Source organism: Papaver somniferum, unplaced genomic scaffold (assembly GCF_003573695.1).
Source record: "Papaver somniferum cultivar HN1 unplaced genomic scaffold, ASM357369v1 unplaced-scaffold_18, whole genome shotgun sequence".
Classification (NCBI taxonomy): domain Eukaryota; kingdom Viridiplantae; phylum Streptophyta; class Magnoliopsida; order Ranunculales; family Papaveraceae; genus Papaver; species Papaver somniferum.
The window spans coordinates 7,568,725-7,640,813 of NW_020627707.1; the positions used below are offsets into that span (position 1 = coordinate 7,568,725).

General features: G+C 36.5%; 4 protein-coding genes, 2 non-coding genes and 1 pseudogene across 15 annotated transcripts; 3 read left to right on the forward strand and 4 right to left on the reverse strand.

The window, feature by feature from the left end:
- The first annotated feature begins 13,715 nt into the window (after positions 1 to 13,715).
- LOC113337932 lies at positions 13,716 to 19,824 on the forward strand. 2 transcript variants are annotated; one of them, XM_026583468.1, is made up of 6 exons: positions 13,716 to 13,861; positions 14,831 to 14,952; positions 15,985 to 16,695; positions 17,642 to 17,805; positions 18,069 to 19,160; positions 19,254 to 19,824. In XM_026583468.1, exons 3-5 carry the CDS (start codon positions 16,083 to 16,085, stop codon positions 19,146 to 19,148), a joined length of 1,857 nt encoding a protein of 618 aa, XP_026439253.1. In that variant the 5' UTR covers positions 13,716 to 13,861; positions 14,831 to 14,952; positions 15,985 to 16,082; the 3' UTR covers positions 19,149 to 19,160; positions 19,254 to 19,824. The 2 variants fall into 2 exon arrangements, with proteins under 2 accessions (XP_026439253.1, XP_026439252.1); XM_026583467.1 differs by having other exon boundaries at positions 13,855 to 13,936.
- A 311-nt stretch (positions 19,825 to 20,135) lies between these two features.
- On the forward strand, positions 20,136 to 22,857 carry LOC113337994 (annotated as a pseudogene).
- A 2,205-nt stretch (positions 22,858 to 25,062) lies between these two features.
- On the reverse strand, positions 25,063 to 25,134 carry TRNAC-GCA. Its single transcript has one exon. It is a non-coding gene; the product is annotated as a tRNA-Cys (tRNA).
- Positions 25,135 to 25,838: 704 nt separating this feature from the next.
- On the reverse strand, positions 25,839 to 26,363 carry LOC113337995. The gene has a single exon (XM_026583522.1). The coding sequence runs from the start codon at positions 26,361 to 26,363 to the stop codon at positions 25,839 to 25,841; it is 525 nt and encodes a 174-aa protein (XP_026439307.1).
- Positions 26,364 to 32,836: 6,473 nt separating this feature from the next.
- On the reverse strand, positions 32,837 to 32,908 carry TRNAC-GCA. The gene has a single exon. It is a non-coding gene; the product is annotated as a tRNA-Cys (tRNA).
- A 1,182-nt stretch (positions 32,909 to 34,090) lies between these two features.
- On the forward strand, positions 34,091 to 38,815 carry LOC113337916 (GDSL esterase/lipase 7-like). 5 transcript variants are annotated; one of them, XR_003354508.1, is made up of 6 exons: positions 34,091 to 34,581; positions 34,653 to 34,783; positions 34,864 to 35,112; positions 35,787 to 35,946; positions 37,096 to 37,541; positions 38,776 to 38,815. XR_003354508.1 is itself a non-coding variant. In XM_026583456.1 (5 exons), the coding sequence occupies exons 1-4, from the start codon at positions 34,329 to 34,331 to the stop codon at positions 35,898 to 35,900; spliced, it is 747 nt and encodes a 248-aa protein (XP_026439241.1). In that variant the 5' UTR covers positions 34,091 to 34,328; the 3' UTR covers positions 35,901 to 35,946; positions 37,096 to 38,342. The 5 variants fall into 5 exon arrangements, 3 of the variants coding, with proteins under 3 accessions (XP_026439241.1, XP_026439243.1, XP_026439242.1); XR_003354509.1 differs by lacking the exon at positions 38,776 to 38,815 and having other exon boundaries at positions 34,653 to 34,727; positions 37,096 to 38,342; XM_026583456.1 differs by lacking the exon at positions 38,776 to 38,815 and having other exon boundaries at positions 37,096 to 38,342.
- A 3,462-nt stretch (positions 38,816 to 42,277) lies between these two features.
- On the reverse strand, positions 42,278 to 47,524 carry LOC113338080 (pentatricopeptide repeat-containing protein At2g16880-like). 5 transcript variants are annotated; one of them, XM_026583599.1, is made up of 3 exons: positions 44,854 to 47,524; positions 42,998 to 43,526; positions 42,278 to 42,727 (listed from the first exon to the last, which is right to left on the reverse strand). In XM_026583599.1, the coding sequence occupies exon 1, from the start codon at positions 47,296 to 47,298 to the stop codon at positions 44,935 to 44,937; it is 2,364 nt and encodes a 787-aa protein (XP_026439384.1). In that variant the 5' UTR covers positions 47,299 to 47,524; the 3' UTR covers positions 42,278 to 42,727; positions 42,998 to 43,526; positions 44,854 to 44,934. The 5 variants fall into 5 exon arrangements, with proteins under 5 accessions (XP_026439384.1, XP_026439383.1, XP_026439382.1 ...); XM_026583598.1 differs by having other exon boundaries at positions 42,278 to 42,783; XM_026583597.1 differs by having other exon boundaries at positions 42,278 to 42,836.
- Positions 47,525 to 72,089: the final 24,565 nt, after the last annotated feature.

The window sequence follows — 72,089 nt, forward strand, 5'->3', positions numbered from 1 at the left end:
CTATTCATCGCAATGATTGCGTGCAATGATTGCGTCTTCACTGTTCATCGCAATGATTGCGTGCAATGATCGCGTCTTCACTGTTCATCGCAATGATTGCGTGCAATGATCACGTGCAATGATCGCGCACAATGATTGCGCGACGCTCGTTTGGCCAGCCCTCTCTGGCCTGATGCACAATGTTTGTGCAACATTGGCTCTAAGCCAATAACCTTCATAATGCGCAATGATTTCGCTGCAAGCTCAAGGCCATCTACCCAACTGGCCTAGGCGAGATTTGGCTCTTGGCCAAATGCAAAACACAATGCGCCATTTTGGCGCAATATTGTCTTAAGCCAATATGCTTCTTACCACGCAATGGAAGCTTTGGATGGAGCTTCATCACAAGAAAATGACGCATCTTTTAGCATGGGTCATGCTAAAAACACGGGGTGCAACACAAGCCGTCCAAACCCTTGGCCCCATGATTATAAATTTTTCGTGGTTGTAGTAATGAGGTTCAAACTCTCGGACTTGTGAAGGTGAAGGATTTTTAGATTTATAAAAATTATATACACAAAAATATTAGCAATGGTGCAAGAAGTACTGGGACTAGGATTCCGCCAATTTCATTTCTTAAGGTTCAAATAATAATTCTTTTATCAATAATAGCTCAAAAAATATATTAAATATATCGACTCTAATTTATTGCCAAGATTGATTCTCAAAACATTGATTGTAAGTCCTAAGCATGATGTATCAAAACACTTAAGCCAAGCATACATCATCAAATTAAATAACAACCAATTAATTCAAATCATATTTCAATTTTAAATTAATGCAAAAGTCATAAAAAAGAATTAAATGAAATTACCCCAAGTTTGAAGTTTGGCCTCCTCCGTCGTCCCAGTGTTGGGTTTTAGCTCATCATAGTAAAAATGCTCTCAAAATAATTATTTATTGCTCAAAAAGTTGTTTACAAATGATAAATATGAGTAAAACAATTGAACAGAAAAATCGCAACAGAAATAACTGTTGCAAAGGCGCTGTTCAGCTGTTACAAAAAGAACGATAAATGGTAACTGCTGTTGTACGAAGAACTACGACCCACGCGTGTGCGTCTTATAGACTGTTGATAAACGACTGTTTCTGCGAGTCCGTTCTTCGTGTTCTTCATCTTCATCAATGGCAGCAGCAGCAGCAGAGAGAAATCATGGTTCTCGATCTGCAGCGTTCCTTCTCTCCTCCCAACTCTCGACATCCTCTCTAGTACTCCCAGGGAACATATTTATACACCTACAGCTCGTTGAATATCCCTCAATTACTCCATATAATCTTCATTACTCGGTGTTTAAAGAAAATATTTTCCGAATATTTTCTTCCCTGAAATGATTCTCCACGCGTAAACAGCCTCTGATACTCCATTATTTAGCTTCTACACGGTCCAAAAGTGTGCTAGAGTCCTCCATGCATCATCATAACACGTCCGAATCCCTCAAAAAATCCTCTCAAACCCGTGACTGCCATGTTCTCTGATGATGACTTGTTTAGCCGATTCTAGCCAAATTCGATCGATTCTGACACACATACTGTATTCCTTAAGCTATATCACATCTTCCTACCAATTTTTAGCCATTGAATCGCACCACAACACCTTCATCTTGTTGATTGAAAATCTGCCAGAGAGAGAATATATTTTCCCGCCAAAAATGAAATTTGAATTATGAGAAGAAAAGTGTCCTCCCCCTAATCCTGTACGGGTGTCCCTTTAGCAATTGGGGTGGAAATAGTAATTTTGGGGTGGAAATAGTAATTTTTCTGGGTTCCTCCGGTACATTTCTGGGACGCTTCCGGTGCATTTCTGGGGTGCCTTTAGTACTTTTCTCCGGGGTGTAAATCATCACTTTTTTGAGCTCATTTCGCCGCAAAGGCTTATTTCTCTAAAAACATCTACAAAAACACAAAATAACACAATAAGTACTTAATCGAGTCTAACAATACAGAATATTGAGAACAAAATAGACACATAAATGCGTCTATCAAATACCCCCAAACTTATTATTTGCTAGTCCTCGAGCAAAATTTATTCTTGAAAAGTGACCGAGTTAATCTCGGGTGGGTTTATCAGAGGTGTACCCACAAAAACCAATACTCCAGACCCTAGCTATCTACGCAGAACCTTGGAAAGCACTAAAGAACCTCCTTGGTTGGCATACAATTATTGACTCTAAGAGGAAGAACCCTGATGCGAAATTCCAATTGGTGTACACGAGTTTGCACTCAAGCATACTAAAATTCATATAAGTGATAGAGCTCTACTAAGATAGTTTCACGATGGACATCATACTCGGAGTCAGACTAATCACATGAAAAGATTAAGAAGATGGAAAAAGAAAAATGTAGATGGTTGAAAAGTGAACGGTGTTTCCCATATCTGTCTGAAGGCCTCTGCCAAGATGAACCTAACCTAAATGACTGAGATACCGGTCTGACTAATATTAACACACTGGCATATACAAGGGAACCAGTGGTCAATAACTTAAATTTAGATCAACAAACTGGCAAATACAAGGGAACCAGCAGTTGACTACACATAACAATAACCATTTTTTTTTTTTAACTTAACGGCATGAATAGATCTTTTGGATCCAAGCGCATGCTTCTTGTCAGCAGATTACACGATAGTTCCCACGGGTCCTGCATTCCACGCTTGCTTAGGCGACGGAAACAGGGAGAACACACGCATATTGCTATCCAAGTGTTAATACTTATTCCGATTGGTCTAACTGGTCCGGTCTAATAATAATTTTTTTTTTTTTTTTGAAAAGGTAACTCAGTCACTCTATTTCACCCTAGCAAAGGTAACAACTTGAATCGTGTGCCCCACCAAATCACTTGAAATAAACGAAAACTAAAAATAGAAAGTGAAAAGGACTCGACAAGATATGGCGAAACTATCATGTTATTTCTAACACCTGAGCTCTGTGCTTTTATGAATAGACTCTAAGATGTTTTCCATCTAGTCAGATTGGTTCCTCAACTCCTAAAACAAAAATGTTTCCATCCACTTAGATTGGTTAGTGCTATCCTTAATAGGCGTAAATTTCTAGGCTCTGGAGTTTATTTATTATGCAACTAAAAAGTTTCTCCCATACCCCCAACTTAAATCTAACATTGTCCTCAATGTTCTAAAGATGAAACTAAAGCATGAACAAGGAGAAACTGTTACCACTTGAAGCAAAAGAGATAAGGAAGGATATTACCGTGTCGCAAGAATATTGGGTTACCTCCCAAGAAGTGCTAAGTTTAAAGTCTTCAGCCAGACTTAGGAAAGGATTAGTCAACTCAAACCATAAAGTAACAGTCGAAATAACTGTGGGTCTTCAAAACGAAAAAGAGCTGACCAAAGGAAACTACAATAACCCAAGAAAGTGAACAAGAATAACATGCCTTATCTAGTTTTCTGATTAAGAAATTTATATCTAATTGTGGTTCAGGTTCAGGTTCTATGAAAGGGTCTAAATAAATATTTTCCTCGGATGCATTTCCTCATAGGTTGGACCAAATTATTAGGTCCTAGAGTCTGGAAAAACTCAAATATGATCTTAGAAGCGCACAATAATAACCTAAATAACTGAGGATCCTCTAAGCCAATAAGATTGACTTACAAATTTGACCACAATGAGAGTAGTGGTCATTCTTAAGCAAATGTGTCGATTCTAATTTCCTAAAGCATTTAGGTCTAGTCTCACAACTTAATATTCGACACATTTGGAATATAAACGTCCCACAGTTGGAAGAAAACTATTTGGTGGGAAAACAAAGTCAATCTGGGGATCATAGCCTGGGCAAACCACATCAACCAGAGGATGGGTTTCTAACGACTGAACTCCTTCATGGACATCATTAGGCTCGGGAAAACGAGTATGAAGGTAATCTTGTAAAATGGTCGAGGCACAGATATCAAGTCCTAAGTGTAGGGACTTTCTGAGAGTTAAAGGTAAGGCACTAGGGAAGTGATAATCACCCCCAAACTTAGAGTTTTCAGTCTCTAGATAGACCTCTAATTATTTCTTGAATTTCCGTATCTTCAGAGTCCTTAAAATATTCAAGAGATTCTTCTAAGTTATTATCAGGTAGTGCATCTTTACTCATCTCTACGGGTCTATCTTTTTTTCCAAGACTATTGTTTCTAAGTCGCTAGACTCTAAAACAGTATTTCGAAATGAACCCGTTCCTCTAAACCACTATCGGCTTCGTAATCAAAAGGAAAAACTACATCGTCTAAAACGGTGGTATCCCTAATCAAATCCTCGTCCTTTTGAATAGGTGAATAATCATAAAAATTATTTGGATTTGAACTAGAAATAATATAATCATTATAAAGCTCAATTGGATTAATAGATTCCTGATCACTATACCTACATATTTCAGATTCTTCATTACTACTATCCTCATCATCATAATAGTACAAAGATGATTGAACCTTATCTAAATAAGTAGTGTCTTTTATTCTAACCTCGTCCTCTAGATTGGGCAAATATTCACTATTGATATCAAGGGTAGAATTGGAAACACTATTTTGGAAATTTAGATTATTTTGAGCAGCATTAGCTAACTGTTCATTTTCTGCCTCTAAACGTGCTTGAATTTCACTGAGCGTAACACTTATACGTTCACAAGTCTCATTGAATATCTTAGACCGTTGTGTACTCTCTTCTCTTGAACTAACTGCACGTTCATACTCCCTTCGAACTTGTTGGTAGGTTTCTTCTAGAGATTGAACAGGTTTAGAAATGTCATAATCAGGACTAGTTTTTAAGTAATTTTCCAAAAACGCATGACTAGTACTATAATATTCCTGATTTTCTTGTTCGTAAGACCAATTCGTGTGTGGATAGTAATTGGGCTCACTATGGTATGAACCATAACCTTGAAAAGGTTGGCGTTCCCAACTACTATTCCCACCATGGTCATAAAACTGATGATGTCCATATTCAAATTCAGGTCGATACTCATTGTATTGGCTTCTATCATACCAGTTCGACATTCTTAATTGCAAGGGAATTCTACACAACCACAAACAAAGCCGACTCGACTCCACCAAAACAAACCTAAATATTTCTAGCAAACAAAAAGCATGATGGCTCCACTTAGATTGTTTCTAGACCAGCTTCTATCTTTCGAAAGGGAATTCGTTGCAATTTGAGCAAACCCCTCTGGAATCAATCCGAGTCAAAGTAAGTTGAATTGAGGCGAGGGAAGCTCAGTGGAGCTTTGATACCCAAGGCCTCACCGCTATCGCAAGGCGGCGCAGTCACGCATTCAACTCACAGAAACCATCATGAACCTTGGAGTGTGCTTAAAGAGCAACCAATATTTTTCGAACGAGTTTCCTATTAAGCTCGTTACCCTATCGGTCTCGTTCTATTCCAAATTTTAAAGCTTAGGTTCGCGTTCGGTTTCGTTTTCCTAAGGCGGGCAAGAAGAGAACGGTGATGAAATCCGAACCCTTATCTTGTTTAGGCCAGGCCTTGCCCTTTACTAGGAAAATAAAGACAGTCCGGTTCGTCCTCAAACAATTATCACCTTAAGGCAGACAGTAACCCGCTTGCAGGAGATTCGCGGGTGTTTCGATTGGACTTACCTCCCGTACCAGACGGGCGATGAACCGTTGTCGTCGACTCGGGCCACGACTCCTATGTCGTGTGCGAACCCGAGGGGCCGAGACGATATAGTAATCGTCGTCCTTCCCTGCAAACAGTTTGTATTTAATTTTTTTTTTTTTAATTTATAACCCTTCCGTAGGGTTTTAAAAATAATGTCCAAAGTCCAGAATAAAGTCCAAATAAAAAAGAAAGTCCAAAATAAAAAAAATTACAGTTTTCCTCACACACTCTAAAAAAAAAAAATTAAAAATTAAATCCTAAAATTGTCCTTTTTTCTTCTCTTTTCGCTTTTCGCTTTAAGCTTTTTCCTCTCCAAGTCCTTAGTGCTCCACTTCGAACCTGTAAATCAAAGACAAAAAGACAAAGTAAAAAGGAACAAATAATTCTAAAAAAAAATAGTAAACCTAAAAAAAAAAAAAATTCTACCTAAGCACAAATCCGCGTCGGCGGCGCCAAAATGATTATAAATTTTTCGTGGTTGTAGTAATGAGGTTCAAACTCTCGGACTTGTGAAGGTGAAGGATTTTTAGATTTATAAAAATTATATACACAAAAATATTAGCAATGGTGCAAGAAGTACTGGGACTAGGATTCCGCCAATTTCATTTCTTAAGGTTCAAATAATAATTCTTTTATCAATAATAGCTCAAAAAATATATTAAATATATCGACTCTAATTTATTGCCAAGATTGATTCTCAAAACATTGATTGTAAGTCCTAAGCATGATGTATCAAAACACTTAAGCCAAGCATACATCATCAAATTAAATAACAACCAATTAATTCAAATCATATTTCAATTTTAAATTAATGCAAAAGTCATAAAAAAGAATTAAATGAAATTACCCCAAGTTTGAAGTTTGGCCTCCTCCGTCGTCCCAGTGTTGGGTTTTAGCTCATCATAGTAAAAATGCTCTCAAAATAATTATTTATTGCTCAAAAAGTTGTTTACAAATGATAAAAATGAGTAAAACAATTGAACAGAAAAATCGCAACAGAAATAACTGTTGCAAAGGCGCTGTTCAGCTGTTACAAAAAGAACGATAAATGGTAACTGCTGTTGTACGAAGAACTACGACCCACGAGTGTGCGTCTTATACACTGTTGATAAACGACTGTTTCTGCGAGTCCGTTCTTCGTGTTCTTCATCTTCATCAATGGCAGCAGCAGCAGCAGAGAGAAATCATGGTTCTCGATCTGCAGCGTTCCTTCTCTCCTCCCAACTCTCGACAGCCTCTCTAGTACTCCCAGGGAACATATTTATACACCTACATCTCGTTGAATATCCCTCAATTACTCCATATAATCTTCATTACTCGGTGTTTAAAGAAAATATTTTCCGAATATTTTCTTCCCTGAAATGATTCTCCACGCGTAAACAGCCTCTGATACTCCATTATTTAGCTTCTACACGGTCCAAAAGTGTGCTAGAGTCCTCCATGCATCATCATAACACGTCCGAATCCCTCAAAAAATCCTCTCAAACCCGTGACTGCCATGTTCTCTGATGATGACTTGTTTAGCCGATTCTAGCCAAATTCGATCGATTCTGACACACATACTGTATTCCTTAAGCTATATCACATCTTCCTACCAATTTGTAGCCATTGAATCGCACCACAACACCTTCATCTTGTTGATTGAAAATCTGCCAGAGAGAGAATATATTTTCCCGCCAAAAATGAAATTTGAATTATGAGAAGAAAAGTGTCCTCCCCCTAATCCTGTACGGGTGTCCCTTTAGCAATTGGGGTGGAAATAGTAATTTTGGGGTGGAAATAGTAATTTTTCTGGGTTCCTCCGGTACATTTCTGGGACGCTTCCGGTGCATTTCTGGGGTGCCTTTAGTACTTTTCTCCGGGGTGTAAATCATCACTTTTTTGAGCTCATTTCGCCGCAATGGCTTATTTCTCTAAAAACATCTACAAAAACACAAAATAACACAATAAGTACTTAATCGAGTCTAACAATACAGAATATTGAGAACAAAATAGACACATAAATGCGTCTATCACCCCACTATGCCAAGCCATCCGCACCATTCTGCCTTGGTCCTACTATGCCAAGCCGTCCGCAAAATTTTGCCTTGGCCCCATTATGCCAAGCCGCCCGCACCATTCTGCCTTGGCACCACTATGACAAGCCATCTGAACCATTCTTCCTTGGCCCCACTATGCCAAGCCGTCCGCACCATTTTGCCTTGGCCCCACTATGCCAAGACGCTCGCACCATTCTGCCTTGGCCCCGTAATGCCAAGCCGTTCACACCATTCTTCCTTCCTATACCATGCCAGCCTTCCCTATGCGGCTACCAAAACGAAGGCGTGCGACGATCAACGGACACCCTTCAATCCTAGATGCAAATCCTAGCCGTCCAAGGTCGCCAGACAACGCAAGGTAACCTTTGGCCCAAAACCTTAGTTTTGGCGACGCCAAACTGCGCCAAGGCATGCCATGCCACATGTGTCAATGGCATGCCAACCACCTTGCCGCACCATACCATGCCGGCCTTCCCTATGCGGCTACCAAAATGAAGGCGTGTGACGATTAATGGCCACCCTTCAATCCTAGATGCAAATCCTAGCCGTCCAAGGTTGCCAGACAACGCATGGTAACCTTTGGCCCAAAACCCTAGTTTTGGCCACGCCAAACCGTGCCAAGGCATGCTATGCCACATGTGCCAATGGCATGCCAACCACCTTGCCGCGCTACGCCATACCGGCCTTCCCTATGCGGCTACCAAAACGAAGGCGTGCGACGATCAATGGCCACCCTTCAATCCTAGATGCAAATCCAAGTAGTCCAAGGTTTCCAGACAACGCATGGTAAACTTTGGCCCAAAACCCTAGTTTTGGCCATGCCAAACCGTGCCAAGGCATGCCATGCCACATGTGCCAATGGCATGCCATGCCACATGTGCCAATGGCATGCCAACCACCTTTTCGCGCCACGCCATACCGCCCTTCCCTATGCGGATGCCAAAACGAAGGCCTGCAACGATCAACAACCACCTTTTCATCTAAGATGCAGATCTTAGCTGTCCAAGGTTACCAGCTAACGCATGGCAACTTTTGGCCTTAGTTTGGTCGCGCCTAAACAAAGCCAAAACCCTAACTTTTGGCGGCGCCTAAACCAGGCCATATAAAAGCCATACCGAGCATGCTTTTATGCCACTGGCTACCAAACTAAGGGTTGTAATAATCAACGGCTACCTTTCCTCTTAAGATGCAAAATCTCGACCGTCGAAGGTCACCGAGCCGGCAAATCTCCCAAGCTTGACTTGCCAGATGACAACAATATGCTACATGTTTTCCATAAAAACACTCGAGACATCAACGCATGTCACAAACTGGGGGATCCTCATTGGGTATTGGTTTGGCGGTTTACAGCGTGCGGCGTACACTACGCCCGTTATAAGAAAGTATCATAAGGATGAGGCGGTTAGTAAATACAGGGAGTAATGGTGAAACACTTTCTTTTATGGAACATCAATTCCAGGTGTTAACGGTTACCACCTCCTCCCATTTACTCACCCGTTTTCCATTTCTTAATGAGACTAGAGTACGTTTCACTTCGACTTGTATAAATAGGCATTACCTATTTCCACCGAACAACAAGTTCAGGATAGGAGCATACAACACTCAGAAAAAATTTTCTAGCTTTCCATTTGTTAGCTTCCCACTTTCTGATACAAGTCGTAGAAAACAACTACTCTTCCATAATCAACTATTCTGGTCTCAACACTTTCTTCGCTTCCCTCCCAAAAACCAACCCTTCTCCTTTACTTTGTGACCGAAGCAAGTCTGGAACGACCATTTCTTGGTTTAGCCGGATTTGTACAGATTGATCTCTCGAATCTAAAGTACTCCCTTGCAGTAGGATTTAAATTCGTTTCTCACCCATACACCCAAAATTACCAAAATCAGCAGAAATCGTTTTCACCCTCAAACACAAACCTAACAACCTTGCTGGTGAAAGGATTGAAGCACCTGTCGCCTTTGTGCATGTGGATGTATCCCAAAAATATACATTTGACAGATCTTGGTTCTAATTTGTGAGCATTAAAAAGGTCTCAGACATGGATAACATGCACAACCAAAAGTGTGTAGAAACTTGTAATCTGGTCTAAAGCGAAAAAGAATTTCTATAAGTGTGTAGAGACTCTCCTTTTTTGTCCGAATATTTGCATCATATTAAAGAAATCACTGATTCTTTGGATTCTATTGAAAACATGGGGGTACCAAAATACACCACAAACTTTTTCTTAGGCGACCGATATGGAGAAACTTAAATATACTTTTGAGAGTTCAACTTGATGAATCTCAATCAAGGAATAATATTTAGAATTATACCTTTTTCTCCCACAATCAGAAAGTTTACAAAGATAAGTCCGTGAACCTGATTTATGTGTGAGAGTACTTGGAGGATTCCAAATACCAATATCCAAGAATCAATCAATTCGTATCCGACAAACAAGGATGGATGTATTTACTTTGATTGATTAACGTACAACATGTGATATTTCAATTATAAATATAAACAATATAATGCAGAAAAGAAATAACAGAGACACCATAAATTTTGTTAACGAGGAAACCGCAAATGCAAAAAACCATGGGACCTAGTCCACATTGAACACTAAAGTGTCTTAAGTCGCTACAGATACTATCCTACTACCAATTAACTTCGGACTGGAATGTAGTTGAGATCGAATTAAACACTCAAAACAATTCAGATACGGTCGCTATCCTTACGCCTCTTGAATACCAGCAAGACTCCACGCAATTGATTCTCTTAGCTGACGTCCTTTACAACCTAAGAGTTCTAAACTCAATTTAAGACTGTAAACCAATCTGCCTCCCACAGATAAGCCTATATGATGATTTTATTTTTGATCGTAGATCAAGGTGAGGATGGAAATCGATAGCAATAGACAAAGTCTAGATAGCCTCAAAATTCAGCGGCCTAGATTATTATTCACCTCACAAGTATTAAACTTGTGGAATCAACAAAGTCTGAGATGAAGATAACTTTGTGATTTCTATCTATCTTTATTGATGGAGCAAGCTCAACAATCAAATAAGATCATGATACTCGAACTATCAAGATAAAAGATAGATGGACCTGGCTTCACGAATCCCTGTGAAGTCTTTTTAGTCTCTAAACCCTAAAAGGGTTTTAGGAAGAGGACGACTCTATTTTATAACTAGGACACGCAAAGATAGTGTGGGGATTCAAATATCCCAGTTGCTTGAGGTTCCTCTTTTATAGACTTTCAAATCATATGTTGGTATAGGTTTAAGCTAAGATAGCTTTGGAACCAAGCAAACAATATCCACCGTTAGATGAATCTTTGAAATGTGATTGACATATCAAGACATACACTCCAGTTAGGATAAACCGTTAGCCGAAACTAGCCGGGTGTACAAAGATATATAAGCTTAATCATTTTCATAAACACTTAAGACTGTAAGTTTTAATCACAACTAATGTGATCAATCATATCTATATAGTGTTCTTAGAGATTTACTCGAATGCTAATTATCTCACAAAAATAATTTTCTGTGCATCTGAAAATATTAGACAGTGCAAATACGTGTACTAGGTACGTGTACTCAACCTTGTTTGTGACAATATTTGTCATGGTATATGTACCGAGTATGTGTAACCTTAAGATAAATATAAGTTCCGGAACATACATAAATTTTCAGGTTTGCTTATCGGTTATGGATATTGGATACCACACCGATTTCAAAACCAACTGTTCTTTTACGGTATGCATACTAGGTTTGCGTACCATTCCAGGTTCACAAGTTTACAGACTTTTTTTGTATGGATACAGGGTATGCGTACCACTAAGTCGCTTCCGAACTATAAATACACCGGTACGTGTACTGGGTACATGTATTACGGATCCGGACCTATAACAGTTTTCGCAGTTTGTGAAATTTTTATGCATATTGTCATGTGGCCATATTTTCAGTAGTTCTATATTTCTCTCTAGATCATTTCGAAACATTCCCAAATAACATCAATGACACATATCATTGCTCCAGGCTATTTTCGAATGATAATCTTGAATCATAATTTAGATTACGAACAATAAATTTTTCTTAACCGAAATTCATCAAGTATGAAAAATATTCATTAAGCTTAGTGATATATATATTTCGAGAACTAATTACCAAGATAAACTCGATTCGAAATTCTTGATACGCTTATGATAGTCTAGTTAGTTATGCGACAACGTCTCATCGATAGAAAGATGAATATAACTTGAGAAATGGGTGGTTCAGTCTTCACTTACCTTTTGTTGAAGAAGTTGTCCAAAAGTTTCAGTTGATCTTCGACTTCAAACGGTAGAACGCAGTTTTGTCCGATTCTCAACTATATTAATTATCCTAATCCGAGACTTAACTAATTGTATACTAGAAATCAAGATATGGTTTTGACAACTAAATTTGACAACAAGCTTGAGATAGAAACACTTGTGAGTTCGATCGAGCAATGCTCTAACAACTATCAATGAACATGTCCCTGAATCTGACTTAATAATTTATACTTTGAATAGGTTTGGTCGAGAATATGATAACTTTGTTATCTCCACTCAGAATAGGGAATGTACCTTTTACCTTTAGTGCTCTTAGATCTAGACTCATCAGACATGGACAATGGTGAACTGCTCAAAATACTGATGTTTCTTGGAATCTTGATTTCGTTATGAACTCTGTATTCTTCATTAATAACACTTTTCACCCACCATCTTCTAAAGATATTTCTCATGTTCAACAAAGATACTTCTGTTAATACATCTTATAAACCTACCAAGGATAATTCTGTGCCTCTCAAAATCACTGATTTTAACAACATTCTTGTCAAATCTGTAAGAAGAATGATCACACTGCCGACAAATTCTTCTACTGATATACCACTTCAAAAGAGAATTACCCCCCAATCAGATATGTGTATTCAAGTTCATAATTCACCTATTTCTGAAGAGTCTTCTTACATATGACCAACGATTTCTTTGTTCTTCAAAGTACATTTCCTTATACTAGTAACGACGATGTCTGAGTAGGTAGTGGTGCTTATTTACCTATTTCTATGGTAGGAAATTCAACCCTACAAACTGATACTAGTTTATTTTTCTTACTAAATGTCATGCACGTTCCTTCTCTGCATAAAAATCTCATTTTGTAGAAAAATTTACTAAGGAGCAACTCTTGTTCGCTTGAGTTTATACCGTGGGTTACCGTATTCATGATTTGGACACAAAATAAATTCCACCTGAAGGTAAAATGGACAACAACTTGTATTTCATCACCACATTTGCTAATTTAGATGTCCAAGCTCATGTCTCTCTTCAGGCCACTCCCACCACTTGGCACTGCAGACTTGGTTATACTTCAACAAAATACTTCAGAAGCCATGTTCCATCTCTCAGATACCAGCTTACAAATGCTGCATCTGATCATCTGTGTGAACCTTGTCAACTTGATAAAATCAAAAGGCTTCCTTTTCAGCCTTCAACAAGATCACCTCTTGAGTTTATTCATTATTATATCTGGGGACCAGCTCCAACTATTTCTTCTTTGGGTCACAAATTTTACATCTTGTTTGTAGATGATTTTACCAATTTCATTGGATCTGCCCAATGACAACAAAAAATGAGATCATCTAATTTTCTTTCAGCATTTCAAGACCCTAAATGAGAAACTTCTTTCTTATCCCATGAAGGTTTTTCAAGTAGATGGAGAGTATGAGTCAGTAAAAAAGAAACTCAAAGATGTCTTGGATCAATCTAGCATTATTGTCTGCGTATCTTTTTAATGGTATTGTTTAGAGGAAACACATACACACTACTGAAATAGGAAACACCATGTATTTTCAAGCTTGCATGCCCAAATATTTCTGGTATGACTCTTTTCAAGTTGCAACATTTTTCGGTCCATAGAACCCCACCCAAATTGCTTGGATAAAAAGACTTCATACGAGGTACTATTTGAAAAATAAAACAACCTGATTTTTCAATTCTCAATTTTTTTTGGATATACTTGTTATCCATTTCTTGGTCCATACAGAAATGGCAAGTTGAGTCGGCACCATCCCCCTCTGGCTTCCGCAACCTGATGTGGACCCCAAATTCACGAGGACCGGATACGAAAACATAATTTCTGAGGGCGCTACGATAATAAATTATTCAATAGATCGAGGTACAAGTAATACAGAATTCCCCTCCTCCTTTTTTTCTTATTTTATTTTGGAAATTCTCAGTTCGCTCCAGTCAGGTATGATCTCAAAATTTCGGTTTGATTCGAGTTTAATTGTTTCCATTCTTTTTCTTTCTATGAATTTTGATTTCTTCGTAATTAATCTTCTTTTGCAATCAAATTTGATTAATTCAGGAAAACATTCTGAAAAATATAAACACTTAGACACCGTAATAGAAGGAGGTAAAATCCTGATTCAGGAGAAGTTTAGGGTTTAGCTTATTAGCTAGCTTGGATTCCAACCTCAACTAGTTTCTATGTAATCGAGAGGTTTTGGTGTGGGATTTCGTTATGATTTTGTGATTTTGAGTCGGCAGAAGTTGAATGTGTGATTCATTTTCAAAGAAAGAGTGAAGAACTGTAGCTGTTCTAGTACCAGAAGCCTCAGCTTTCATTAATTCTTCATTTAAATGACATGGAGTGTGATGTATAGAGAAAGGCCTAGTGATTATGGGGAACCTGCCTTGATCTGGAGTTGGAAGAATTTAGGGTATATATGATAAGTAGATATTTGATTTGTGTAAAATTGAATAATCTTTGGAGTAATCCGAATCTGTTGATTAAGAAAAAACGTCTTTCTATAACTGTTTGTTCATCTCTAATAATTTCTTATGCTTGGGATAATCCCAGCAGGATATGTTTGTATGATTATTAGATTAGATTTGGTTCGGTTTTATTTAAACACAATACTTGTGGAATCATTCCAACCATACAACTAGTAGAATTTCCAGAATTGATTTCTGTCTCTTTGTTTTCTCATTATCTGTTTTTTTTCCCGTTCCCGAGATTTATTTATACAAGCACTAAATATCTAATTCTCCTAAACAATCTAGTATCGTTAAGAATTTCTGTAGTGTATAATGTGTGTGTTCAGTGAATCTCATACAATTTGTGTTTCAATTGATTGTGTAGTTTAAGGCCAACTTGTTTTCATCATCATCCTCAAACATCTGTTTCTGGGTGAAAAGAATATCAGGATATTCTGTATTGAATTATAAAGGACGCTACAAACCACAGAGCAGATTAAAATGCAGGTCAGTTATTTTCCCATTTTGGTTGGTTTTTCATTCCATGTGTGTATTTAGTTTCTGTGTAGTAGTATTTAATTTGTGTAAATTTTGATGGAATGTGTGATGTTGATTCAGGATTTTGGGCTAATGATAGTACATGATCATAGTGTCGACAGTGATTTCCTCTAAATTAGCTGAGCATAGAGTGATATTTGATACCTATGTATATTCATCTTAATCTCTTGTGGAACAAGGTCACTTTGATTACTGTAGGTCTTTTCTTGCACTAACTTCACTAAACAATACTGGCACGTCATACTAGATTGTACGATGTTTCACACTTTCTCAACCGGATTAGGCCACCAGCAATCCGTACATATTAACCTATTTGGAGTTGTACTCCGCCTTATGAGCTCGTAAGGCTATTTGTTTGAGATCCATCCAACTCTTGCAATTCAAGTTATCAGTAGCTTTGCAAGCTAGTAACGTGAAGTACAGTGCCAAGGTATCCTAGGCATTGTTGGTGACCGTTTCTGTTTGAGAAATTCTGGTATATATAAAGAATCTAGTATTGTTAGGATTTGTGTTGTTTGTAGTGTATGTATGAATGTTTGTCAATTTTGAATATGATATGTGTGTAAATCCCTCTAAATTAGCTGAGGATATAGTGAAATTTTATACCCTAGTTTCATAATGGATCAGCATCAACATCTTAAATGGAAACTAGTTCATCTGAGCACTTGGAATGAAACTTTATCAATTGCATATTCAGATATTCGTTCGCAATTGGTTTCTGGTCCTGAGTAATGGTATAGCTTTTCTGTTCTACAAGATTAAATTATCCTTTGGTATATTATACGTTTTTACACAAAAATGGGTCTCACATCCTCCATTACTCCAAACTGCATAGATCATTTTGTACTAGTTTTAATTGTATGTCTTGTTGAAGTGGATCGAAGTAGGCTATAAGAAGAGGCACTGACTAGTTTTGGTTGTGAGTTGTTTCTCAGCTTATTTTGTTTTCCAATAATGGTTGTTTTTTCGTCTTAATTGCAGATCTGATTAGGGTTTGAAGTTGCACTGTCTATTTTGGTTCCTAATAGAATTTTTCTTGGAACATATAGCAAGATGGGATTTTGATTTTTTACACCCTAATGATGTCTCCTCACAAGAGGAGACTCTACCCTCTTCTCGTTCTCTCTCTTTTTGTTCTTTTCCTCTTCTCTTATTACCATTCATCTCTTCCTCACACTGCGATAAGCAACATTCCATCTTCGTCTAATCTCCCTCAAAGCCGTAGTAACATTGTTCAGAAGTTCACTCTTACGATAAAACTCCTTGCTTTTGATAGATTTGATTCCATAGCTAGGTGTTTACGTTCTCTAGCAAATGCTGATTATGTCAACGACCGTGTAAATCTTCATGTATACATCGATCATTTTAAGGAAACAAATCAGTCTTCAATTTTGGATGAAAAGCTTGAAGAATCACATCGGATTTTGGATTTTGTAGATAAATTTGTGTGGAAATTTGGAGAGAAATTTGTGCATTTTAGGACTGGAAATGTTGGTTTGCAAGCTCAGTGGTTGGAATCTTGGTGGCCTAGCTCAGATGATGAGTTTGCTTTTGTGGTGGAAGATGATTTAGAGGTTTCGCCTCTGTATTACAAATTTCTGAAGGGTTTAGTTGTGAATTACTATTATAACTCTTCGAATTATAGTCCTTCAATCTATGGAGCATCGTTGCAGCGGCCGAGGTTTGTCCCAGGTAACATTCATTTTCCTCTGTAGTTGGAATCGCATAAAATAATGCTCTCCTGAATTTCTGTGGAATTTAGCTTTAGTTAATATGGAGAATTAGTTATTTTTAGTATGTATAGTTTGTTAAGCAGTGACTGATATTTAATTAGGGATAGGATCAATGATATTAAACAGTGAAGGTTAATTAGGGATAGGATCAATGATATTCAAACAGTGAAGGTAGAACCAACAGGAGTGATAGATTTTGTCGATCTGCTTCAGTTTAATCTTTAAATGTGTGGAACATATGATGTACTTTTGATTTTGTCTGATTATGGTAAAAACCAATCTGGTATCTGATTAAGATTATACCTTACTCAACCATTGTTTCTTTGTTTTTGATGTGTGTGACTATCTTCTAGCAAATGTAATCTGTCTGAAGGCGTAATTGAATTTTGCATTCTGTATCATCAATGTAATGAGTTTCTTCTTCTCAGTGAGGACTTCCATAATGTACAAGTACTTTCAGAGTGCCCAACTATGGAAGGATCTATAGTTGGTCTAGAGCTGATTAGAGAGCTCTAAGGTACGGTTTGGACGCACATGGTTTTCGCGTGTTCAAATATTAGATTTAGATTAGAAAAATATATCAGGTATTTGGACTGCCAATTGTCTGAGTTATTTAAATGCAAGAGAATAAAGGAAAAATTAGAACTAGATTCGTTCCTAATGCTTCCATTTTAAAACGTGTAATGCTAGACTGCACACACAGTTAGTTATCTTGTAATATATGATATGTTAAATTGTTAGATTATTGTAAGGTTGGTCTAGCATGACATGTTGTTGGCATGAGAATCCAAAACGTTATTTAATCAATTCTTGATTGTTCTTGTCTTTTCCTTGATGAGTTGGCAGATGGTAATTCCGAAAATTATTTTCACTGTTTCCTCATTCCCAGTTGATGGCAATAACAGGTAAGCATGGGAACAAAATTCAGTTGGACACTGGAACTAGGCTTTTCTTATACCAGCTGGTTGGCACATGGGGGCAACTTCTATTTCCAAGACCCTGGAAAGAGTTCCGCCTGTGGTACAACATACACAAGGCCAAGGGCATCAAACCAGTTCTTCAAGGAATGGTACTTTGATTGCATATTTCATACTAGAATTTTTCATTGTTTCTATTTTACTTGGCATTCATCTTGCGTATATGTTGGTCACCAAATTGGTTATGGCCTAAAATTGTTACATGGTCTCTTTACTTCAATGAAAGGACATATTATTATCATTTATCTGAAACCTTAACAAATGGAGCAGCTCCTTGAGATTTTATGTTACTCTACTTGTTGTGTCGATTTGGATCATGATCATTTTCTGTTCCCCTGTTTTTTCTTTTACGCAGGTGACCACAGGATGGTACAAAAGGATGGGTGAAAGAATATGGACACCTTGGTTCATCAAATTCATTCATTCGCGTGGCTACTTCAATATCTACACCAATTTTCAAGGTGAACGAGCTCTTAGTGTCTCTCACAGGGACGCTGGTGTAAATTATGGCAAAACTGCTGGACCAGATTCAAATTTACTTGATGAAGATTCTCTTGACTTCAACTATTTGGAAATGCAACATCTGACTAGTCTAAAGTGGTATGATTTCTGTTTCAGAGAAGTCCTTCCTGGAAAAGTGGTGAGAACTTCTGATGAACTCAGTTCTTTGCTTTACTCTGCTCGTAAGAAGTATAAGACTATCATACTTATCAGCCTACATAGAACATCTCAGGCAGTTACAATGAACATGCTGTGTCACTTTGAGAAACTGAATATACAAAACTACATCTTCCTGGGCCCTAACTCTGATTTGTTGAACGATCTTGCAAGGAGGGGATATCCCGTGATTAGTACAGAATTTGTGAACAATATTAAGGGTTTTAGGTCTAAGAAGTTTGAAGGATCTGATATGCTCAAAGAGATACTGGCTAAGGCATATATAATCAAATTGTGTCTACACTTGGAGTTGAATTCATGGGTAATAGACGGAAATATGCTCCCGATTAGCAATGCTATGTTTTCTGACTTGCATGATACTGCCTATTTTTTTTTTGCTACAAAAGATTCTGACGTTTTTCTTGTAAAGAGCTCTTCAGTCTCAGCAAAGATATGGGATGATAGTTTCATTGATAAGGTGGTTGTAAAGGCGATTTCCTTGAAAAATAGAAGTTCTAAAGATCATGGGTATTTAGGGAATGCTATCACGAGATCACTTGAAGAAATTGATGGGAAAATTAAAACGGTTGGTGAGTTGAGTTTCGCTGAAAAGGTTGATGTGAAGAATGCAAATCAAACTCGTGTAAGCGAAGGAACAAAGTATGTATTTTGGTCTGACGATATGGGTTTAGATTTTATTAGAAGTAGACTGGATAATCTGGGTATGTGGGAATTGGAAGACAACTCATGTAAGGCAGTTGTTTGCCACCAGTCATAAGTTCCGACTCTGGTAAGCTATTTTCATTAGCATCTTAGTATCACTTGGTTCAATATGTTGGAATTTACCCTGACGAGTTAAAAGAACGGAATTTTCTTGAAATAGGTCAAAAACTTGTCATTAAGCAGATATTGAAAAGTTAGAATGGAGGTTCAGCTTGTAAAATTTAACTGTTATGGCACACACCGTTGGCAACTGCACTGCAACTGCACTCCCGAAATATAAAAGAGAAGTCGTACAACAAGAAAGTGGAGGATATGCTGTAGCGTCTACCAAGTGTGCTACAGAACGCGCACCATCACTATCCAGCTCCAGTTCGTTTGCGCAAGTCATGATCCCAAAGCTGCCAAAGCTTTATGTCTCCTTGGAGGACTCCACCAGGCATGGAATCTCATAATACTTCCCCCCTGCTTTTGTGAATGATGATTCAGAAAGTGTATAAACCGGTCTTAACACATGTTTTGCTGTATCAGTAAAAACTTAGATGCCTTTTTGTTTAGCAGAACTTGTTCCTGAAACCATTAACCATGTACTTGTTTAGAACTGTTCCACTAGTTGGTGGGTTTATTGACAGCTCTAGTTCTGGTCCTTACCAGTCATTGTTTTAATGAGGACCCTCAGTTAATGTAAAGACTGACTTTTTTTCAACAGTTATTGAACCGTGAACCTTAACTCACATATTGTTGTCCCGCGGCCAGGCTCAGAGTGGTAAAGTGTATGTGAATGGTGCATCCTGACCACAATTTCTAAAGTTAGTCGTGAACCATACTTAAAAGATCAATGTTAGGATCTTCAAAAAGGTACATTTATTTGGTATGGCTCCACAATGAAAGAACTTGGAAAGTGTTTTCAGACTTATCAGTCAACACACGGCAGGGTAGGTTCCAGATTCCTCTTTGTCATAGTCATTGTTTTGCACTTATAAATCTGGAAGCCTCCTTCTGATGCATATTCCAACTTGAAAACATTTCAAGATTCAAAGTACCAATGAGTTCTCTCAGTATCTTTGTCTTTCTTCTCTTCTCAGCTGCTTTTAGCACAGAAGAAGTAACAGCTCAACAAAGAAACTCTACCATAAGTTTAAACTCTACCCTCTGCCCTAACACCAACACCTCATGGTTATCAAGTTCCGGCAGATTCGCTTTTGGTTTCTACCCGGAAGGCGATGGGTTTGCCGTTGGGATCTGGTTGACGACAACTCCTGAAAAGAGGGTGGTTTGGACAGCAAACCGTGATAATCCAAAAGTTTCAAGCAATGTCAGATTAATCTTTACTAGTGGTGGACTCATCTTGAGGTCTGCCCAAGGCGAAAACATAACCATCTCTCGCCATAACGAACTAGCTTCATCAGCCTTGATGCAGGATACGGGGAATTTCGTTATCTATCATTCCGACTTAAAGGTCATTTGGCAGAGTTTTGAATCCCCAACTAACACACTTCTACCAGGCCAACGCCTCTTGCCTGGAATGGAGATGTATTCTAGCGCATCAGAAGCTGATCATTCGAAGGGTAGGTTTCTGCTTATAATGCAGACAGATAATTATCTAGTTCAATACCCAGCATTAGCGCCTTATCCAATAACATATGGTTACTGGGATTCCGGACCAGGGAGCGCAGGAACTAATGCGACCCTGAATCTAGACAACGACGGGAAATTGTACTTGCGCAATACCACTGGTATTGCGAAGATTCTAAGTGAAAGCAAAGGAAATGAGACGATGTACCGTCTGACGGTAGATGTTGATGGTTTCTTCAGGCTGTACTCACATCCATTTACCAGAAATGAAAACTGTACAATCGTATGGGCGCCAGATAAATACGATAACTGTGGACCGAAGGGCTTATGCGGCTCAACGGCTACTGCACTCTCATGGATCAGAAAGCTTCTTGTCTTTGTCTTCCTGGTTTCCATTTTGTAGACCCGGATCAACCAACTCTAGGGTGCGAGAGATAGGTTACCATCCAAAGTTGCAGAAGCAGGAAAGAAGAATTTGTGTACAATATGTCCACATTGGAGAATACAGATTGGACAGAAATGAAAGTCAATACTTATTCTGTTGCAACATCGGCAAACAAAGATGAATGCATGGAGGCTTGCCGAGTGGATTGCAACTGAGAAGCTGCAATATTTGACAATCCTCAATGCATGAAACAAAAACTACCTTTGAGATTCGGAAGAACAGCTCTTGACGCCTCCGCAAAGACAACTTTCATCAAGGGGGCAAACAACGAGGTTACCGTCGTAGCAACAAAAGTCCCAAGCAAGGACAGAAAAAAAGACGTTGTTATCCGCATACTAATAGCAATGGTTTGTCTGGTTACTTTCGCACTCGCCACCTTAGGAATTTTCAGTTTCCTTCTTTACAAACGTGAAGCTTCGACGTACAACACGATCCCAGAGCAACCGAGTAGTATTGGATTGGGCATGGAGGTGCCTTTAAGATCATTTACTTACGAGGAACTCGAAAAGGCAACAGATAATTTCAAGGAAGTATTAGGAAGGGGATCTTTTGGAACTGTCTCTAAAGGTAAACTCTCAAATGCAAGTCAGACAATCATTGCCGTCAAGAAACTAGAGCCGAGGATGGTAAATGAAGGAGAAAAGGAATTTCTTGCTGAAATGAGGGCAATCAGCAGAACCCATCACAGAAACTTGGTTCAACTTCTGGGGTACTGTCATGAGGGAACTAACAGGCTTCTGGTATACGAGTACATGGTCAATGGCTCCCTTGCAGAGTTTTTATTTAAATGTGAAGAACGTCCAACTTGGAATGTCAGAGTGGAAATTGCTCTGAGTGTTGCCAGAGGTATTCTCTATTTGCATGAAGAATGTGAAAACCAAATTATTCACTGTGATATAAAGCCTCAGAACATACTCATGGATCAGAATAACTCCCCTAAGATTGCGGACTTCGGTCTGGCTAAACTACTAAAGCAAGACCAGACGAAGACATTCACTGCAATGAGAGGAACTAGAGGGTACATTGCACCCGAGTGGTACCGGAACTTTCCTATCACAGTTAAGGCAGACGTTTACAGTTTTGGGATTGTGTTGATGGAGATCATTTGCTGTCGAAGAGCCTTGAACATGGAGCTTGCAGAAGATGAAATTGTTCTCGTGGATTGGGTTTTTCAGTGTTTATATGGTGGGAAACTTGATAAATTGGTGACTGATGAAGATGAAATGGACATGAGAAAGTTTGAGGGGATGGTGATTGTGGCTTTATGGTGTATCCAAGATGAGCCATCTCTACGTCCTTCCATGAAGAATGTTGTCTTAATGCTGGAAGGGACTATAGATATTCCAAATCCTCCTAATCCAGATTCTTCTGCGAGTCCCGTTTAAGGTAGTCCTTGTTGGAAAATCAGGGTAAAAGAGGATGAAAATCAGAGGACGAAAAGAATGTTGTATCACTGGAGCTTCAAGGCCTTGCGATTCTTTTCAGCAATTATTTCGACCCTCCCCAATAAATTGGCGAGTACAATCGGTCAGCGAAATATTGCTGTCAGGATACAATGAAGCCCTAACAACGTTGTTGGATTCAAAGGTTGTACTCCCTTGACCCAACCAAGAACACACTGTATTTGTTTCTGAAGATGCTTAGAGAGAAAGAGTTTTTTTTGATGATTGTAATGGGAAGAATCCTTCGCTATTTATAGAGGGTTTCATGCCTTTTGGAGATGACGTTTCATCTTCAAAAGACGCTATCAAAGGTCGTCATCCATTAATGGGAAGAGACGCGACTGTAGAAAATTTTGGAAACCGAATTAGGTTTTGAATTTCAAAACCAGAAAAAAATTTCTACGAGACGCCCCCCCGGACCCCCCCCCCCCTTCGTAGCGGAAAACAATATTGAAAATATCTAACATTCTCCCCCTATTTTCAAAATTGAAAAAAATCATAAAACAAAGTAAAAAAAAAACTTTAAAATCAGAGTGGCTGCATCACCAAAGTGACTGCCTACGTACCCGAGTGGGATCAAGCCAACGTAGTTCACGCTCAGTTGGGAAATAAGCATCTTCGTCGAAATCAATACATAAATGATAGGTATCTTTTGGATTTGAACCTTCACTTAGTGTAAGAAATTCAAAGCCTTATCGGGGTTCAGTGGTGAAACCAGTCTTGAACCAAGTACCCCATATGATAAAACCGGAATCTCCACACATACTGATTTCTTAGAGTAGTGTGTTCTGTAGCCCGCGCATTTATGGCCCTGCGCTTATCCTGAATTCATGAGTCACTTAGAGAGCGGTCTTTTTCTCTTAGGAAACGTTCTGATTTTCATACTCATATAGGTAAGTCTCTAAGGTGTTTCTGCGATACACTTGTAAATAATTGTAGACTCATTAAGGATTTGCATCCATCCTTTGTTTCTTGCAGAACCATGGCACTAATTTGAAATGGGAAGTTTATTATTAGTGCACCATGACCACTTCCATAACTTGTTGGTACCACATTGAACCTTGTTTATCTTTTTCAAAACATAGGTTGGGTTTCTGCTATAGGTGATCAACTTTCCTTCACAGACCTTAGTCCCATTTTCTTACATTTTATTGAAAACATCGCATTTGGTAGACTCTTTGTGAATGGGTCTGCCAAGTTCTTCTTTGATTCAATAAAGCTAACCGAAACTACTTCTCTCTTGAGTAGTTGTCTCACAATCTGATGTCTAAGACTTGCATGTCTTGACTTCCCATTATATGTCTTGTTAGAGACATTGTAAATCGTAACCTGATTATCACAATTAATCAAGACTGCTGGAGTTGGCTTCTTCCAAAATGGGATCTCCTCAAGTAAGTTTATAAGCCATTCTGCCTCCTTACATGCATCCGTAAGTGCTATCAATTCTGACAACATTGTTGAATCATAAATACAGGTTTGCTTCTTGGAACTCCAAGACGCAGCAGCACCTCCTAATGTAAATATCCATCCACTAGTCGACTTGGATTTGGATTCTACATTATTCCAATTAGCATCACTGTAAATATCCATCCCCTAGACCCCCACGATCTGACCTGTCAGGTCGAACACAGCCGGGAGGGGCTACGCCCCCGCGGACCCCTTCTTCGTAACGGCAAACAATATTGAAAATATCTAACAGTCCTTATCCAGAGTTTCCTATTTCGATTTTTCTATGCTGTAAATTATGTGTTAAGTTGATAATAGTGAAAATATTGTAAATGTGTGATAATGTTGCGCTTCAAGAGGTCCCAGGTTCGAATCACACATAACGGATAGGGTCCGCAGACTCACTCAAATTATTATTGACATGCATTGACTAGTTTTTGGCGATATTGTTGACCCCACTCAAACTTCACTTTGCCTAGTTTAGCCGAGTATTTTTTTACTTCCTCAGGGCAGCTCTTGTGGATGCCCACATTGTATGGGCCTCACTTGCGATTGCAATCACATTATAGGGACAAATTTCTTCTCCCACTTATTGTTTACTGCTTTGGTGTAATATTTTAAGCTGACCTTTTCATAACATTTACCAAGTTTTATTTTCCTTGTCCTAAACGAGTTCCCTTAAAGCGTAAATGTTGTGGGGGCATTTGCCATCCCTAAAATTTCGACCGCCTTCGGCCGCGGCTGTGTTAATACTTTTGAGTCTTTGACCGCACTGACATGAATTCCTAGGTCCGCCACTGCATGGACGGTAGAGTTAGTTTGCCTTCTTTACGACGACATTAGCCACAGTTTCCGTTTCGGCTCCCTCGGTCTTGTTCCTCATGAGACTCGCTAATAGGCTAGCACGACAACTTTTTCAACTTATGTAGTAGTACTCTGTTTGGAACTTAGCTTGTTAGGTTTCCAATTAGTTTGTAATAATTTAAATTGTTTATAAAAAAAAAGAAAAAAAAAGGTGAAATATTGCCTCAAAAAAGTGAGGAATATCAAAAAAAGAAAAAAAGAGGGCCCAACCGAGTTCAAACCGGTGACCTTTTGATCTGCAGTCAAATGCTCTACCATTGAGCTATGGACCCGTTGTTTGTCAAATAACCCATATTAAATTAGTTGACTGAATACTCTCTCAATGTATTTAGTCTAAAGACTTTTATCCGAATCAAAATCAAGATTAGAATCAGATTGTCCTTGCTAAAAGGTATAAGGATATACAAGTTTAGTGCCTTGTCTTTCCATAACCAATTTAATTTAAGAAATTCTATCCAAATATAGATTAAATTGATATTCAAGTAATATTTACTGAGATGATACTGATATTCATTGACCCATATGTCAAACACTACGATCCTTCCGTTTTTTGAAGAAAGATATTATCGTTTATTTAATTTATCCAGAATTAGAGAGAGTATTAATTATTATTTATTTTGAAAATCAGAATTCATTAAAAAATTTAGATAAATAGAAATTAAAAAAGGCGACATTTATTCGTTTAATTTTATTCTAGTAATGAAATAACATTTTATTTCAGTTTCTGGTCGAAATAGTGATTATATGAATACTTGAAAGATAATTGATATAAAACTTCGTGAGGCAAGAAAATTAAAAACTATATATATTTAATAATTAGAGTTACAAACGATGAAATGTGAAGTATTCAATTTCATAGGCAAGAAGAATTTTTTTTTTTTTTATAGTTTGGACTGAAACCAAAAAAACTAAACAACAGTACCGGTAATAAACCTTGGTGCAGTAACACTCATTATATCATTATTACACAAGACAATTAAAAAGTCTGGCAGATTGTCAATCCAAATGTCTTCATGATTTCTAGCAGCTCCATCTTTAGCCTGTATTTGTCAGCAACTTTATTGGCTTCTCTATATCTTTGCTGGATCTTCACTTGACTGAATCGAGACTTGAGACCAGATATCTCTTTGAGCAGTCCAAAGCAATCCCAGTTAGGTTGAACCTCTTCATTGCAGAGTTGAACAACATAGCTAGAGTCACTCTCCACTTCCAAATAATGTAATCCCAGGTCCACAGCCAGACGCAAACCATCTCGGATTGCCAAGACCTCGGCCACATTATTGTTGTTCTTAAAAATGTGTTTCCAGTAACAAGCAACAAAGGCTCCAGATTCATCTCTGATAACGCCGTCGATTCCTGCAAAACCATCATCATTAGAAAATCCATCAATGTTGATCTTAAAAAAACCATTTTGGGGATACTGCCAGGAAATGAAGATCTCTTCCTTAGCACTCCTTCCCTTAACCTGATTCTTATTGACATTGTAGTATTCCATCGCCATTCTTATAGACTTAGACAGCACCCACTAAGCATTGAACTTCCTATTTTCAAAGATACACTTGTTCCTATGAACCCATATACCCTAAAGAATAAAATGACATAAGTCCTACCAATTCAAACCACCAACTAAGACATCATAGGAACACAGTTTCTTGAGAAACTTAGGTGACCAAATATCCAATTTCACTTGCATTCCAGTCCAATCCCTTAATTTCCTACAAATAGGACTAACAACATGGCATCCCAAAAACAGGTGAAAACAAGTTTCGATGTCGCAAGTACATATAATAAACCAGGATGATCAATAATGTCTTTTCTATGTAGTGATTCATTAACATGCAACTTGTTGTGGCATAATTTCCATTCGAAAAAACTTGTATTTGAAGGGGCGATTTAAACCCCAAAGAAAATTCTAGTCGTTGTCTTCCTGTGATTACCATGTTTATTAACCTGCAAATACTTGTAAGCTTCACGCACAGTATTATTTACATATTTACTAGCAGAGCATATGGGTCTATCTTTAGCATCTGGATTTTTATAAAAAAAAAATAATTTAACAGATTCAGCTATGTTAGAACTAACGCAACTCCCAATTTTTTCAGAATCCCACTCATTAGACACGGGATCAATGAAAGAATTCACTGTCTCATGAGGGACATTAGAAGTATCAATGTTGGCTAAGGAAGCAATGGTGGAATTACCTATCCACTTATCTCTCCAAAAATTGACACTCATTGTTAGAGCACTGCTCGGTCGAACTCGCAAGCGTTGCTATCTCAAGATTGTTTGTCAAGTTTAGTTGCCAAAACTATAAGTCTTGATTTCTGGTCTACTAATAGTTAAGTCTCGGACTAGGATAAAAAGTGTAGTTGAGCTCTAGACTCCACGGTGTTCATCATGCAAAGACGAAGAACTACTCAAGGAACTGGTGGAACTTCATCGAAAAAAAGGTATGTGGCGACTTGAACTTATCTATCACTCAAAAGTCTATTTTATCTCCTATATTGAAATAAAAGTCGTATTGCTATATAGACTATGATTATATACATGTACTATTTCGAGCTGAGTTTATCTCGCTTATCTATTTCTCGAAATATGTGTTGGTAAGCTTTCGCTTTGGCCAAGTTCATCTTTACTAGTGACGAAAGTCATATTAGTTTCAATTACTTGAAAATCGCTTTGATGAAAAATAGTTTGTGAACAACAACTATATAACGTCCTCTAAGAATGTTTCAATGATTGAAATGAGAGTTTAGAATACATAACCATGATTGGATATAAACATTGTGAGACAACTCATATGTGTGTAAGTCCAATATCCTTGAACCAAAGTATGCGTACTTTGCTGTCAGGATAACCGGAACTAAAGTCCATGTACCAGTACGCCTACTGTTAGAAGTTCACATCCCGTGAATTTCTGCTGGAGTTTGTGAACTGAAACAAACTTAATCCGGGTACTTAAGTCCGCGTACCAGCATGCGTACTTAAGTAGGTTATTTTCTAAAAATAGTTTAATTCATGAACTAAGACATTTATATTTTAAGGAATGGAATCTTTGCAAACCGTGGCTATAATGTTCATGAATTGATTCGAGTGAATCAAAACAATTTTTTTTTATTGTGTCTTGTATACTTCTATGAGATTTAAGAAATTGAGCAACTCTCTAACTAGGTCATTTGAGTCATTTGAACTAGTTGTGGTAAAGAAGAGTAAGTTGATATGAAAGTGCTCATGTGGCTAACCTATGGTTAACTACTGTTGAACCAACGACTTGTACACATTTAGGTACGGATACTCAAACCTAAATGAAGTTACATTTCATGTGTGTATAACAAGCTAAGTTCGACCTAACGGTTGAAAGATATTAGCTTGAATCTAATCAGGTTTTCATCTAACGATGAATATTGAATGCTTTGTTACCAAGGTAGCATTGATTTCAAACCCTGATACTATATAAAGGAGAACTCTAACAACTGGGAAACCGAATCCCCACACCTCTTGTGTGATACTAGTTGTAAGATAGAGTCGATTCTCCTTTAACCTTAGGTTTCTATCGAGATCCTGTAGGTTAACGACTTGAAGACTTCATTGGGACTGTGAAGGCAGACCCAACTATTTTCTTTGTAGTTGCGTGATCTGATCTTGCTGTTTCTATCGTATTTGAGTACAATCGTAAAATTGGCTTGAGATTAATTTCTTCGATAGGCAAGATAGAAAAGTAGTCACAAACATCTTCGTCTCATCGTTTGTGATTCCACAATATCTTGTTTCGCTAGTCGATTAAGATTATAAGTCCAGTATATCAATTGGTTCCTGTTCACCTTGATTTATCAAAAGACGGAACAAAAGTCGTAGGTATTTCCGTGAGAGACAGATTTATCTATTCCTGTAGACTTTTCTGTGTGATACGAATTTGTTTATTAAAGTCTCCGACTTTGGGTCGTAGCAACTCTTAGTTGTGGGTGAGATCAGCTAAGGGAATCAAGCGTGTAGTATCCTGCTGGAATCAGAGACGTAAGGAGCGCAACTGTACCTTGGATCAGTGTGAGATTGATTGGGGTTCAACCACAGTCCAGACCGAAGTTAGTTTGTAGTAGGCAAGTGTTTGTAGCGGCTTAATAAAGTGTGTGTTCAATCTGGACTAGGTCCCGGGTTTTTCTGCATTTGCGGTTTCCTCGTTAACAAAACTTCTGGTGTCTGTGTTATTTCTTTTCCGCATTATATTTTGTTATATAATTGAAATATCACAGGTTGTGCGTTGAATCGATCAATTGGTAAATCCAACCTTTGGTTGTTGATTGAAATTGATTGATACTTGAACCTTGGTCTTTGGTACCGTTCAAGTTAATTTCTCTTGTATTCAATTAGACTCGCAGATTTCTATTTGCTTGAGTAAGTATTGAATTGAGAAATTAAGATATAACTCCTTGATATACTTTTTATTAAGATTGAGTCTGACTGTCTAGTTGATTCTCTTAAAAGTATATTGGAGTTAGTCCATACAGATTGTTAAGCGAAATATTGGGTGTGGTTGTTAGACCCCGCTTTTTCATTCATCCCATCACCTATATTCACCTAAGACTGTCTCTAATGACATCTCTGCCATTGATAATACTTCGTCAACACTTAGAAGATTTATTATTAACTTCCACACTCCAGAAATCATGCTCCCTACAATACTTTCCTTTCAGTAACTTAGACACTATGCTATCTGGTTCTGAGAAAATCTTCCAAGCCATTTTAGCAAGAAGGGATAGATTACTAAGCTCAAGGTTTCTAACATTTACACCTCCTAGGTGTTTAGTTCTACAAACAGTATCCCGGTTAACATTATGCAAATTGCTCCTACCTTTGTCACCTCTCCAAAAAAAATTCCTTCTATACCTATCAAGATTTGTCAAAACAGATTTGGGAAGCTTGAAAACAGACATAACATGAAAAGAAACATGATAAATACAAGCACTTAATAAAGTGAATATACCTGCTAGATTTAGATTCTTATACTTGAATCCCTACGTTATGTTGCTCATTTTTTCCACAATATCAACAAAAGTCTTCTCACTAATTTTTCCTCATTGAAGTGGAATGCCTAAGTACTTACCTGGATTAGTAGCTACTTGAACCTGGAGGGCATTAGCCATACTTCTTGTAAAACTTCTTCCCAAGTTGGCAGAAGTAAGAAGAGTAGACTTGTTGACAATAATTCTTTGTCCGGTCCAAGAGCAGAACTTGTCCAACAAAGATCTAAGGTTAAGAGCATTTTTGTAGTTGGCCTTCAAGAAAATGATACTGTCATCAACAAACAAAGAGTGCGTAATCATTGGAGCTCCTCTAGCAATAGTAATTCCCGAAAGAGATTTATTTTCGATAGCAATATTGATGAGTCTAGTGAAGGTCTCCAAACAGAGGATAAAAAGAAAAGGGGATAAAGGATTCCTTTATCTTAAATCATTTGATGGTCTAAAGTTAGAACCGGGAGAACCATTAATGAGGACTTGAAAGAAAACAAAAGAGACACACTTCATAATCCAACCAACAAAGTTATGATCAAATCCATTGCAGATCAATATCTTTTCAATAAAGTCCCACCGAATCCTATAATAAGCCTTATCAAAGTCCAATTTCAAAGTCATCCATCCTTTCTCGCCTTTCTTAGCTTTGAAAGAGTGGATGATCTCATTGCAGATAATAGCTGAATCAAAAAGGGACCTACAAGGAATGAAAGCATGCTGATTAAAAAAAAAATCCAACAATTTATGAAACTCATTATTAAAAGAAAACAAAAATTGCATTAATGTCACTGGGCATCTTGAGAGCAATCTTCAGGAACAAATGAGAGTGCTGCACGTCCAGGGCTTGCATCAAAAATAAAACGGGTATTCTGTTGTTGCATTGATCCTATGAGAGTAATATCATTTCTAGGCTTCATTCCGAGGCAGAAATACTTCTCTACTCCCTCTGAAAAATCATCGATAACAAACCCAAATTCTGGCCTCACTGTAAAATCAGCCCCTTGGAAATGGAAAATTATGCTTGGGAAACTGACCTCACCATTGCCGTATATGTAACACAGATCCAGATGATAAGGCATATTTGTGACTGTCTTAAGACCAAGACGTTCAAAATATGCCATTACAGTTTGCTTAAAGGGTATATAAGCTTTGGCATCAATATAAGTAATTGCGGCTCCAGAGTCGATAAGGCAACCTCCTTTACCATCAGGCTTCGATGTAAACGTACCTGGTTCTATGCCTACCCGAACCATTCCATATTTAGCATCTCCTACACTGATATCTAAAAGATTCACTGAGTACATATGTGGATTTCCGTAGTACATATAAAATGGGGTGGTTTGAACTCGGCTTCCTGGCTGTATAACAATATCATCGCCAAATCTTAAGAAACTACTTTGACCTGACGGTTCCGCGTCGATTGGGATGAGACAGTATGAAAAGCGTGAATTTACTCTGTCCTTTATTTGGGCAAGTAAAGAAAGTTGTCCAATATTCATACCTAATACGCCATCAATATCACCTTCCAAATGGGGTTGTACATTATTGTAGCCGCAACCGAAGATTACGTCCTTTAAAGTTTCGATGGAACCATCAGATAGAAATGAAAAACTTTCTTTGGACAGAACACCTTTACTGGTACTTGTATCCGCATAACTCAGGTTATAGTTACACTGGTTATTAACACAACTGTATTGAGGTCCCTGGCAAAATATGTGATTACAAGGAAGAGCATTGTATGTAGAAGATGTTGTAGGATCAAATGCAGGTCGGTTTTGAGGAAAACATGGATTACAAGGTTTGCATTGAAGCCAAATAAGGGAACTACCGGTATCAAGTTCTAAGTAATAGGTTTGCAAAGGGGTACCAAGACTTACCTGGACTATATAAACATAGCCCGAGTCAGGAGGCATATCTACTGGAGGACGAATACTGGTAACTCGTGTATTATTTGCAGCAGCAGTTCGAAGAGATTCTAAATGGTGAACTCTAGATTCAGATTGATGTATGAGACGTCTAATTCGATCAACATGACTTAGATTGTTACCAGGGTAGAGAGAAGAGCGTAGAGACTCTCTGTGAATGAGTTTAAAACTTAAACCGCTAACAAGAGAATTTTGATTAAAGATAAAGCATATGATAAGGAAAAGAACTACTGGATTATGACTTTTACCAAGGAGAGAAGCAATTATTGTTGCCATATCTTGGATGTGAATGGATGAGTGGGTGAAGCCTTCTGGTATATGGTCATTGTATATTTAATTGCTGATTTATAATAAATTGATAAACATATATGGATTTTGTCTTAATTAAAGAGCTATATATAGCACATTTAATATTAGATTTTGTACACACCCCCTGGACAAACGCACATATGCCACAAAAACTTAAGTTCAAGATAATATTGGAATTTTGTTCGGGTGTTGGCACGTACATTGCAAAAGCTAGTTGTGTTTCCTCATGATTGAGGGATCTTGCTCAATGACGGACCTACATCTGGGTTAAAGGGACTTTAGCCCGGGTAGGCTTCTCAGTCCACAAACCAATTTTTTTTTTGCTCGACTAAGGCTTCTAGCCCGGATCTTAAAAGGAAATTTATCTTTTCTGGATCCGTTCCTGATCTTGCTTCTACAATAGCCTCCTTTTTCGCTTCATTTATAACCTCCTTTTTCGCTTCATTTATATTCACTTTTACACTTCAATGTTCTTCACACTTGTTTCTATGGAGCGGTTTTAAATTGTTTTTTTTTGTTTTGTTTTACTTTTCTATCAGCAAAGCGAACTTTGTTAAATTGTTCGGAACTTTGGGATTTTAATTAAGGTAATCATAAAATGATTTTCAATACACTGCCTAATATGGGATGTTATTTATGATAAAAGCATGGGTTTGCAAAAGAGCAAATTGCATGTCATGCTTCAGGGGAAGAAAGAAGAAGAAAAATCAAGACAAAAAAAAAAAAAAAGGGCCCAACCGGGTTGGAACCGGTGACCTCTTGATCTGCAGTCAAATGCTCTACCACTGAGCTATGGACCCCTAGTTGGTAATTTCACAAAGTTAATTTATTTATCGATTAATATCTCGATTACGAAACACTGCGCAGGGTTCCTGAAAACCGGGGAGGTCCAATTCTCTCCTTCACTTTCAAAAAGTGTGCCTACTCCGAGGAATAAAAATCGGTGCTAACCGAGGAAGATTCAAAGTGCTATCAAGAAGTTCAAGCTTCCCCAAAAGATAATAAATATTGAGGCACTTTCTGCACAAGAATGGATATTGTGTGCAGTGATATGTTTGATTATAGCAAGTCTTATGGTGGAATACGTCCATCTTCCACGCCACTTCAACATTTGGAACTGTGGATGGAAGCGCAAGTGTAACGGTGGAATAGTAGAAACGCTATTCTTAATGGAGCTAAAAAAACGTAATTAAGAATGGAGCTAAAAAAACGCTATTAAGAATGGAGTTTTTTCTCAGCCGTTATATTTCAACAACTCATTTTAAATCTACGGATAAAAACAAACGCAATCCTTAATGGCGTTTTTCTAGCGCTATTCTTATTAGCGTTTAGCCTTATTCTTATTGACGTTCAGATGGATTCCACGGATCCTTCCACGAAATTGTGGAATCTTGCTTGGATTTTCTGTGGAAGACCCCAACTTAAGCCACTAAACTTGACATTCCATAGTTTTTCCACACTTGGAATAGTTTGGATTCCACCATAAGACTTGTTCTTATGCTAAATAATGAAATTTACATACTTTACAGGAAGCTAGTCAAGAAGCAGTATTCAGATACCTCACCAGACCTTCCTACAAAGGAGTAGCTGGCTGGAGTACGTACTTCTGTTCATGACATAACCAAAGATATATAGTCTTTGTTTGTGTATTAATTTTTAATTCTTATATGTTCAGTTAGCACTTAGGAATAACTTAATTGCAGAATGTCCACAGAAAAAAAGGGCGTTCAATCATCTAGCTCGCTCTCATTTGTCTAATCTTCGTCAATTAAGTTGCAACCAACCCGAATTTAAATAGGTCCGTGCAGCATTATTATAAGAAAAATTGAGTAAAATAGATTGTCGGCTGAAAACAATAAATATGCATGGGACTCATAATAATAAATACTGAAAATAACAAACTTAGAATTATTAATGTTTTGTTTGAATTTTCTCCCCCAATAATTCCATTCTCAAAAAAACTACTCCTACTTTCTCATAAATGATTACTTGTAGGAGATAACTTCATTTGTTTATACCGAAACTTCGTTCTTTAAGTCGCTAAATTTGACGAACATCAAAGCACCATCGCGGTGGTCACCAGATTTCGGGAATGAATTCATCAATACTAATATCCACTAGCTTCTTCAATTCCTTATATAACTGTACGTAGTCCCTCCGATATATTGCATTCCATCTTCACTATCACAAGATCACTGTATCAGAGAAAAAACTCAAAGCATGGCGGTTTCGATAGAGTCATCTTACTTCTTCATGTCTCTTAATATCTTTCTTTGTTTAACGATCTTTGTGGGAAAATCATCAGGTGCAATTGCACCAGCTATATACGTTTTCGGTGACTCGCTCCTAGACAGTGGAAATAACAATTTCCTACAGACTCAAACTAAAGCAAATTTTACTCCTTATGGAGTTGATTCTCCAAGCGGACCAACCGGCAGATTTACAAATGGTGCTACCGGAGGAGATTTCATAGGTATGTACGTACGTACTTATATACAGTTGGACGTTCTTAAACTGCCTCTAATTGTTTTGTTTCTCATGTAGCAACATTTCTCGGCTTACCTTATCCGCCAGCGTATTTGAGTCTGTCTGAGGGGAGGAGGAGAATCACAACCACTGGTATCAACTATGCCTCAAGTGGCTCAGGAATTCTTCCTGAATCAGGAACTGCACTAGTAAAAATATACATAACCTACAAATTAACCAGATGACAGAAGTAACCATCGAAGTTTAACTCTTGTTTAATTGTAAACAGGGAGACATCTTATCTATGGATGAGCAAATCGAGTACTTCAAAAACACAGTGAAAAACGATTTGCCTAGAATTTACAGATCTCGGGCAATCCTCTCCTATGCATTGTCTAGGTCCATCTTCGTTATTTCAACCGGAAGTAATGACTATCTCAACAACTATTTACAACCACGATTCTACAACGGAAGCCAAACTTATCCTCCTCAGCAGTTTGCTAATCTCCTCTTAAACACTCTCGAACAACAATTGACGGTAGGTAAACTTGCAATATGATTAATTTTTTCGCAAAGCAAATACAGTAGAACCTCTGTAAATTAATACTCGCTAAAATAATAATCTCGGTAAAATAATAAAATTTCTTAGTCCTTTCTTGCCTGTAGTGCTAAAATAATAATTTCGACAATATAATAATTTAATACGTTTCAAAAATCTCCCTTAAATATTTATAGGTCCAAAATATTACTCCCTTCGTCCTAAATTATTAGTCCGTTTTGACTAAGTCAAGATATTAAAGAGACCGTAGGAGTGTACAAAACTACCCCTATTATATGATACATTTTTACTAAAATTAAAAGGAGTATATGGAGTATGTAAGAAAAATATATTGGTAATTATAATATATATGGAAATATTTAAATAGAAGATAAAAATAAAAATCTTTATGGATTAATTTATTCAAAACTAGTGACAAAACCCCTAGGTGAACAAACTAGTGATAAGAAAAAACCGGTCATATTATTTCTACCAAATAAAATCCGTTTCAAATAAAATTGGGACAAAAACCCCAAGCCAAATAATAATGTGTAAATTTAGTTTTGGTTACTTTAAAAAAAGACAAACATGCCCTTGACCTTTTCTTCTTCTTCTTCTCTGATTTCTTTTTTCTTCTTTCTTCCGTCTCCTTCTCCCACCACCATCATCACCAGCAGCAACAAATCTCCACGAACACCAGCAGCAACACCTCCGTCACCACAAGCAGCAACACCTACGTCACCACCAGCATCAATTTCGTCTTCAAAATTTGGTTTTCTTCTCCGTAATAGTTGAGAAAGAGGGTTAAATCTGGATCGTGGTTCTTAAAAAGGGGTTAGTGCATCAAACCTCTTTAATTCTTCATTGTAATTCGTATCTCTGTAGTTTAATTTTGCTTTGATTGAGATTGATGTTGTTGAATCGATTACTGAAAATCAGAATTCACAGAAAAGGTAATCGGAGGTCAAATTTCTGGTTTCTGTTTTGATTGATTCTTTTTTATTAAATCTCAATGGTTTGTTAGAATTAAAGTGGGTTTGTTATGATTTGAAGTAGAGATGGTAGTATGAAGTTTAATTTTGATTTCGTAGAGAATTATGGTTTATAATCTTCCCTAAATTAAGAAACTAGGGTTTTTCTTTGATATTGATCTATCTGCAAAATTTAGGGAGAGGGGTTTGATTAAGAAGGAGATGATTGAGAAAAGGATGTTGATGAATTTGAATCTCTGATGAGTTAAGAAGAGGGATCTGATTTTAAGTTGAAATAGTGGAAGAGATTGTTATATTTCTTAACAAATTAGAAGATTTAGTTGCTGTTGTTGTTTGGTAAATGGGTTTTGGACCTAGAAAGATATTTACTGAGATGTAGTATATCAATTGACAGAGTTATAGATATCCTTGAAACTGCAGTTGATAGTTGTGATTATTAGTTTAGGTTATGATGAGTTGCAGGGATTATGAAGCTACAAATATGATGAAGGTGATGGCTTGAGATGTTATGGAGTGAACTGATGATGAATTCTTTTAATGGAGATGAAATAGACATTTCAGTTGTTGATAGAAATGAAATAGACATTTCAGTTGTTGAGAATTTGATGTGTTTAGGTTAATTAACTTACAAAAGTTACGGACACATACTTGGAAGTTTGTGTTGGTGAAATGAAAATATGTGGAAAATGATGAAACCAATTTCGGTTTCATCTAGTTTTGGTGAAACCAATTTTGGTTTCCATCATCTTTAATTTGTGTTGTTCTTTTGAAGTAATTGGATTCATTATACTATGACGTTGTTCAATTTTGAAATAGAAATTGGTGACTGGTGTTTTCATCATTTGTTTTGAAGTTCTAACGGAATCTGATTTACTGAGTTTGGGGTTTGTGTTTTCAATTGTATTGGATTTTTGAGGGAATTTGATTTCTGAGTTGGGGTTTTGTGTTTGTTTATGTTTTCATTCTCAATTTGTGTGTTTTACTTTTTTAGGTTGATGACGTTTTGGAGTTAAAATGTTTATAAGAAAACCACCACTTCCTAGAATGCTGCTAAACAATGTCTCATGCATGAGAAATGCCCAACTAATTCTTCGAAACATTAATGCATCAGTCCATGACGGAGGTGCACTCGTGTTAAAAGGAGCAAATGGTGCAGGAAAATCCACTTTCTTAAGAATGTTAGGTTGTTTCTCAAATCCTTCAGCTGGAGAGATCCTACAGAACGGTCACGACATTAGAAAAGCAGGAGTTTCTATCCGGGTATAGGCAACTCATTTACCTATCCATATTGAGGATGCGATGATATTGAGGTTGCCATAGAGGTTTCCGAGAAGGAAAACCATGGTGGATTTGCTTGATTGATCGTGGAGATGTATGGAGAGGGTTATCTGGTGGTTTAGTTTTTGTTGCAGAGGAAGTGGGATTTTATCCCTTCAGGTAATACATGTAACCTGATCATAATTTAACCACTTTCTAATAAGAAATTTGTTGTTTAAGTATGTACATATTATTGTGGATTGAATTGCTAGATACTAATCTATGAATTTCAGAAAATAATAGTAGTTAGGCATAAATTTTGAACTTCTCCTTGCCAAAGATGCTTTATACTTAATAAACAATTCATGTATATGCAATGAGGTCCGTCGCTGCTCCATCATGTATAAAATTGTTGATGTTGTTTTCTGCATCATTTCTTTTGGAAAATGTCGTAGTTCTTAGTCACGTCTTTGCAGGATTCATGCCTTATTGGGTACTATAGTAAGAGATTCTATCCGGGTATAGGGTTGCCTTCTGCTTACAGTATCATTTGAAGTTTTACGACATTAGCAATTTACCATAGACTAACTATACCATCAATATTTAAGTACTGAGGAATCCATATATCTGAAGCATAAGCTCCAGAGCTCCACTAAACAAGCAGAAATTCGGTAGAGAGAGAGACTGACTTCCTTGAATATATACTTCAATGTCATTACCGTGCTAAGATTATTGTCTGTTTTGTGAATTAGTAGTTTCTCCAATTTGTGTTCAGTTTATTATGCTTTAGACATTAAATTGTATTATGCAAGCCAACTATCTATATTTAATCAGATCTTTTGGTTTATGTGGGCTTCTTATCCTGGGAACGTTATAGTATCAAATATATTCGTCCTGTATTAACCAGTTTTTTCTTCATCTATTGGAACAGTTCATCATTGAAGTTTGTGTTGGTGAAATGAAAATATGTGGAAAAATGATGAAACCAATTTCGGTTTCATCTAGTTTTGGTGAAACCAACTTTGGTTTCATCATTTTTGCCTAGTTTATTTTGGTTTGGTTTCATCATTGAAGCTGTGTTGGAGAAATGACAATATGTGGAAAAATGATGAGACCTAATTAGGTTTTATCTAGTTTTGGTCATTTTTGCCTAGTTTATTTTGGTTTGGTTTCATCATTGAAGTTGTGTTGGCGAAATGACAATATGTGAAAAAATGATGAAACCTAATTAGGTTTCATCTAGTTTTGGTGAAACCAATTTTGGTTTCATCATTTTTTCTGTTTGGTTTCATCATTTTTTTCTTATTTTGTTGAATATTGATCAATGAAATTCATTTTTTGTGGCGTTGGCGACTGGTTGGTGGCGGTGGTCGGCGATAATGGTGGTGTTGCTGGTGGTGGTGGTTGGCGACAGTGGTGGTCTGTGGTGGTGGTCGACGGTGGCGCGGTGGTAGTTTTCGGGGATGGAGGTGGTGGTGCTGTGTTGGGTGGTGGTGGTGGCGAGGTGGTAGTTGTCGGCGGAGGTGGCGCGGTGGTGGTTGGCGACGGCGGTGGCACGGTGGTGATTGGCGGCGGTAGAGGTGGTGGCAAAGTGGTGGTGGTGGAGGCGGTGGCGCGGTGGTGGTTGGCGGCGGCGGTGGAGGCGGTGGCGCGGTGGTGGTTGGCGGTGGCGCGATGGTGGAGGTGGTGGCGCGGTGGTGGTTGGCGGCGGTGGAGGTGGTGGCGCGGTGGTTGTTGGCGGCGGTGGAGGTGGTGATGATAGTGGTCGGTAACGGCGGTGGCGGCGGTTGACAGTGGTTGTTTTTGGCAACGGCGGTGGTCAGTGGTGGCGGCACATTGGTGGTTCTGCTGGTGGTGTTATTTTGTGGTGGTGATAATATAATAGAAATTAATAGTGGGGTTGATTTTTATTTTTGTTGGGGTGATTTAAAATTAAAGGTGGGGTTGTTTTTTATTTTTGTTGGGGTGATTTAAACTAGAAGGCTAATATAGACAATTTATGTTAAATGGGGTTTTTGTGAACAATTTGTTTTGGTGGAGTTTTTGCATATGGATAGTGACACCTTTGGGGTTATAACTCGCGGACCGTAATTTATTAGATTTGTTTCCCTATTGAGGAGATATCATTTAATATTTAGATTGATGATATTTAAAATAATTTTATAATTATAAAAGTTGGAAGGATATATTTGAGAGTTTTACTAAAAAATATGAGTATAAACGGAAGCTGGACAGTATTTCAGGACAGACGAAAATAGAATAGAGGATAGAAATTTTAGGAGAGAGGGAGTACATAAATTAATAATTACTAGTAAGAAAATTGAAAAGTTTTTTATACATATCGAACTTTAAAAGCTTTAATTAGGGTTATTGACCAATAATTTCCAATGGATGAATACATATCTAATTTTCTATAGTCAGTAGTAGAGTACTTCAAATTCCAAATCCTTCAAATTAAATGAATCAAATTCAATTTATTGACCTTATCAATAGAAAATATTCTCTAAATTAATATATTATTAATTTATCTTTAAAATAATCATACAAAGCTTTTGACCTTGTTTGGTAAAATTTATGGTTATCTATTTATGATGATTATAGATAACCATAAATTGATAAATGATTTTGATAAAATCATTTTTAAAATAAATTTTCCCAAACACTTTTTTTAAATAATTGATTATTTTAGAATGATGATCTCAAAAAGGAGAAGAAAGAACAATGATTTAGGATTATTTTTTTTAGTCATATGTTGTTTTTTCGTCTCTCTTGATTGTTTAGAGAAAATATAAGAAGAAAAAATTCAATTTGAATTTGTTAGAAAAATAATTGATTATAATAAATTTTCAAAACAACTTTTTTCTTTTTATGAAAATAATGGATTTTTTCAATTATGATTAAAATAATCAGTTATTACAATGGTTACCAAACACATATATCATCCATTATAATCTGCATAATGGATTATGAGCTGATAATCCATTAAAATAATAGTTAACAAACAACCCCTTTAGTTGGTAGCCTATTTTTATTAATTTATCAATAATTTAATATTTCTTTAAATTAATAAAATTTAGTGGTCCCAACGCTATTAAATTATGGAGGTTTAACTAGAGCTGCACATGGACCGGTTCAGACCGGATTTTTGGTGGAACCAGTACCTGTACATGGAGTTGACCGGTTCCTCAATTTGTGTACCTGTACCTGGACTTGTACCTGTACTGGTAAGACCGGTCCGGTTCCAGACCGGTACCGGGTTTTTTACCCAAATTTTGAAACACAAAGGCTAACAACAAACTAACTTAACATATAAATTTCAACATTACAACTTAAGTTCAAAATAACGAAGGTACCTGTACCTGTATCTGTACCTGTACCAAGACCAGGACCAGTACCTGTACCTATATCTGGAGTTGAAGATGAGACTAAACCTAAAAGGGACGGCTAGGATGTAATATCTTAAAAGATATCAATGGCTCTAATTTACCGGGTTTTTCGGTTCGGTACAGACCGGGAATAGCCCAGAACCGGTACCTGTACCGGTCTATACCAGTTATCAACATTCAGAACCGGTACATGTACCGGTAACTCCGGGTCCGGGTCGGTTCGAGTCCTGGTCTTTCGGATCCGGGTCGGTACAGGTAAATCGGACCGGGTCTTGTGCAGCCTTAGGTTTAGCTGTACACTACTTAATTATATCGAAACGTCCTTGCATATCGCTCAATGGGTCCGGTTGGTTTTGCAGACTATATATGAATTAGGAGGGAGAAAATTCTTAGTTTACGGTTTAGGTGCTCTGGGATGTTTACCAATTGTGATAGCGGGAGCTAATCCCAAACCAGCAACTGTATGTGTAGAAGATGTAAACAATTTGATTAACATTTACAACAATGGACTTCCGGCTATGTTACAACGACTTGGTTCAAAATTACGAGGCTCTACTTTCGTCCGAGCCGATCTTTTCACACTTGGTTATACTCATTTCCAAGATCCTGTAAAATTCGGTAAGTTCATGTTTCCAACCATTCATCAATTTCACCACTATACTCAGAAATTCCTTTCATAACAGTAGAAACATGTTACGTGCATGCAGGATATACGAATGGAAGAACACCATGCTGTAAATTTGGAGTGTTTGGAACGTGCATTCCTGGACAACAACCATGCATTGACAGAGATAATCGTCTTTTTTATGACGCGATTCACCCAGCTCAAATAGTGAACTACCGATTCGCAAGAGACTGCTTCTTCCGTAACTGAGCGTTGTGCACCCCGCTCAACATTCAGCAATTAGCATTGAAGTTATGATTCAGTCACCACCGTCTAGCTAATTTCCCGATAAAAGATATCTTACAGAAGTTCTTTGTTACTACAAACTGTCCGTATCTACAAACTGTTTGTACTTTTTCTGACATTATATGGTGATGAAATGCGCGACATACTGTAGTTTGAATAAAATTTGAAGTATTCTACTAAGCTATTTCCCAAATTAAAGAAGAAAACGGAGGCACAAAGCCTAGCAAAATAAAAGTTCTTTTTAGTATTTTTGTTCTCTTTCATTTTACTCTAGAATACAGCAGCAGAGTATTTATACTCGTTATTACAATGCACAACATACATGGGTGTCACAGGAGTGTAAAGATAGGAAATAAGAGATGAACAACACTCGGCCTCGAAACATACTCTAATACTCCCTCTTAAGCCATGTTCCGCAATTCTTTTCCTATCAGAAAAGAAAAGAAAAGCTATGTTCTGCAAGAACATAAGCTTACTGACCAAACTCTGCAACAGAACCTTAGTAAGATCTTTGGTGAAGACATCTGCAAGTTGAATCACCAAAAAATCTTAAAAAAATCAAATCTTTAATAAAATGGTAATCACTTTCAATGTGCTTTGCGCATGGAAGACAGAATTACTAGCCAAGAAACTAGCACTCTTAGTGTCACAGTAGAGAGTAAAAGGAGTCATTTAAAGGACCCATTAACTCCTTGACAAGATAGGAGAGCCACAACATTTTTGTCGAAGCAACAGAGAAAGCTTTATGTTATGCTTCTGGAGAACTCCTACTCACAGTAGGTTGTTCTTGGAAACCAAGACATTAAATAACTGCACAAGAAAACAAAAAAAAAGCCTGTAGTGCTTCTGTGCTTCTCCTAGTAGCTGGGCACTCAGAGTAAGCAACCAGAGAAGTAAGATCAGAAGAACCCAATGTAATCCCAGAGCCTAATGTGCCTTGGACATCCCTCAGTATCCTCTTTACCAACTGCAGTATGGTCGTTGGCTGATGCATGAATTGCGACACAACTTACTGGAAAGAGATATCTGGCCTTGTCATTGTCAAATACGGTATGCCACCAACAACGATTCTGTAAGAAATAAGATCCTGAAGCAAATCACCATCTAAAACTGATGTTCTTGGACCCTTAACCACAGGATAGCCAGCGGGTTTATAATCAGCCATATCTGCTTTATTAGCTAGTAAATCAAGAGAATATTTCTTCTGGGTAAGTAGCATATGAGTTGTATCATTTCTACAGACTTCAATTCCAAGAAAGTAGTAAAGATTCCCTAAATTTTTGTACAAAACTCACTAGCCAAATATGTAATAAGAGAAGAAAGGAGAGAAGAAGAGCTACCTGTCCGGATTAATGTCATCTCCATACACCAAATGAGACATATACCATCTGCTGATTTGTTAATGAAAAGGGAATGATCATATTTAGACTGCTGAAAGCCAAACCTGAACAGAAAAGTGCTAAATCTTTGAAACCAACCCTCGGTGCTTGTTTCTATCCATAAAGAGACCTCTTTAAATGACATACATAGTTCTCCTTTCCTGGCACTTCATAACCTGAAGGATGCTGCATATATACAATCTCAGCTAAGTGAGCATGCAAGAATGTATTGGACACATCTAACTGTTTCACAATCGAACCCCTTGACAGAGCAATTGTAAGGATTGTTCTAACAGTTGAAGCCTTTACAACTAGACTAAATGCCTCAGTAAAATCCACATCATCCAGCTGATTAAAGTAAACCTTTGGCAACTAGCCTTGCCTTGTGTCTTTTAATAGAACCATCAGCCATTAACTTCAGCTTAAACACCCATTTTGCGCCCAAAGCATTCCTACTTTTCCCGTAAGGAACCATATCCCAAGCCCCATTCTGCATTAAAGCATCATATTTAAAACAAAATGAATCAGTGACAATCAAAGAAACTGGCATCTATTTTAATTCACATAGAAAGAAACTATTCATGGAAACTCAAACCACCAAGAGCTTACAAAAGTTGCAAGTCTAACTACAAAAAATCCCAAATAATCTAGGGTCTGAAAATAGAAAACAAATATTGTTCAGCACCAACAATTGTGATGTCTTGTTGATCTCCATAGTAATTATGTGTTTATATCAAAGCTTTTCATGGCCATAGTAAATTGTTATGGACAGAAGAAGGAGAGGAAGTCATTGCAAAAGATACATCATGTAACTACGAAATTTGTGAATAAGGTATACACCAAAATGAGAGAAAAAATAGGCTCAAGTATTTCTAGTCCTAGCTCCAAAAAAACTGTCTATCCACTAACAAAGAATTTGTTCAAATTAAACAAAAGCCAGATCAAATTAACTAAATCAAACAAAACTCTGACAACCAATTCATGAAAATACTCAATTGGTTAGCCTAAAATTTCAGTATAACCAAAGTAATATTCTTTATCGACCCATTCCATCAAACTCAGATGTCATCAAGTCAACCTACAATCAAACAAATAAACAAGTAATCAGCTAGTCTTCTTTCCCTAAATACTCCATTACGTACTAAACGACTAAGCAATTGTGGTCAAGCAGAAATAAATAAGTTGGCAACCATAGAATCTAAGTACTGATGCAGGACCAAACTATTAAACAATTCCTTCACAACAGCCTCGACCCTTACCAGACATTCCATTTTACCCAACAATAGACATGAAAAGCAACCGATTCAGAATGTACAAAACCTAAGATTTGCTCAAGCTCACTAAAATATGAGTTGCAGCTGTCTATAGTCTGTTCTACAGAAAGAAATCAATTATAAATCCCTTGAGTTCATGTATACTGAGCTACGAAAATACTCCCAGTCCAGATCTAGCAAATTTGGATTGTAAGATCTAAATTATGGCATTTAAGTATATAATAATTTACATCTACTAGCTATTATACAATTCATAACGGTCTTACAGGACATTCCATTTTCATTAACAGCAAATTTGAAATCTAATCTTTCCCCCAAGACTACCGACTCCACTAGAGTACCTGGACAGTCTACCTTAGATCATAACCGGAATCAGACATCTCAACCCAAATCAACAAGACCAGATATGTCAAAACACAGCCTACCTTGTGAGGTCAAATACATTTCCGATCTCCCACTCACCACTCCCCACAAAAACAAGAATCTTTTCTATTTTTATTTCTCTGTTTTAGGAACAAAATGAACAAGATCTCAAGAACATACCTGAATGTTTTGTATCAATGCTACAAGGTGATGGGGGACCCAATTTGAGAATCTGGAGGCGACTCATCAGTAACTTGGCATCTACCGTGCTACATTTGACGTCCTTTTTCTCCTCGTAACTAATCCTTTCATTAAGGTAATATAGGTGGATTTACTTACTGCAACACCTTGTTGCTTCATTTTTTCCAAAACACAGTTAGCTTCTTTAAACTTCCCTTCTGTACATAGCTCATCAATGTGTTTTGTGTATGTTATATCACTGGTAGACTCCAGATCTTCAGAGTAACAAGCTACCATTTCTTGAGACTTATCTTGCTGCTGTCCTTGGGAAATAAGTTTCTCTGGTGCAGTGAAAGAAGATTTATCAGGTATTTTTCCAGCTTCCTTCATCTCGGAAATAAAATTCAGGGCTTCTTCAGTTCGGCCTAACTGTACAAGAGTAGATAAGATACTATAGTAAGTACAATGGTCAGGTACTAGTTTCTTTTCTTTCATTTCCAGACGTAAATCCAACGCATCTTCAATTTCCCCTTCTTTGCAAAGTCCCATAATCAGTATATTATACGTGGTGGCATCAACAGCATTTTCTCTCGAGACCCATGTGCGAAAGAGTTTAACAGCCCTATCTAGTATCTCCTCTTTGCAGAGTGCATGAAGAAGAATGTTACACGTAATAACATCAGGCTTAAACGACTTAGCAACCATTTGGTTGTAGAACTGAAATGCTTTCTCCACATCTCTTTCTCTGCAGTATCCATGAATCAATGTGCTGTATGTAATTGCATCAGGAATCAACCCACTACCTGATAGTTCATTTAACTTGTCCATGGCCTGTTTAATCTTGCCCATCTTGCAAAGCCCACCAATAACTGAATTGTAGGTAACGACACTTGGAAGGATCTTCTTCTTCTTCATTTCATCCCAAAGCTCCAACGCCCCATCCATATTTTCTTCCTTAAAGTAGCCCATGATCAGTGTACCATAGCTAACCTCATCAAGATCATAACCCTTCTTTGGGGCGGTACAAAGCAACTCATATGCCTCATTCAGTTTTCCTTTATTACATAGTGTGTGGAGGAAAGTATTGAGAGCCACAACATCTGTCCTTAACCCTTTCCTAAGCATCTCATCTATTGTCTTATAAGCTTCCATCATGTTCCCTGTTTTGCTGTATCCATTAACCAAAGTGTTATAAGTAATACAATCTGGGCTAACCCCACTTTCTTCCATCTTCTCAACCCACTCCCTCGCTTCCTTCAATTTCTCTTCTTCACAAAACCCTTTGATAATAATATTATGTGTAACAACAGTTGGCTTCACATTCTTTTTGCACATTTCTTCGAACAATTTGATTGCTTCCATACTCGTCCTCCACTTAAGACAACCATTGATTAATGCATTATAAGTAACCGCATCAGGTAACAATTTCGCACTTTTCATCAATTCAAGAAGCTTAAACGCCTCGTCAATCCTACCCTCCTTACAATACCCACTTATCAACGTATTAAACGTAAAATCATCGGGCTGATAATTACTCCCTGTCATCAATTCAACAGTCTTTGCTGCTTTCTCTAACCATCCAACCCCACAATACCCACTTACAAAAATATTGAATGTCCTTCTATTTGGCTCCAACCCTTTACTTTTCATGTCAACAAGCAAATCCATAGCCTCATTTATCAAACCCTTTGCACAATACACACTGAATATGGTATTATAAGTCACATTATCAGGACAACAACCAAACTCATCATGCATTCTACATTTCATCTCTATAGCTTCTTTAAGTTTCATATTCAAGCAATATCCTTTAATCAAAATATTAAAAGTATTTGTATTTGGCGTTACCCCAAGTCTAATCGAATCCTTAAAAACATATTCACAAACAGATAAAGAATAAGAAGATTTCTTACTTGCATAAGAATGCAACAATGTGTTACAAGTGAGAAGGTTCGGCCTATAACCCATTCGCTTAAGCTTGTTGAATATCTGAAGAGCAATGTCAGACCTTTTCTGTTGAACATAAGCTCCAACGGCAGTATCTAATAACTCTTTAGAAGGAGGAGGATAAATACCCTTTGGATTTAGAAGAGAATCAAGAAGAACATTACGGTCTTTAGATATGAATGAAACAAGTAAGGATTTAACATCTGAGAATTTCTTGAAACGAATGAGTGGAGGAATTATGGTGAGTAAACAAGGAAGAGTGTTTATGGGTTGTGGGAAATCTGGGAGATGAAATTGACACCATTTGAAGAATGAGAGAAGGGTTTTGGGTTTTGTTGAAAGGGGTGGTGATGAGAGTACTGATTGGATTAAAGATGGTTTTAAGTTTGGAATGTATTGATTCATGAATTTCAGTTGTTGGGGCTCGGGTTGAGGAGATGAAGTTAGAATGGTGATTACGTTTTGGATCATTTTTGATTCATTTGGTGGTGGTTCCATTTTCTCTCTCAATTTGTAAAACCCCTAATTTCAGAATGAATTATGAAATCATTTAGAAGGCTTGGAGAATTCAGAATCACTTACCTTGTCTAAAAAGATGAAAACCCATTGAATTTATCATCAGAATACACTCTCAATCCTCGTCTTCATGACCAGATATATGAAATTTCTGGTTTTTCTAAGGTCTGTTAATGGCGAGAGAGAGAGAGGCACAGTCTCGGACACTGAAGGTTGGTCTTCCCGGTTCCAACTTCCAAGTGTTTAGTTAAGGGCAAGTCCTATACTCCTATGGGCTACGGGACTTATCAGCAAACGGGCTTCTATGGGAAGATGAGTTGAGCAGCAGAAAGCAAAGAGTCTGCCGGATGGCAGCACAATCTCTGCCGTTTGGCTGGCTGGCTTTTACCATTCAAAACTTATATCCTCAAATTCTATATTGACCTCTCAGTTAACTCAACCCTCGATAAATCAATTTTCACAAATTCTACCTCTTTCCAGATTTTTTTAATTCTTCCAGTTTAATTTTTGATTTATGGGTTTTGATTTTTATGGTGAGGAGATGGAAATGAACGTGGATCGGTACAATGAAAAGCAACTAAAGTATTTGCGGATATTGCAACAATTAGATGATGAGTCAGATCGATAAGAGGGAATCACTATGTTGTAATTATATTCAGAGCAAATACACATCCCTCCATAGTCAGAACAAGTATTTTTCAAAAGATAGACGTTGAGAGGGTTGGACTTTTACCAGCAGAAACTGATGTATGATTATTTCCAATCTGCACGTGTAAACTCTGATCAAGAATTCTAAATCGATTTTGCTTGCCTCGGAACTTGGTTCAACGGTGCGGTCTAAATTTAATTACTTGTACGATGCATGACATATTTGACAACATAAATTTGAACAAAAGATGACTGCAAATCTTAAGGTTATATGTCGTGGGCGTTTGGATGCCATTGATAAGTACATTCACATAGATAAAACAAGTCAATATTTGAAAATCCTTTAACATTTTACGAAACAATAATTAATCATTTTGGTCCATGATTTTTACAAATAAAACTGATGACTAAGATTTTAAAAAATATTAACATAAAACACTAAAAGGAACTTTCAAGAAATGTGACACTATCAATTCAAAAAGTTTTGAAAGAACTTTTTTTTTTCTCGAAATGAAAAGGTTATATTAAAAGGAAAAGGCCAAGCCTGTTATAGAAGAACAGTCTTCAAGACTCAATTACATATGCAGAACTAAATCCCAGTTTTGCATAATTTGAGTACTATCTATAAACCGAAAAGTATCCGACTCACAACTCCATAGAATCACAGTTTGTTTAGTGCAGAGAATCAAATCATAGGTAGATTTATGTCTTCCCCCAAATACTCTGCTATTTCTTTCCTTACAAATATTCCAAACAATAGCATAATGCATAATCTTCCAAACTTCTTTGCATCTGCCAAACAAGACATTCCATCTCCAAGATTCAAAGAGCTGCAAAATAGTTCCTGGCATTGGCCAAGCTATGTGAAAAGCTTTGATGAAATAGTCTCAAATTTCAAAAGTTATTTTACAGTGCAAGAAAAGATGGTCAGCTGATTCATCCACTTGATTACACATTCCACAAGATATACTGTCGGTCCTCACACCTCTATAGCTGAGCATATCTCTAGTAGGCAGAGAATTGTTAAAAACTGCCCAGACCATGAAGTTTGCTTTAGCATGAACTGGCTTTTTCCACAAAAATTTGTTGAAAGCACATTCTTCTTCGTTACCAACCATAGTAGTATAGCAAGATCTAGTAGAAAAGTTATCCATAATCTCCACTTCATCATCTCCATCTGTGAGGACTGACACATTCCTTAAATCTCTTTTTAACAAATCCCATTCAAGTTGTTCATTAGCATTTAGAGTTGATTGTAACAGCCCAAACCATCTTCCATCTTGTATCATGTCAGCCACTGAAACTTGCTTATTTTGACAAGCATTGATTCAAACAGCCATTATCTAGTCATTAATCATACCAAAATCTAGTTCATTTATCATTCGTTATCTTGATGGTAATGAAGTCTTGAAACCAATCTTGAGACATTCTTCCAAAGACTTCTATATTTTGCAGCATTATCATCAGCAGGCAATATAAATTCTTCAAAAGTACAGCATTATCATCAGCTTCTGCCATTGGACACTCATATCCTTAAAGGGGAAAATAGGGTTTAGTCCAAAAAGCAGTCCAAAAGTACAGTTTAGTCCTTAAATTCTATATTAGCCTATTTCACACTCTCAATTAACTCAAACCCCTTTGTAAACCAACTTTCACAAATTCTACCTCTTTTTGAATCTCTTAATTCTTTCGTTTTAGTTTTTGATTAATGGATCCTGGTTTTGATTTTTATGTCAAGGAGATGGAAATGAACATGGTTGGTACCATGAAGAGTAACTAAAGTATTTGCAGATAATGAACAATTGGATGATGAGTCAGATGAGGATAGACAAGAGAGAATCACTATGTTGTAATTATATGAGGAAAAATACACATCCCTCCAAAATCAAAACAAGTATTCTCAACGGATATACATTTAGAAGGTTGGAATTTTACCAACAAAAATTGATGCATGGTTATTTTCAACCTGAATGTATATACTCTGATCAAGATTTTCATGGTCGATTTCAAGGTAAGAAATGGTAAAGGCATTCGCTTTTGGAAGGATCATTGGCTAGATAGGGGAAAATTGCAAAACTTGTTTCCAGTTTTTTACAAGGCGGTGAAGGCCAAGGACGTAACAATTTATGACATGATAGAAAATGGAGTTTGGGTATGTGATTTCAAGAGACTATTAAATTTGAATGAGCAATTAGAATGGGATCTATCGAGGCGTGACTTAAATCATGTTCTCGATCTTGTTGAAGCGGACGATGAAATGGAGATTATGGAGAATTTCAATGTTTCAAGATGTTATGAAAGACTTTCAGGCAATCTTGAAGAGTGCGGATTCGATAAGTTCCTTTGGAAAGGTAACATTCCAAACAAGGTGAGTTTTATCATTTGGGATACTTTTCATGATTCGTTACCTACCAGGGATATGTTGCGACCTCGGAGTGTAAACATTGATAGCGAGCAGTGTGTTTTGTGCAACGATGTCAGGGAGTCAGCAAATCACATGTTCATTCATTGTAAGTACTCTTTTGAGATTTGGAAATATTTCATCAAATCCTTTAGGATAGCCTGGCCATTGCCAAGAACTTTGATTCAACTGTTCGAAGCATGGTCCAACAATGTGTTGCAAGGGATAGGTAAGGATGTTTGGCAAATCTTACATTATGAGGTTTGTTGGATTTTGTGGAAGGAGAGGAATGGAAGAGTTTTTGGAGGCCGTCACAAGAGTGTGCAAGAAAATATTGATTTGATTAAGCAATTGGTAGTCTTATAGTCTTGTGACAACGATACTTTTAAGTATGTTGATCCTAGTTTAATTTGGACTGATTGGGATATTCTAATGTGTATGTAGATTTCGTTGTTTTAACCTTGGTTTGATCCTCGGTTTTCTTTTCTCTTTTTAATATAACCTTCTCTTCGGAAAAAAAAATTTCCATGGTCGATTCTGCATGCCCAGAACTTGGTTCAAAAGATTATTGCAGAGCTTTGTCAAGTACAATCTGAGTAATAATTATCAGTATCAGCATGACACATTTGAGAACATAGTCCTTTACAAAAATGACTGCAATGTACCCTTAGGCTATGTGTTATGGATCAGAAAATGTCATTGACGATTACATTTGTATGGGTAAAACAACATTTGAAAATCTCTTATAGCATGTTTGGATATTATTCCAGAAGTTGCTTTTTGACTTCTGGAAGCAAAAACATCATAAATTAGTTTGAGCACATAATTGCAGTATGACTTCTAGAAACAAAAAAAGTTAACTTTTTGTGATGCAAAAATATTTTGCTTCTGACTTTTGCTGCTAGTATCCAACGTGGATATTAAATGTTTTGCGAAACAATAATAAATCATTGTGGACCAAGGGTTTTACAAAACCTGGTGATGAAGATGTTAAGAAATTTTAGTGCAAAATGTTGAAAGGGATGTTTATTAAATGCTAGGTAGTCTTGGTTGTATGCATTGGGGGTAGCAGAGTTTCCCTACCGATATTTTTGAAGCTTCTGTTACTTATGGTTGTTGGTGCTGGCATGATTTTTTAGGACCTCCGGGTTTACAGATAGCATAAATGTTTTGCACACATCGTCTATATTTGAATACCTGTAGTATGGAATCTGCTACCCCCCCCCTCCCACCCCGCTCACACACACAAGTAAATTTCACAATAAACATACATAATCAGACTTACGGTAGTATCTGGATGATGGTATCTAATTGGCCAACCTTAGTTCAAGCTTACAATCCGCCAACACGAAGCTTGATATGATGTATTTTAATAGGCAACAAATGGTTTCATGAAGGATGTTGAACGGGCATTTGGAAATCTGAAAAGGAAGTTCATCATCGTGTGTGGGCCTTATCATTGTTTTATTAAAATGCATAAGGTTATGATCGCTGCATTACTTTGCATTACCTGGTCATCGAGGAAACCCTATGTTATACTCTGTGGATTAGTTCACTGGATGAAGATTTGAGACCTGATGTTCAACCTGAGTATGGGGTACCAACAAGAGATTATATGGTTGTCGCTAATAAAACTCATGGAAAAAATTAGTACACACAATTAAGAATTGATTTAACCGCGCGTTGATGCTTATGGAGCCAGGGCAGGTCCATATGAAGTTTATGACTTTAACATTTGAATTGTTAATTTGTTTTAACTAATTCCATTTATGTAATATAAATTTCATTTAATAAACAAACCTTGAATTAAAAACAGACAGTTACATTTAAGTTAAAATAACTACTAAATCAAATTTGAAACCGAAACTATTACACGTAAGTTAAACTAATTATTAAATCTAATGTATAAATAACTAAAACTAATAAATTTTACTTAATTTACCTTTAAAAATGGTTGAAAGTGAAAAAACGAGGATACCGAAAATGGAAGAGTCCAAGTAATTTGTGAATCACAACAATACATAAAGGGTGTGTTTTTTTTACTGTTTGGATACAAAACAAAACAATTTGCATCTTCAAGTAGAATCATATCATGGAGATTTTTTTTTTTCTTGGTATAACTTATAAATTTGACTATCAACCTTTCTGAAATGCCCTCGAATTTAATTGATATATAATTTTCATTTTTAAGTAAAAAAGAAAAAGATTATATTCGTACCATAATCGAAGAGGATGATGTAACAACTGAATAAACATGAGAATTCCGCCTTTTTGGTTTTGTTGAAAATGGAAAGAATATGATAATCCAATGAAGTTAAACATCAATGATCTGAAAATAACTGGATAAGGGGTTTTATAGGTTATTTACAGGGTATCCCTAAATTTGTAATCCCCAATCGCAGGTTCTAACCTAATTCTCTTTCTTCTGCTGCTGTTCTAGGGGATCTTTTCCTTATCTTGTTTCAATCTTTCATAATCTGGCCGATTAGAATATGGTGGAGATGCTTCGTGGTCTTCATCATGGTTGTGTGGCTGATGGAACACCTCGGAATGCGCACGGAGTTTCAAATGATGTGAGTTATGTTTTTTAATTTGGTATGCTAGTTTTGAAGTGCTTGAAAGTGTTGCTAGTCCAGAAAAAAATGTTGCTCTCACAATGTGGAAGCATGCTTTGTTTATCATATTTTTTTGTGTTAGAAGATGATCTCATGATTGTCTCTCAAAAGCTACACTTTTCACTCTTTGTTTTTACTGGACAAGAGGAGTAAACTTATGTTGATTATTTCTCTTAAGTTATAATTTTAACTCTTAAGTTCATAGTGGCTAAGATGAAAAAGTTGTGCTTAACTTCTACGTTCTTTACTGGCTAGAAAACATAGATTCCGGAGCATGATTCCATTTACTCCTTTAGGTTTTGGGTGTTTACTAATTTGTACTTTGCATAGTGCGAAAATGAAGACAATTGAATGGCTAAAACATGATTTAAAAACGAAATGAACGGTTAAGGTATTATTTCTTTTTTTTTTCCTCATTTGATCCGTAAATCAAGAGTTACCACTTATGGTTTATCCTCAAAATAATCTAAAATAAGTTGAATTGTGTACTCATCTTTATATTTTATTTACGTATTATTTCTCTTAAGTTTTAATTTTGACTCTTACGTTCAGCTAAGATGAAAAGTTGTGCTTTTAACTTCTACGTTCTTTACTGGCTAGAAAACATAGATTTTAGAGCATGATTTCATTTACTCCTTTAGGTTTTGGGTGTTTACTAATTTGTCCTTTGCATCTTGCGAAAATGATGACAATCGAATGGCTAATACATGATTTAAGGACGAAATGAAGGGTTAAGGTGCTATTTCTTTTTTTCCTCTTTTGATCTGTAAATCAAGAGTTACCACTTATCATTTATTATCAAATACTCTAAAAAAGTTGAATTGTATACTCATCTTTATATTTTATTTACTTATTATTTTATAGAAAAAAATACCATTCTTGGATGAGATAGTATGATTTTGTTGAGCCAAAACTGTTGGAGAATCAGACCTGCAAATGAGAAGTTATAGAATCAAAAAATACAATAGTTATTAAGAAAATGTATAGAAAAGAAACTAGCTAGTAAATAGAGTTTATACACAAAACTTTTGACCAATATGTGTTTACCCGATTTTTGGCTATTATTTTAGTTAAAACTAAATGATCAGGTATGTATGTTTACCCAACCAAAGAATATTCCAATTTTACCCTCTTGTGAATCCATATTTAATTTTATGTTATTTCAGGGATTTTTTTCCAACAGGTTCTCTATATTAAGTTTTTAATATACGAACGTATGAGATAGTTGTGCACACATAAATGTAATATATCTATCTTCATAACTCGTATGTAACACATTAATAATATTATTAATCTTGAGAAAGTGAGCAAGTACAATTAAGAAAGTTCCAACGAGATATTTGTGTTTCGAATTATAATTGCATACATGAAAGAGACTCATCCACAAAATTATGAAATTAATTGTTTTCAAACTAATACTCAAATTATTACTCGTATACATAATTTGATGGGTAAATTATTGCTTTAAATTTTTAGTTCATTTGCTCAATGGAGATCATTATTTTGGTTCTTAGTGTAGTTGCATGAAATTTATTAAGTACTCCCAAAGAAATCTAAACTGTTAGAGCATAGCTCGGTTGAACCCACCAAGCGTTGGTATGTCAAGTTTGGTTGTCATATTTTAGTATCAAAACTCATTTAGAGTCGCTTGATTAAGCACTAGAGTCAAAATTCGTTTAGGTTAGATTAGAAAGTATATGAATGTTGAGACATACAAGTATTACGACTAAGACCTGAAGAATGAGAAGAAGTAACGACTACAACGACGACATCATCCTTCCACTTGAGGTTAGTAATATTGACTTGAACTTGTTTCCATTCATAACATGCGAAGCTTGTATATAAATAATACTCTAGTGGATAGGCATGATCATAATAGTATGATCATAGTATTAAGGAATTATATTACGAAGTATAACACTTATCTTTTGAACTTCGTAGATATGACATCGACATAATCTTGTATATAGTTTTATAATTATGTGTATGGTTTTATGGTGAAGGTTTCATCCTAGGAAAAAATATTTTATGTTAGAGCACTACTCGGTCGAACTCGCAACTGTTGATATCTCAAGCTTGTTTGTCACATTTAGTTGCCAAAACTATAAGTCTTGATTTCTAGTCTACTTATAGCTATGTATCGTATTTGGAAAGAATGTGTAGTTGAGCTTTAGACTTCATGGAGTTCATTGATTGAAGACGAAGAACTACTAAGGGGATCTTGTGGAACTTCATCAACAAAAGGTATGTGGAGACCTGAATTCATCTATCACTCAGAAGTCTATTTCTATTCTATCTCCTATTGAGACAAAAGACGTATAGCTATATAGACTTTATTTTATATACATTGGATATTTTGAGCTGAGTTTAACTCGCTTACATAATTATCGAAATATGTGTTGGTAAGCTTTCGCTTTAACCAAGTTCAACTTTATTTTTGACGAAAGTCAAAAGATGATCATGTGAAAATCGCCTGGTAACATCTTACATGATTTGTGTGAGACAGTCATTTGATGTAGACTCGGAATATTTCGTATTGATATATTGATCAGTTGGAAATTTCTTTGAAGCTAACAGTTTGTGTGAGACAGCTATTCCCATTTTCCAAGAATGTTTCAATGATTAATATGGAGATTAGAACGATTAACCATTGACTGGATATAGCACTTTATGCGTACTTGTATGCTAACTGTTGCAAGCTATTCAAAGTCCGGGAACCATAGTATGCATACAGGGTTTGCGTACTGGTTTGTTAGTTGAAGTCTGGGAACTTAGTATGCATACCCGTATGCGTACCGGATGAAAAGCTCAAGTCCGGGAATTCAACTGAGTTTGGTCACGTACGAAAATGTGCGTACTCGTTCACATACTGGCGAACCCAGACCAAGTCCGGAACTCTAAGTATGCGTACCCGTTTGCATACTTGAGTGGGTTAAGTTTTAAAATCGGGTTGTTTATGAACAAATACATTTATATATTAAGGATTGAAATTGCAAACCATGGCTATAATGTTCATGAATTGATTCAAGTGAATCAAAACCGATTTTGCTTCAATTGTGTCTTTTATACTTCTATGAGAATATAAACAATTGAACAACTCCATAACTAGTTTCATTTGAGTCATCTGAACTAGTTGTGATTAAGATGAACAAGGTTGATATGAAAGTGTTCATATGGATAACTTCGGTTAACTATTATTGAGCCAACTAGGTGCACACGTTTGGGTATGGTTACTCATACCTAAACGAAGTCACATTTCATTTGTGTATAACAAGCTAAGTTCGATCTAACGGTTGAAAGATATTAGCTTGACTCTAATTAGGTTTTCATCTAACGGTGAATATTGGATGCTTTGTTACCAAGGTAGCATTGATTGCAAACCCTGATTTGAAGACTATATAAGGGAGAACTCTAGTAACTTGGAAACCTAATCCACACATATCCTGTGTGATACCAGTTGCGACTAGAGTCGATTATCCTTTTACCAACTATTTTCTTAATTTATAGTTCCGTGTTCTGATCTTACTTTTTTCTATCGTGTTGAGTACTATCTTCCCTAAGATTTTCTCGAGATTTATTATCCGATAGGTAAGATAAAAAGTAATCACAAAAATCTTCGTCTCATCGTTTGTGATTCCACAATATCTTGTTTCGGTTCCATACGATTAAGATTATTGTGAGGTGATTTATATTACTAGGCTGCTCTTCGGGAATATAATACCGGTGTATCAATTGGTTCTTTTTCACCTTGATTTATCAAAAGACGAAACAAAAAACTCGTAGGTATTTCTGTGGGAGACAAATTTATCTATTCAATATACTTTTCTGTGTGAGACAGATTTGTTTATCAAGTCTTCGACTTTGGGTCATAGCAACTCTTAGTTGTGGGTGAGATCATCTAAGGGAATCAAGTACGCAGGATCCGGCGTGGTTCAAGATGCGTAAGGAACACTACTGTACCTTAATCAGTGTGAGATTGGTAAGGGATCAACTATATTCCAGTCCGAAGTTAACTTGTAGTATGCTAGTGTCTGTAGAGGCTTACTATATATAGTGTGATGTTCAAATATGGACTAGGTCCCGGGGTTTTTCTCCATCTGTGGTTTCCTCGTTAACAAAAATTTCTGGTGTCTGTGTTATTTATTTTCCGCATTATATTTTTATATAATTGAAATATCACAGGTTGTGCGTAGTTCAATCAATTAGATAATCCAACCTTTGTTGATATAAATTGATTGACACTTGGATATTAGTCTTTGATACCATCCAATTTATTTCTCATATTAATCAGGCTCACAGATTTCTATCTGTTTGATTGCAGATTGATTTGAGAAATTGAGATGTAACTCTTGGATGTAATTTCCTTGATTGAGTCTGACTGTCTAGTTATTTTCTTGGAAATATATTGGAGTTAGTCCATACATATTTCCTAAACGAAATATTGGTTGTGGTTGTTAGACCCCCGGGTTTTCAATTGGTATCAGAGCAGGCAAACACGATAAACCTAATAAGTTTGTGTTTTATTGTTTCCAAAGACTTTCCCTATGGGAAATCTCCTTGGGAAACTTGTTCTGGGCATCTGTGGCACATACCATAAATATTCAAAGATTGTTCAGAGTTTATTATTGTTTAGAGTGATGGTCTCTCAAGATAATCTCACATCATCTAAGACGTTAGAAATCCTGGATAATGGAAAATAATCTAAAGGAAAAATTAAAGATTCCTTTAAAAATGTTCGTTGCAGGAAACGTGTGATTAAAAGATCAAGGATATGGAACCTCAGACTTCTTATGAATATTTTTGAGGAATACTATCGAGATGGATCAATTGACAAAGATCTGTTTATGGCTTTTGAAAACGTTTTCAAATCTCTGGAACGACTTGTCTTGATTAAGGAAAATGTTTGTGCTGGAAAAAATTATAATTTTGTCATTCGTGGCACACATTCTAGTTTTGACAACAACTCAGTCAGAATCGATAAAAGGATTTTTACAGGTGGAGTTTCAAGTTCCATCCATTGGAAAAATCCTTCATTTAATCATAATGAGTCAAAAATTTCAAATAACCCTGAGTATCATCATTACTATGATTATACTTCTGGTACATTTCACAAATATCGACCGGAGAAGATGCATGAGGATTCCTCTGCTCCTCTTGGTAACAAGGTTAGGGTCACCCCATTTGTATATAACTTGGAATGGGGCAAGTGACGGTCTGATTTGTTTTGTGTCTTTGTATTATGGGTGAGTTTTATTTTTTGAAATTTATTTTTCCAGAAGAAAAAAAAAACTCGTTCGACATAATTTTTCTGTCCACCAGAGGTTAAATAAAGTGTCGTAGTTCTACTACTACCCTTTTACTGCACTATGTTGTTTTTCTTCACAGTATGCGAACCTTGATGGTTGAACAATGTAAAAATCCCACTTTTCTTATGTGGGTCGCGGTTCATAAACGGGTCCAAGCCCATCAACGGGTTTATAAGAGTTGTGGTATGCGTACCCTTCTTTTTCCTTCCTTTGTCCGCGTACGTGAACTAAGTTTCTTCTAGGGTTCACGTTTTCATCTCCATTAAAATTTGTTCTTGGAGGTCCAAGGAAGGAAAAGGTTTGTTTTCATCCTCAAGAAGTTTTTCAAGTAAGTTTCTTCCTTCTTTTTGATCTTATTTTTTATATCTCATGGGAAATTTCAAGGTTTTCAAAGAAGGTTTCAAAAAAACTTGGATTCGTCCTCTTCTAGCATGATCTTACCTAGAAATCAAGATTCTATTAGAATTCTAGTAGTAAGATTTTTGAAAGGATTTCTTCTAGAGGTTCATTCTAGAAAAGAAATTGGATATGGTTAGTGGTCATAAATAAGATTTGGTTTGTTTTGAAAAATTTAATCTTGAAAACATCTTTAATGGTCTTGGTGAAGGTTTTGACACTCTAACAAGAATCTTCTTTGCTAATATCCGTGATGTTGATCTTGATGACATGGAATTCAAGACCATGATAAATAGAAAAATTATTCTTGTTAATAAAGAGTTAATTTCAAGGATTACCAAAATTACTTTGGGTAACTTTCACCTTCCTATGCCAAGAGAAGAAAGACCTGAAAATGCGCGTGTATAACAACCACACCCAACAATCCGTTTAGAAATCTGAGAGGACTTACTCCAATATACTTTCTAGAGAATCGACTAGACATTCAGACTCAATATAGAGAAATGTATATACAAGAGTTTATATCTCTAACTCTTAATTCAATCTGCAATTAGCAAATAGAAATTTGCGATCCCGATTAAATATAAGAGAAGTAACTTTAATGGTACCAAATACCAATATTCAAGGATCAATCAATCTCAATCAACAACCAAAGGTTGGATTTCCTTATTGATCGATACAACACACAACCTGTGATATTTCAATTATATAACAAAATATAATGCGGAAAAGAAATAACACAGACACCAGAATTTTGTTAACGAGGAAAACCGCAAATGCAGAAAAACCTCGGGACCTAGTCCAGCTTTGAACACCATACTGTATTAAGTCGCTACAGACACTAGCCTACTACCAATGAACTTCGGACTGGACTGTAGTTGAACCCTAATCAATCTCACACTGATTCAAGGTACAGTTGCGTTCCTTACGTCTCTGATCCCAGCAGGATACTACACACTTGATTCCCTTAGCTGATCTCACCCACAACCAAGAGTTGCTACGACCCAAAGTCGAAGACTTGATAAACAAATTTGTATCACACAGAAAAGTCTATAGAATGAATAAATTTGTCTTCCACATAAATACCCAAGAGTTTTTGTTCCATCTTTTGATAAATCAAGGTGAACAGGAACCAATTGATAAACCGGTCTTATATTCCCGAAGAACAACCTAGTATTATCAATCACCTCACAATAATCTTAATCGGCTAGCGAAACAAGATATTGTGGAATCACAAACGATGGGACGAAGGTGTTTGTGATTACTTTTTTTATCTTGCCTATCGGAGATATAAATCTCGAGCCAATTTTACAATTGTACTCTACACGATAGAAACAACAAGATGAGATCACGCAACTACAAAGAAAATAGTTGGGTATGGCTTCACAATCCCAATGAAGTCTTTAAGTCGTTAACCTACGGGGTCTCGAGATAAACCTAAGGTTAAAGGAAAATCGACTCTAGCTATGCAACTAGTTACACACAGAAGTGTGGGGATTAGGTTTCCCAGTTGCTAGAGTTCTCTTTTTTATATTTTTCAAATCAGGGTTTGCAATCTAAGTTACCTTGGTAACAAAGCATTCAATATTCACCTTTAGATAAAAAACCTGATTCAACCAAGATAATATCTTTCAACCGTTAGATCGAACTTAGCTTGTTACACACAAATGAAATGTAACCTCATTTAGGTTTATGTAACCATACTTAAACGTTTACACCATGTTGGCTCAACAATAGTTAACCGAAGTTAGCCATATGATCACTCTCATATCAACCTTGTTCATATTAACCATAACTAGTTCAAATGCTCAAATGAAACTAGTTAAAGAGTTTTTCAATTTCTATATTCTCATAGAAGTATTCAAGAACACAATTGAAGCAAAATCGGTTTGATTAACTCGAATCAATTCATGAACATAATATCCACGGTTTGCAAAGATTGCATCCCTTATTATATAAATGTTTAAGTTCATGTACACAATCGATTTTAGAACTTTAACATTCAAGTATGCAAACGGGTACGCATACTTGAAATACCCGGACCAAGATTGGGTTTCGCCAGTACGTAAACGGGTAAGCGTACTTCCAATCCCAGTAGAAATATTCAGACATGAATCTTGCGCCAGTACGCAAACGGGTGCGCATACTTAGGTTCCCGGATTTCTCAAGCCAACAGGTACGCATACGCGTACGCATACTATGGTTCCCGGACATGGATTACATATGTGCAAGAGTACACAACATGTCATATCCAATAATGGTTAAGTGTTCTAAACTCTTATTTAAATCATTGAAACTATCTTAGAGGATGACAATAGTTGTTTTCATACACTATTAGCATCAAAGCAATTTTCATATCGAAACATTCCAAGTCTATATCAAATGATTGTATCACACAAACCATGTAAGATGTTACTCGCCAATTTTAACATGATCCTATTTTGACTTGCGTCAAGAATATAAGATGAACTTGGTCGAAGTGAAATCTTGCCAACACATATCCCGAGAAATATGTAAGCGAGTTAAACTCAGCTCGAAATCTCAAATGTGTATAATAGAAAACTATATCGTAACACGACTTATGTCTCAATATAGGAGAAAGAGTAGAAATAGAATTTCCAAGTGATAGATGAGTTTCAGTCTCCACATACCTTTTGTTGATGAAGTTCCACAAGCTCTCCTTAGTAGTTCTTCGTCTTCAAATGATGAACGACGTGAAGTCTAAGGCTCAACTACACAATCTATGTCCTAGTCCGAGACATTTATAAGTATACTAGAAATCAAGAATTATAGTTTTAATCACTAATATTGAAAAACATGATTGAGATAGCAACGCATGCGAGTTCGACCGAGCAGTGCTCTAACAATCTCCCCCTTTGTCAATTTTAGTGACAAAACTATCAATCCATATGGATTACAAAATAAATAAAACTATGTATCTTCTCATCCAAATGCTTGATCTCCTTGGCATCTTCAACACGACTTGAAATCTTCGTCACTTCCAAGTACTCCGTGATTCTAAACGTGTTCAACTCAGAATCATAGTTGTTGAAGATTTGTAGCGATAACAATGAGAAAACAAGTGCTCTCAATCATTGTTATACAATGGTCATAGTATTATTACACAGCATCAAAGTTCAATTGTATCACAACTTTGACAACAATACTATGGTGATATGTGTCACTCCCCCTTAGTCAATACTTCATCTCGACATGAAAACCACTTCCCCTTACATAATGATCCGTAAACCATATGTATTTGTAGTATGAAACTACATATTAATTCTCCCCCTTTTTGTCAATATAAATTGGCAAAGGTACGAAAACTAATGGGATCCTCATGAAATTTTCATAGAGATAATTCATGACCAAAAGAGAATAACATACCAACTTATTTAGATGCAATCATATAGCCGAAGCTAAATGCATTCATCAAGGAGTTTATAAAGATACAAGATAACCCCTACAATATTCCACAGCCGCACTCCCCATAAAGATTTGGCAATTAAGCACAAGTTCAAAAAGAACTCTCCCCCATAAAATGTCATTCCCTAAAAAACAACAAGAGCGACCTTACTTTTACGAGAAAAGAAAGATTTCTTTGGACATAATCAAATCACATGAAAACATGAATTTGTATCCAAAAATCACAATTGAATTAGGCACAAAAATGATCAATTCAATTGGCCATGCTCAACATAAGAGAACTTACGGAGAAACACCTCATATGCACAATGATGTGGATCAGGGAAAGACCAATACTGCGGAATAAACAAGAATTCATTCTATTTTTCATCACTATTTGCACAATTACATATAATAGATATAATCTTTGTAAACAAAAGTTCATCCTTTATTCCATCAAAATAATGACATAAAAGGCTTAACTTTTGTTTGTCAAAAGTACATTCAATCTTTTATCAATACTTGCATATCGACATATGAAGGACTTAAATTTTGACACATTATTTAGATGAACTTCTCATGGATTTAACATATTTAGCAATTTACTTGAAGAGTAAAATCATTCAAGACTAAAATACCATTAAAATCATTACAACTATAACAGTTTAGCATAAGAAGTTCAACATAAATAACATAAGAATGAGTTTAAACAGAAATGAAGATACAGACACTAATCCAGATTGCGATAAAAGTCCTCAGAAATCTTGGATATTGATTCAGCTAGGTCAGGGTGAACTGTCATAGGATGAGTCAATTGTCTCTCCAAGCACTCATTCCTTTGAAGAAGACGAGCGACTTCAGGATTGGCAGGTTTTTTCGTTTTGTTAATGTCTGCCCGAGATAGAGGAGTAGCTCGACCAGTGCAAGTACCAATGGGAGGAATCTTAAAGTGACTGCAAATTATGTTGATAAGACAAGGAAACCCAAGATTTTTCTTCTGTGACACCATATGAATCATTTATTGAATAATCAGGCCACAAAAATCAATCTCTTCTCCACAGAGATGAGATAGCAAATCATCTCAGCAAGGGTCCTGCTCCATAGATTCTTATCCAGTGTACTTGGAATCAAATTAGCAACAACCGGTTTGCTAGAAACTTTCATATGAAAGCTAATGTTTTCAACAGACAGCTTGCCGCCAGTCCAAGATTCACTCTTATTTAGTAACATTTCAGACAGTTGACTCTGAGATGGTCTGAAATGCTCAGGCTGAGGAACAATGAAAGAACGACCAAGAGATAGGTTTAACAGATATGAAACCACTTCTCGATTTACCTCAAAATATATTCCTCCAACAATTATTTTGAAGCAACAACTTTCTTTGTTGGTTGCATGCAAGTTATCATAAAACTGGCAGGTCATCTCAGGATGAGACGTCCCAAGACCGTCATGAATATATCCTCATTCATGTTGGTCCATGAACTGATGAAACTCAGGTTCTTGATCGATCATAAACCATTTTTGTGACGAAATTATCTTTAAGAAACTTGACATATTTGTTCCTAGCAAGTAGACTAGTAAAGCAAACTTGAAGGGCTGGATCATAAAATGGATGTAGAACGTCTAAACCAATTTCATCATCATCAAATTCATTATCACTATCAATTCTTCTACTAGAATAATTAGGATGAGTACCCGAACTTTCACCACGATTTAACCTTTTCCTAGATGCCATTTTTGAGAAAAGACACAACAGAGAGGATGAACTACTTACTTGGTCCGTGAACTGTTGTTGATGGTGGAATTCCAAAATGATGAGTAGAACGCAAATGGTTCTTGACCCAATGTGAAAAATCTTCTTATGAGTTCAATGGTGTAAACAAAACAAAAAAATGGTTAAGAAACAAGAGAAAGATGATGAAAAGTTTGTGAACCAGAAAATTTTCTCTTTTGTTCATGAACTGTCGAAGAGAAGAAGAAGGTGAAAAGAACAAGAGTTCCTTCTCTCTTTTTATGTGCAACCGACCGAATAGTTCCTGAACCGGTAAAACTAATTCAGGTACTGGAATCAATCAGTTCTGGAACATGGTTCATGCACGTAGTACGTGAACCATACGTGTGCAGATAAGGGTAAGTTTTCTTTTAAATATTTTGACTGGAAAAAATACGGACGAGAGTTTGAAGCAAAGCTCATCAAAACTGTCATGAACAATTCTTTTAAGAACTTAAAAGAACAAATAGCCTCTCTCACCATGACACCAAGAAAGAGTTTCTTTCCAACAACTCTTGCATTTGACAAAGTTGAGAAGAACCCAAGAGTACGTTTTTACAAGTTTACCAAGAAACTTTAAGAAAGCCCAAATAATTTTTTGTTTCTTATTTCTTGATTTACGACTTCAAGAATGCAGTTTCTGCAAATCGTTTTTAGTACTGCGAAGGGAAACTCTTTTGGTAAAAAGAGACGTCATAGTTTCTTCATAACAGAAGAAAATATTATTATCTTGATAGGAAGTATTAGGATTTGAGAAATGAGTCGATTCACGCTTTGAGGTGATATGCTTAGATGACTGAGATTCAAACTCCTCTTCTAATACGTTTAGTTTGTTACAACTAATTGGATTACACAGAGGAGGAGCATTGCTCTCACTAATTAACAACTCAATATCAATATCAACCTCAACATAAATATTATTCATCATAACTTGATTTAGCCTGTAAAGAGATTCTTGTTCATTCTGGAGATATAGATCAACCTCAGAAGATAGGCTTTCAAGTTTCTTTTCAATTCCTGAAAAGACTTCAAGGGATTTTAAACCTAGCGGAGGTTTAGATAGAATTTCTTCTTCAGATTTTATTAAATCAGTCATGGAAGAGAATTATGAAATCCCTGGATCTGGTGGTGCAGTTATTGAGATAACACTTTTGTCCATATCAGATCGCTACAAACACAGACTTATAAGGTCTTTAATGTGTTTGCCTGCTCTGATACCAAATTAAAATGCGGGGGTATAACAACCACACCCAAAAATTCGTTTGACAATCTGAGAGGACTTACTCCAATATACTTTCTAGAGAATCAACTAGACAGTCAGACTCAATCTAAACACAAGTATATACAAGAGTTTATATCTCTAACTCTTAATTCAATCTACAATCAGCAAATAGAAATTTGCGAGCCCGATTGAATATAAGAGAAGTAACTTGAACGGTACGAAAGACCAATGTTCAAGGATCAATCAATCTCAATCAACAACCAAAGGTTGGATTTCCTAATTGATCGATCCAACGCACAACCTGTGATATTTCAATTATATAACAAAATATAATGCGGAAAAGAAATAACACAGACACCAGAATTTTGTTAACGAGGAAAACCGCAAATGCAGAAAAACCCCGGGACCTAGTCCAGCTTTGAACACCACATTGTATTAAGACGCTACAGACACTAGCCTACTACCAATGAACTTCGACTGGACTGTAGTTGAAACCTAATCAATCTCACACTAATTCAAGGTACAGTTGCGTTCCTTATGTCTCTGATCCAAGCAAGATATTATGCACTTGATTCCCTTAGCTGATCTCACCCACAACCAAGAGTTGCTACGACCCAAAGTCGAAGACTTAATAAACAAATCTGTCTCACACAGAAAAGTCTATAGAATGAATAAATCTGCCTCCCACAGATATACCCAAGAGTTTTTGTTTCGTCCTTTGATAAATCAAGGTGAACATGAACCAGTTGATAAATCGGTCTTATATTCCCGAAGAACAACCTAGTATTATCAATTACCTCACAATAATCTTAATCGACTAGCGAAACAAGATATTGTGGAACCACAAACGATGAAACGAAGGTGTTTGTGATTACTTTTTTTATCTTGCCTATCAGAGATATAAATCTCGAGCCAATTTTACAATTGTACTCAACACGATAGGAACAGCAAGATCAGATCACGTAACTACAAAGAAAATAATTGGGTATGGCTTCACAATCCCAATGAAGTCTTTAAGTCACTAACCTACGGGATCTCGAGAGAAACCTAAGGTTAAAGGAGAACTGAATCTAGCTATGCAACTAGTGACACACAGAAGTGCGGGGATTAGGTTTTCCAGTTGCTAGAGTTCTCCTTTATATAGTTTTCAAATCAAGGTTTGCAATCTAAGTAATTACCTTGGTAACAAAGCATTCAATATTCATCGTTAGATGAAAAACCTGATTCAACCAAGCTAATATCTTTCAACCGTTAGATCGAACTTAGGTTGCTACACACAAATGAAATGTACCCTCATTTAGGTTTATGTAACCGTACCTAAACGTGTACACCGCATGTTGGATCAACAATAGTTAACCGAAGTTAGCCGTATGATCACTCTCATATCTACCTTGTTCATCTTAACCATAACTAGTTCAAATGACTCAAATGAAACTAGGTAAAGAGTTGTTCAGTTGTTATATTCTCATAGAAGTATACAAGAACACAATTGAAGCAAAATCGATTTGATTCACTCGAATCAATTCATGAACATTATAGCCACGGTTTGTAAAGATTGCATCCCTTACTATATAAATGTTTAAGTTCATGTACACAACCGATTTTAGAACTTTAGCCTTCAAGTATGCAAACGGGTACGCATACTTGAAATACCCGGACCAATATTGGGTTTCGCCAGTACGCAAATTGGTATGCGTACTTCCAATCCCAGCAGAAATATTCAGACATGAACCTTGCGCCAGTACGTGAACGGGTGCGCATACTTAGGTTCCCGGATTTCTCAAGCCAACAGGTACGCGTACGGGTACGCATACTATGGTTCTCGGACATAGATTACATATGTGCAAGAGTACACAACATGTCATATCCAATAATGGTTAAGTGTTCTAAACTCTTATTTCAATCATTGAAACTTTCTTAGAGGATGAAAATAGCCGTTTTCACACACTATTAGCATTAAAGAAATTTTCATATCGAAACATTCCAAGTCTACATCAAATGATTATATCACACAAACCATGTAAGATGTTACTTGGAAATTTTCACATGATCATCTTTTGACTTGCACCAAGAATATAAGATGAACTTGGTCGAAGCGAAAGATTGCCAACACATATTCTGAAAAATATGTAAGCGAGTTAAACTCACCTCGAAATCTCAAATGTGTATAATAGAAAACTATATCGTAACACGACTTATGTCTCAATATAGGAGATAGAGTAGAAATAGACTTTCCAAGTGATAAATGAGTTTCAGTCTCCACATACCTTTTGTTGATGAATTTCCACAAGCTCTCCTTAGTAGTTCTTAGTCTTCAAATAATGAACGCCATGAAGTCTAAGGATTAACTACACAATCTATGTCCTAGTCCGAGACATCTATAAGTAGACTAGAAATCAAGACTTATAGTTTTGATCACTAATATTGACAAACATGCTTGAGATAGCAACACATTCGATTTCGACCGAGCAGTTCTCTAACAAGACCATCATATGAAACAATTTTTAATGGTCTTTGTGACAAGAGTGTTGATTGGATTGAAGGGAAATTTCCTACTAATTATCTTAGTCTTGCCTTGATGTCTTTTGGAAAACTTGGTATACCTAATCTTTGTCCCTCCCCAATTGAGAACTCTCGGTGGAGTCATGAGTTTGCGGAGTTAGTCTATTTCCTTGAATTTGGTTCTTAAAGTTTTCGTATTTTTGGATTCATCATTCTTTAAATGCTCTCAAAGACGTCATCCTACAAGAAGTTAGGCTTTCTTTGCTTAATTGAGAAAATTTGTTGAGCATATTCTATTGCTCCTATTAGCAACTCCATTGGGACTCTTAAACTTGTTCATCCTTGTACTTTCAAACGTATGAAAGAGAATGCTTGCAAAAGACAAATATGTGATTCTCTTGACGGTTCTTGTGATCCTACCACCTTGAGTCTTCTTCATCAAATTCACAAGGGTGTGTGTAAGATCAATTCCAAGGAAGAACAATTACGTGTAATTTCCACTAAGTTTCCAAATCAAGGAAGATATGGATATTGTTCAAGCTTCTTATGAGAATTTATTCTTGCATTTTAAGAAAGATAACTAGGGTTTGGAATAACTTATTTTTGTGATTACACATTGCTATTGCCAACGATTTTCATCTTGCAATGTTTTTATATTTATTTATTTAAATTCTAAAGTTTATTTGGAAGATGATTTTGCAGTATTAATCTTTATTGGTTTTATATATTGCAAAAATTGTTATGGAATATGTGCGTTTGCGTCCGTGAACTATGATTGTCCCGTATATGTCAAAAATTAAGCCTATTATGTCAGTATGCAAATATTGATGGAAGATAGGATGAACTTTTGATTACAAATATTAAGTCTATGATATTATTATGCAAATATTGATGAAAAATAGAATGAATCTTTGAATATTCCGCAGTATTGATCTTTCTCTGATCCACTTCTATGTGAAAGTATTGTATGGCTCCGTAAGTTCTCCTATGTTGAGCATTTCCGATTAAATTAATCATAGGTTCTCTTGTGGTTAATTTAATTGAGTTTTCTGGATACAAATTCATGTTTCATGTGATTTTTTAATGTCCAAAGAAATCCTTATTTTCTTGTGAAAGTAAGGTCGCTCTTGCTGTTCTTTCGGGAATGACATTTTATGGGAGAGAGTTATTAATTGAACTTGTGCTTAATTGCCAAATCTTTATGGGGAGTGCGGCTGTGGAATATTGTAGGAGTTTTCTTGTATCTTTATAAAATCCTTGATGAATACACTAAGTTTCGACTATGTGAAATCATCGAAACAAAGTTGATATGTTCTCTTTTAGTCATGAAGTATCTCTATTATGATCCCACTAGTTTTCGTACCTTTGCCAATTTATATTGACAAAAAGGGGGAGAATTAATGTGTAATTCACACTACAAATACATATGGTTTACGGATCATCATGTAAGGGGGAGTGGTTTTCATTGTGAGATGAAGTATTGACTAAGTGGGAGTGATACATATCACCGTAGTATTATTATCAAAGTTGTGATACAATTGGACTTAGATGTTGTGTAATAATACTGTGACACTGTATAACAATAATTGAGAACAATTGTTTTCTTATTGTTATGGCTACGGATCTTCAACAACTATGATGCTGAGTTTAACACGTTCAGAATCACTGGAGTACTTGGAAGTGACGAATATTTTAAGTAATATTGAAGAACCAAGGAAATCAAGTATTTGGATGAGAAGCTACAAAGTTTATTTATTTTGTAATCCATACGTATTGATAGTTTTGTCACTAAAATTGACAAAGGGGGAGATTGTTAAAGCACTGCTTGGTCGAACTCGCAAGCGTTTCTATCTGAAGCTTGTTTGTCAAGTTTAGTTGCTAAAATTATAAGTCTTGATTTCAAGTCTACTTATAGCTATGTCTCGGATTATGATAGAATATGTAGTTGAGCTTTAGACTTCATGGATTTCATCGATTGAAAATGAAGAACTACTAAGGGGAGCTTGTGGAACTTCATCAACAAAAGGTATGTGGAGACTTGAACTCATCTATCACTCAGAAGTCTATTTCTATTCTATCTCATATTGAGACCGAAGTCGTATAGCTATATAGACTTTATTTTATACACATTTGATATTTCGAGTTGAGCTTAAGTCGCTTACATATTTCTCGAAATATGTGTTGGTAAGCTTTCGCTTTAACCAAGTTCATCTTTATTCTTGACGAAATCAAAGGATGATCATGTGAAAATTTCCTGGTAATATCTTACATGATTTGTGTGAGACAATCATTTGATGTAGACTCGGAATATTTCGTATTGATCTATTAATCACTTGAAAATTGCTTTGAAGCTAATAGTTTTTGTGAGACAGCTATATTCCCGTCTTCCAAAAATATTTTAATGATTAATATGGAGTTTAGAACGATTAACCATTTATTGGGTATAACACAGTATGCGTACTTGTATGCTAAGTGTTGCAAGTTATTCAAAGTCTGGGAACCATAGTATGCACACCTGTATGCGTACTGGTTTGTCAGTCGAAGTCCGGGAAATTAGTATGCATACCTGTATGCGTACCGGCTGAAAAGTTCAAGTCTGGGAATTCAACTGAGTTTGGTCACGTACGACAGTATGTGTACCCATTTGCATACTGGCGAACCCAGACCAAGTCCGGAACTCTAATTTGCGTACCCGTTTGCATACTTGAGTGGGTTAAGTTCTAAAATCGGTTTGTTCATGAACAAATACATTTATATATTAAGTAATGCAATCTTTTGCAAACCATGGCTATAATGTTCATGAATTGATTCGAGTGAATCAACGTCGATTTTGCTTCAATTGTGTCTTGTATACTTCAATGAGAATATAAACAATTTAACAACTCAATAACTAGTTTCATTTGAGTCATTTGAACTAGTTGTGACTAAGATGAACAAGGTTGATATGAAAGTGTTCATATGGCTAACTTCGGTTAACTATTATTGAGCCAACTATGTGAACACGTTTGAGTATGGTTACTCGTACCTAAATGAAGTCACATTTCATTTGTGTATAACAAGCTAAGTTTGATATAACGGTTGAAAGATATTAGCTTGACTCTAATCAAGTTTTCATATAACGGTGAATATTGAATGCTTTGTTACCAAGGTAGCATTGATTTCAAACCTTGATTTGAAGACTATATAAGGGAGAACTCTAGCAACTAGGAAACCTAATCCCCACACCTCCTGTGTGATACTAGTTGCGACTATAGTCGATTTTACTTTAACCTAGGTTTTTCCTAAAGCCATTATAGGTTAACGACATACAGACTTCATTGGGATTCTGAAGACAGACCCAGTTATTTTCTCTGTAGTTGCGTGTTCTGATCTTACTTTGTTCTATCGTGTTGAGTACTATCTTCTCTAAGATTTGCTCGAGATTTAATCTCCGATAGGTAAGATAAAAAGTAATCACAAATATCTTCGTCTCATCGTTTGTGATTCCACAATATCTTGTTTCGCTTCCATACGATTGAAATTATTGTGAGGTGATTGATATTACTAGAATGTTCTTCGGGAATATAAGACCGGTGTATCAATTGGTTCTTGTTCACCTTGATTTATCAAAATACAGAACAAAAACTCGTAGGTATTTCTGTGGGAGACAGATTTATATATTGAATAGACTTTGCCGCGTGAGACCGATTTGTTTATCAAGTCTTCGACTTTGGGTCGTAGCAACTATTAGTTGTGGGTGAGATCAGCTAAGGGAATCAAGTGCGAAGAATCCGGCGTGGTTCAAGAGGTGTAACAAACACGACTGTACCTTAATCAGTGTGAGATTAGTTAGGGATCAACCACATTCCAGTCCGAAGTTTACTTGTAGTGGGATAGAGTCTGTAGCGGCTTAATACAGTGTGGTGTTCAAATCGGGACTAGGTCCCGAGGTTTTTCTGCATTTGCGGTTTCCTCATTAACAAAATTTCTGGTGTTTGTGTTATTTCTTTTCAGCATTATATTTTTATATAATTGAAATATCACAGGTTGTGCGTAGTTCAATCAATTAGATAATCCAACCTTTGGTTGTTGATATAAATTGATTGACACTTGGATATTGGTCTTTGGTACCATCCAAGTTATTTCTCATATTAATATGTCTCACAGATTTCTATATGTTTGATTGCTAATTGATTTGAGAAATTGAGATATAACTCTTGGATGTATTTTCCGTGATTAACTCTTTACTCCTAACTCTGCTTCCTGTGACATCGATATTATTCAAGATCTTTTTGATTCTGCCACAGTCAAACTTATCTTAATATATCAATACATTAGAATCACGAAGTTCGTGTGATATGGACTCTCGAGTATACAATGATAACTTTTCAGTTAAATCCGCAAATTGGAAGATGTATGAAGAGACCCATAATGGCACCTGGTGGGTCAACTTATGCATAAAAATGCTTTAAAAACTCCCCATTCTTCCAAAGATTAGGCAGTTTATAGATGGGAAAAAAATCAGTCC

Coding starts and splice junctions, on each gene's coding strand:
- LOC113337932 (XM_026583468.1), top strand. CDS start 16,083: ATGATGTCTCCTCACAAGAGGAGACTCTACCCTCTTCTCGTTCTCTCT. Junction 16,696..17,641: donor GCGGCCGAGGTTTGTCCCAG/GTAACATTCATT, acceptor TGGCAATAACAG/GTAAGCATGGGAACAAAATT. Junction 17,806..18,068: donor AACCAGTTCTTCAAGGAATG/GTACTTTGATTG, acceptor TCTTTTACGCAG/GTGACCACAGGATGGTACAA.
- LOC113337995 (XM_026583522.1), bottom strand. CDS start 26,363: ATGGCGATGGAATACTACAATGTCAATAAGAATCAGGTTAAGGGAAGG.
- LOC113337916 (XM_026583456.1), top strand. CDS start 34,329: ATGGCGGTTTCGATAGAGTCATCTTACTTCTTCATGTCTCTTAATATC. Junction 34,582..34,652: donor TACCGGAGGAGATTTCATAG/GTATGTACGTAC, acceptor TTTCTCATGTAG/CAACATTTCTCGGCTTACCT. Junction 34,784..34,863: donor CTGAATCAGGAACTGCACTA/GTAAAAATATAC, acceptor AATTGTAAACAG/GGAGACATCTTATCTATGGA.
- LOC113338080 (XM_026583599.1), bottom strand. CDS start 47,298: ATGGAACCACCACCAAATGAATCAAAAATGATCCAAAACGTAATCACC.